Consider the following 72,089-nt stretch of genomic DNA (forward strand, 5'->3'; position numbering starts at 1 on the left):
AAAAATGAGAGTCGCTTTCCAACGGTCGTTGTACCAGGAAGAGAACCATGTAGAATCTGCGCGGGTGAAAAAGTCCAAAAGACAATCAATCAGACTGACGATCGAAAACCAAAGAATAGTTGATTAAACATCTGAAGTGCCCGATGAAGCACGGACTTGCTGGCATCCAAGAAATAGCACTACGTACGAACGTTTAGTCGATTTTGGTACCGCGATAAATTAGAGGCATATAAATTAACCAGATATATTAAGGGCCTGTTTGGCATGGCTCCACTCCAGAACTCCAGCAACTCCACCAAAAAATCTAGCCAAACACCTCAACTTCAAAACTCCATGGAGCAGCCAACTCCATGGAGCTGTAGTGCAAATGGAGGTGGAGTTTTGGAGCACCTCTTTTGGTGCTCCAAAACTCTCTATTTCGAACCTCCTCGTGGAGTTGGTGGGTATCCACCAATACCACTGGTTACACAAAAAAAAACGTTTCATTCGGTTCCTCCCGAGCTCCCACCCGTGCCTATTTCCCCACCCCCGTCACCTATGGCCTACCGCCTTCTCGCCACCCGTTGCCGCCCTGCCTGTCGCCTCCCCGCCGCCCGTCGCCGTCCTGCCCCCATCGCCGCCGTCGCCGAGCCCCGCCAGTCGCCGAGGCCCGCCCGTCACCGCTCCGCCCCTATCGCCGCCGCCGGCCCCGTGGCCGCCTCCCCGCCGCCCGTCGCCGTCCCGCCCCGTCGCCCGTCGCTGCCCGCCCCCGTCGCCGAGCTCCGCCCCGTCGCCCGTCGCCGTCGAGCCCCGCCGCCCGTCGCCGCCCTGCCCCCGTCGCCGCCGAGCCCCGCTGCCTATCACCGCCCCGGCCTCGTGGCCGCACACCCCACCGCCGCCAGGCCCCGCCGCCGACCCGGCCCCGTGGCCGTCCAGGCCTCCGCCAGCTGCCGCCGGCCGGCCCCGTCGCCGCCCCGGCCCCGGGGCCGCCCACAGGAGATCTGCCCCTCCTCCGGGCCGTCGCGGTGGACAAGGGAGGGGTGCAGCTCCGCGTCGAGCTCGTCGTGGCCGATGACGCCAGTGGCGGTCGCGGCAGCGTGTCCGTGGCGTACAGCGAGGACGTCGCTGCCAGTATCTTCGAGGCAAGCACGCAGCTGTTCGTCGGGGCGTATGACAAGTGGGGCTTGAATTGGGGGGCAACAATGGCAATCTACACTTAAATCGGTCTTTTTTGGAGCTGAGAGCACCCATCTAGCCAAACACCCCATTTTATTTCTGGAGTTTTGGAGTGGAGCTGGCTCCACCTGAAGTTCTGGAGTGGAGCAGCTGCACCTAGAGCTGGAGCCATGCCAAACAGGACCTAAATGTCGAGAACGGAAAGAAGCATGCTCAAAACACATATACATGCATTTTGAGAACTATTGTAATTTTTTTTTTTGAGAAAACGAACTATAGTAAAGTTCAAACATGGGCCTGCCTTGTACTCTTTCAAACAGAAGTCATGAAAATATGTGGTCATGGAAAAGCGTAATGTGAATGCGGGAGAAAATTTTACCCCTGGTGAATCGTCCAACCCAACGACGCTCCGAGTTAACAAAAAACTAACATGTCTCTCCTTAAGGATTTATCCAGTGAAATCTCCGCTCTCTTTTTTTCCATTTCTTATCTATTTAGATATGATATAGACCTAATTCTTATACAAAGAAAACTCTTTCGCTCCACTTTGTCTTGCTTTCTCAAAAATATCTAGAAAAGGAATTGTTTTACCCTTTATTTAATGATAGTCAGAGACTATTAAATAAAAAAGAAAATACTAACAACTAATTAGATTAGGACCTAAGTAAAATGGGATAACTAATGTATGCGTCCTAATGAAGAGTAATACAAATTAAAGAAATCTATTTCAGAAGTACGAAATATAATATCCAATTTTATGGTTTACTATTTCCTTTATTTCTTTTGTTTCTTTATTTTATTTAAAGTGGATCACTTTAGATAATTTATATAGAAATATTTTACAAACAAAATAGGAATTTACAAAATAGAGAAAATCATTGCAGTCATTATAGGAAAGTATAGGGACCTAGAGCATATCTTATTTGAAGGAGGATGTAATTCAAATCAGTTAAGAAATCCTTCATTCTATTGATTTCATCAATATTCTTTTTTTTTTCTTTTTCTATCTATATGATTTTTCATGAATGGAGCCTATACTAATACTTTTATCTGTATTATGTGGCGCAGTCGATCGTCGAGTCTGTAAAACATTTTTCTATTTTCTACTTAGGTGGAAGAAAATAAGCAGTATGAAAAGAATCCAATAAAAAACAAATAATATATGAACAAACACCATTAAATTAAATAGCGTGATTTTAGAAAAATTCATAAAAACCATCAAATTTGAAGTTTTTATGAGGGAAAATACAACTTACAAGTTTTAATTTCAGAATAAAACGAGAAACATGAACTGTTTATGTGTTCATCATCTCAATCTAGCTAGTCATAAATACGGTTTATATAATAAACTTTGCTTCAAGTTTCCGAAACAAGGTTTGTGCACTTGTCTGCCTTTTTTGGGAGTTGCTTGTTGGGGACCGCCCGATAACGCACCCTGAACGAAGCCGGCGTGGAGCTCTCCCCGACACCAACACTGACTTCGTGATTATACTCTTCCATGAAGCTAATAATTAATCGAAGTTAACTGGTCCGAAGATGTTTGTTCTATGGTTTTGTAGGCGAAGATTCCCGAAGTTGAAACCCCCACGGAACTCCCAGCGACTTGACTTCGAGGAGATGCCACGACTAGAGCCCGAGGTTAGCTGGTCTTGACCAACGAAGGTGGAGTGTGCGTGGAGGCGTACTTGGTGCGGGCGAAGCTAACGAGTAGGGAAAGGAGAAATCAGGATAGCCCTGGAATCACATCGTTGTGGAGCACTTTGGTAATAAAGATTTTGGGAAGGGTTAGAAATGTAATCTCACTTTGAAAGCGACATCTTGGGTAAGGGTCAACTAACTGTCTTGTACGGGATATGCCTGGGATGTAGTTGTTGGGTATGGTTATAACGGGTATACGGAAATGTAACTTTATAGCACTAAAAGGGAGGTGAACCGTCCCCTCTTAAATGGACACTATTCATTGATAGGACAGCCACAGTTACATTTGCTTGAGATATCTTTGCCTTCATGTTGCTACTTCGTCTTACCTACTATTTGGTTAAGGCCCAACATTTGGCGCCCACCGTGGTCTGACTCGACAAGTAACCTACGATGCCACCACAACGGAAGAAGAGACTTGCAGTACAAAGAGAAGTTGGCACAGTGGAGGCCGGTCAGCTTATAACTCCCGAGGCCACAGATCAGGTTCTTTCGGATAAGGAGGAATGCCTTGCAAGAGTCGAGCAAACCCTAAGGACAAAAGTAATGAATAAGAGACCCATACCCGAGGTCAACCACCAAAGCCAACAACCCACAGCAAACAAAGCTACCAACCGCACTAACGGTCAACAGAGCCAGCAACCCACAATGCCCGAAGCTACTGGTCCCACTGACTTGGACAATGAGCTAGACTTAGTCCTCCGGGAGATAGAGGAGGTCAAAAGAAAAAAGGAACAGTTAGCACGACAGGTGCAACAACAGAGGGAAGCCTCGAGCAGACTATCAAAATTGAACGAAGCAAGGCGATAGCTGGAAGCATTACAGAAAGAAATTACGGAGCTTGAAAGCCCATGAGAATGCAAACCCAGCCGCAGCTTATTTTCACCAAAGCCCCACCGTTGATCAGGCACAGTTCCAACCCAGTCTCAACTTCGGGCAAGGCACCCAACATCACTCATCAGGGGTGTCTCTTGTGGTCGACACCACATCACCGCTCTCAATCGGGCTCCAAACTGCACCGTGGCCAGCAACATACAAGCCAACCACCCTACCCAAATTCAACGGACGGATAGATCCACGACAATTCCTAATGAGTTACGAAGCCGCCGTAGCTTTAGCCGGGGGAGATGATGTCATCCTTGCCAAGTCCTTCATAATTGCTTGCGAAGGCGCAGCACTCAACTGGTACTCACTACTCCCTCCGCACACGGTGATTAGCTGGCATGACCTCAAGGCGAAGGTCACACAAAACTTTCAGGGTTTCCATCACCCCCAAACGGCCCAAGCAGACCTTTTCCAATGCAAACAAAAAGACAAGGAACCACTTGCAGAATATGTAAGAAGATATGTCCAGCTTCATTCCCAAGCGCCGCACATTGAGAAATCCATAGTAATATCCGCATGCATCGCGGGCCTCACCCCTAGCCCAACAGCGTCGAAGCTATCAAGGAAGGAGCCCAAAACGATGAGTGCTCTTTTCAGCAAACTCGATGAATACATCAGGTCCGACGAGGACCACCGCAGAAGAGTGGCGGAACGTAACAAGGAAAGACAAACAAACTAGAACCGAAGCTGGCAACTTTCACCTTACAACAAGCCTCAAAACTCTAGCCAGAACTGTGTCATGAACATTGAGGGAAACCAAAACCAAAGCCAGAGCCAAAACCAAAACAAAAACACCCAAAGAGGAGGCCACTCTGGTAGAGGACGAGGTCGAGGAAGACAACAGAAATCATTCTACTGCGTCAACCATGGCCACCAGAACCATCATAATACAGAGTGGTGCCCCAAAAAGAAAGAAGAAGAGAGAAAGGCTGCAGAAGAAGCCGCGAAAGCAGCCGCACAAGCACCCAAAACAATCCACCACACAATTTTTTACCCGCACCCAAGTTTTTACCCCAACCAGCCTAGCTTCGCCAATTTCCAGCAACCAATGACCTAGCCTCTTCCGCCGTAGATACAACCGTACCACCAAAGAATCCCGCAACAAGCCAGCCCAAATCCACCTCAGAAGCCTCAAGAAACACTACCTCCACCCCCAAGCATCCCAGCCATAATGCCCAAACCAGAGCCAAGCACGCAAAACAACAACCAAAATTCCTTACCTACCTTTGGCATGATAATGCCAATCATCGGGGGCTCCTCTTTAGAGTTCGAGAACAAAAGGTAGAGGCGAAACTATTTTACAGAAGTCAATGTAATCATACCCGACGAACCCCCAACGAAGCCAGAATGGGCACACATGCCCATAACCTTCACAGGGGAAGACTTCAAGCTCAAGACAACCTCGCACAACGATGCGATGGTCATTATAGCGCTGATAGCAGGCTGGACGGTTGGAAAAGTCCTAGTTGACACGGGCAGCTCCGCAGACATCCTCTTCGCAAACGCCTTCAGAGAAATGAACATTGACATGAACACGCTCGACCCAGCCGACATCCCACTTCTCGGCTTCGGTGGAAAGCCAGTGAAAGCCTTGGGAAAAATTGCTCTCCCGGTCTCGTTTGGGGATCGCGACAATGCGAGAACAGAACACATCACTTTCGACGTGGTAGAGATGCACTATCCCTATAATGCAATACTTGGTTGCGGTTTCATCACCAAGATGGATGCAACAATTAGGCAACTATACCTATTGAAGCGTCCCCACATAAGTAGAGACTAAATGTGATCCAATTATCAGTCCCAGGAGGCTGATAACACATTTATTCAACAGATAGTTCAGAAATCATACAACTCCCGAAGGAGCGGGCGGGCAAGCCACACCCAAAGCAAGACTAAAGCGATAACAATACAAATCCAAGTTGCAGTCCAGTTGGACTCCGGGCTGCAATCGGAACTAAGCGTCAGCGGAAGCATCCTGCAGAAGGGGCCAACACCGCAGGCAGCGTTGGGTGCAGACGCAACCTCCTACTCGAAGTCCTCGGCGACGAAGTTCGGATCCTCCTCTGGAGTAACAACACAAGGGTGAGTACAAAGTACTCAGCAAGTCCAACCCCATCCACGGAGGGGGATACAACAAGAATATGCATATGAATCATCAAGGATATAGCTATGGTCCATTTGCAATAAAGCTGAATTTTAGACATATGCAGGGTTTCATTTTAAAGAAGTTTCAAGAAAACATTTTAATAAATGATATAACAAGCGGGGTTGATCCTACACAAAGGATCCAAGTTTTATTGCTACCGGACTCCCCGTCCGCCGTAGCGCACGGCACAACTGCCGGACACTTCCAAAATTCCACACACCCACACACACCGTAAATACCAGTCATCCAAAAACTAGTTGTGTGACCGAGCCGTAACTCGTCCAATGCCGTGGACACGGCTACCCGGATAGGTTTTAACTCTGCAGAGGTTGTAGACTTTTCCCACAAGTAGGGTACCGTATCGCGATCACCTTAGTGACGGTACGGATCCTAACAAAGCTATTACCCACCTTAGCCAACACTGTCTAGTCAACACGGAAGCACCCAAGGGGTTAGCAACCCATCCACGGGGCCGAAACCAGGACCTAAGTCACCAAGAGCTTAGTCCTTTTCCAAGGGCTCCCGCTGCTCACCAGCACACCTGAAGCCTAGCAGTTTAGCTAGTGGGGTTTATGCTAAGCCGTTGCCCATACAACGGTCGAGTGGTTGCACGAGGATGGAATTAGGTAGGATGACACATCAACTCGGTCCTTAGCCATGACAAGATGGATACCTCCCACTCTGCTCAACCACTAAGGTACGAGCCCAACAACCCGGCATTCCACACAAGAAACACCCATCCATCTCATCCACCACCTCTCTTTACACCCGAAAACCCAACTCCTCAGTTAAACACACTCACACATTTATTTTCCGAATAAACAGGTGTAGTCATGATTGCATTTGGATAATGAGTTCCTAAGCATTCTAGCAGTATTTATCATCTAAACAGAGCAACTCATACTTAGAGATAAATATGGGACAACAAGGAATAATCATAACAATCAAGGGGTGGCTATCCAACCATGTCTTGCGATAAAACAATATGCATTTTATAAAACAGGCCAATAGGTTGTGTCTGAAAAACTGGGTATTAAATATGCATCAAAGGGTGAGATTGGACTTGCCGTTCTCAAAGCCTTTCGGGAGCTCCTGCTCGCGGTACTGGTCCTCGGGCTCGGGGTCGCGGTCGAACTCCTCCTCGCGCTCCTCCTCGGGCACTCCGCGATCTACGGCACACACAAACGAGCACACAATAAATAAAAAGGAAAAAGATTTTTACCCGTCGAGCTCCGAACAGGAAGTATGAACGAAAAATAGGTAGGAAGAGTATTTTCATGAAATTTTGATATGCCTCGGCGGAAATATATGGGAGGAGGCCGTGGTCGAATTTGGGATTGATTGGAGGAAATTTGGCGCATGAAATGACGGTTTAAAGGAGTATTAGGGGCTTTAAAATGAGGTTTAGGACTAAACCGCGAGAGCAGGGGCCTATCTGTAATTATTTTTGGAATGGTGGGAGGACTTGTTCGCGAATAGGGAAAACTTGAGGGTTAGATCGGGAGAGGAGGGACTTTATCCTCTTCTTCCTCCTTGGGCCATAACAGGGGATGTGGGGGAGGGTTGACCGGCGGCGGGCCGGCCGGCCTTGCTCGCCGGCGGCGTGGTCGAATGGTGGGGGAGGGAGAGGGTGGTGTGGGGGACCCATTTTGGGCCCTCACCTTGGCCGGCGACGGTGGGGGAAGGGGCGCCGGCGGTCGGTCCAGGAGGGGGCGGCGGCGACTAGCGGCGGTGGCGGTCGGGCGCACGGGGAGGCAAGGGAGGGGCGGCGGCGGTGGTGGTGCGGAGGGCCGGGCGTGGCCCTTTTTATAGGCCGGCAAGGGAGGGGCGCCGGTGGCAATGATGGTGGCCGGGACTTTCCGGCCGGTGGTGTGCCCGGGCGGGCTTGCTCGTGGATGGCGTGGCGGCGTGGTCGTCGAGGGCGCACAGGGGGCGGCGACCTCGTGGGGAAGCGCGCCGGGGAGGTGGCGTGGTGGCCGGCGGATGGCGTGGTGCACAGGGGCGGCGACGGGATGGCTCGGGCGGAGCGGAGCAGGACGACGCGTGCGGCGCGTCCTGGCGCACTCGGCGCGGCCGGTGCGGTCAGGCGCGCACGGTGCGGCCGGCGCGGCCGAGCGCGGCCGGGCGCGGCCGGGCGCGGCCGGGCGCGTGGCGCAGCCCGAGGCGCGGCCAGGCGCGTGCGGCCCGGTGGGGCCGGCGCACGGCAGGAGCTGGGCCGGGAAGAGCCAGGCGCGTAGCGCTAGGCGGACGGCGCCAGGAGGAGTTGCGCCAGAAGGAAAAGAAGGAGAGAGAAGGGAAGGAGGGAGAGGGAGAAGAAGAGAAGAAGGAAGAAGGAGAAAAGGAAGAAAAGGAAAAAGGAAGGGAAAGGAGAGGAAAAAGGAGAGGGGCAGCTCAGCGAAAGTTGCGGGATTTAGACGGCTAGCGTGATGGATCAGACGGGCACGCGGCGAAAATTACGGGGAGCGGAAAAAGAGGGTTGACGAGCCGGGGCCGGAACGGCGGGTCCGACGGAAGGGAAAAGGTTTGACGGAGCTCAGCGGTCGGAAAAATTTTGGAATGCATTTTTAACGATTGATTTAATTGGGTGTATTTTTACGGGCGTTACAAACCTACCCCACTTAAATTGAATCTCGTCCTCGAGATTCGGCTGAATCCTGAACAGATGGGGAAACTCCTTCTTTAACGCATCCTCGCGTTCCCAAGTGGCTTCTTCTTCACCATGCGTACTCCATTGGACTCTGCAAATCCGCACTACTGAATTCCTCGTCCTTCTGGTGACGGTGTCCAGAATCTTGACGGGTACCTCCTGATATCGCAGATCCTTCTGCAAATCTATGGTTTCCACCGGCACTTGATCTTCTGGTACTCTCAGGCATTTCCTTAGCTGGGACACATGAAATACCGGGTGGATGTCCGACATTTCTTCGGGCAACTGAATACGGTATGCTACCGCTCCAACTCTTTTTAGCACCTTGTATGGTCGAATATACCGAGGGGCCAACTTTCCTTGCACTTGGAACCTTCGGGTACCTCGAATCGGAGAGACCTTAAGGTACACGAAGTCCCCCTCACTGAAACTCAACTCTCGTCTTCTTTTATCCGAGTAGCTTTTCTGTCTTGACTGTGCTGCTTTCAACTTCTCTCGTATTTCCGCTACTCGCTCTTTTGCTTCTTTAATAAAGGCAGGTCCTACTAGGGTGCGCTCTCCTACTTCCGACCACATCAACGGGGTCCTGCACTTTCTCCCATAGAGGGCCTCAAACGGCGACATGCCTAAGCTGGCTTGGTAACTGTTGTTATAAGAGAACTCTGCATATGGTAGACTCTGTTCCCAGTCCTTGCCATAAGTGAGGACACATGCCCTCAACATGTCTTCCATGATCTGATTTACTCTCTCTGTTTGGCTATCGGTCTGGGGGTGATAAGCTGAACTAAAGTCCAGTTTGGTGCCCATAGCCTTATGCAGACTTTTCCAGAATCTAGAGGTAAATTGGGTCCCTCTATCCGAAACAATTCTGCTAGGTAGACCATGCAATTTCACTATGTTGTCCACATAGAGCCGAGCTAGATTTTCCCCACCATAGGTGGTCCGTACGGGCAAGTAGTGGGCAACCTTAGTGAGTCGGTCCACTATCACCCATATGGAGTCATTCCCTTTTTGAGTTTTGGGCAATCCTACTACAAAATCCATGCCAATCTCGTCCCATTTCCAAACTGGAATGGGTAGTGGTTGCAGTTACCCGGCTGGCTTCTGATGTTCGGCCTTAACCCTTTGGCAAATATCGCAATGAGCGACGAACTGGGCTATGTCCGCTTTCATCCCGTTCCACCAGTACTTCTGCTTTAAGTCCATGTACATCTTGGTGGATCCCGAGTGGATGGAATATGCTGAGTTATGGGCCTCATCCATGATGGTTTGCCGGATTTCACCTTCCTTGGGTACACAAATCCTATCCTTGTACCACAAGGTTCCCTTTTCATCCACTCTGAAGTCTGGGGCTTTATTTTCTCCGGTTTGCTTGCGAATCCTCACCAGGTCCGGGTCCGAGCCTTGGGCCTCTCGGATTCTTTCTTCCAGGGTGGGCTGAACACTTAGCTTGCGGCTTGGTATCCAGGAGGGGGCGGCGGCGACGAGCGGCGGCGGCGGTCGGGCGCACGGGGAGGCAAGGGAGGGGTGGCGGCGAGCTAGCGGCGGCGGTGGTGGTGCGGAGGGCCGGGCGTGGCCCTTTTTATAGGCCGGCAAGGGAGGGGCGCCGGTGGCAATGATGGTGGCTGGGACTTTCCGGCCGGTGGCGTGCCCGGGCGGGCTTGCTCGTGGATGGCGTGGCGGCGTGGTCGTCGAGGGCGCACAGGGGGCGGTGACCTCGTGGGGAAGCGCGCCGGGGAGGTGGCGTGGTGGCCGGCGGATGGCGCGGTGCACAGGGGCGGCGACGGGATGGCTCGGGCGGAGCGGAGCAGGACGACGCGTGCGGCGCGTCCTGGCGCACTCGGCGCGGCCGGCGCGGTCAGGCGCGCGCGGCGCGGCCGGGCGCGTGGCGCGGCCTGAGGCGCGGCCAGGCGCGTGCAGCCCGGTGGGGCCGGCGCACGGCAGGAGCTGGGCCGAGAAGAGCCAGGCGTGTAGCGCCAGGCGGACGGCGCCAGGAGGAGTTGCGCCAGAAGGAAAAGAAGGAGAGAGAAGGGAAGGAGGGAGAGGGAGAAGAAGAGAAGAAGGAAGAAGGAGAAAAGGAAGAAAAGGAAAAAGGAAGGGAAAGGAGAGGAAAAAGGAGAGGGGCAGCTCAGCGAAAGTTGCGGGATTTAGACGGCTCGCGTGATGGATTGGACGGGCACGCGGTGAAAATTACGGGGAGCGGAAAAAGAGGGTTGACGAGCCGGGCCGGAACGGCGGGTCCGACGGAAGGGAAAAGGTTTGACGGAGCTCAGCAGTCGGAAAAATTTTGGAATGCATTTTTAACGAGTGATTTAATTGGGTGTATTTTTACGGGCGTTACACCTATGCATGAAAATACCCGCGCACAAGGGGGTCATAACAGTGTACGATGACCAGCAAATGGCAAGAAACATCAAGCGAAGCTGAAAGCACAACAAAGAAAAAGGCCCACGACGAGCCCAAGAGGGATAAAGGAAAAATAAAGATCAGTGCTGACGATGAAACAAAGCGGGTACTCCTAGACGGGTACATCGCAGACAAGTTCGTAACAATTGGAGCCAACCTCGACCCTGAAGAAGAACGCAACCTCATTGCGTGCCTCAACAAGAACAAAGACATCTTCGCTTGGTCTGCAGGCGATGTCAAAGGAGTGCATAGGGAAATCATCGAGCATAGCCTCGATATCAGACAAGGAGCTAAGCCAAAGAAGCAGAAGCTAAGGAAAATGTCTGACGAAAAGGTCCAAGCCGTAAAGGCTGAAGTTGACAGGCTCCTCGAGGCTAACGTAATCAGGTCAATCCAGTATCCTGAGTGGCTAGCTAACACAGTGCCAGTAAAAAAGAAAAATGGCAAATGGAGAATGTGTATAGACTTTACAGATCTCAACAAGGCCTACCCAAAAGATGATTACCCCCTCGAGAGGATTGACAAGGTGGTGGATGACGCTGCAAACAGTGAAATGCTCTCGCTACTTGACCTCTTCTCGGGGTATCACCAGATCAGAATCAAGAAGGAGGATGAAGGCAAAACAAGCTTCGTGACACCTTTTGGAATGTTCTGCTTCGTGCGTATGCCAGAGGGGCTAAAGAATGCAAGCCAAACATTCTCAAGGATGACGGCAACAGTCCTGGACAACCAGCTTCAGCGTAACATCCTAGCTTACGTGGACGATATCATCATCAAAAGCGCCAAGTGAAGAAACCACATTCTGGATTTCACAGAAACATTTGCTAACCTGAGGTCAGCCAACCTAAAGCTAAACCCAGAAAAGTGTGTATTCAGGGTTCAGAGAGGAAAGGTCCTTGGCTTCCTGGTAACGACAAAAGGCATTGAGGCCAACCCAGATAAAGTCAAGGCGCTGGCTAATATGTCGGAGCCAACTTCGCTCAAACAAGTCCAACGACTCACGGGTAGGGTTGCTGCGCTAAACCGTTTCATTCCAAGAGCGGCAGAGCGAAGCCTCCCTTTCTTCAAAACACTCCGAAGCTCCAAAACACTTGAATGGGGACCTGAGCAAAGCAAAGCATTCCAAGACCTCAAAGAGTAGCTACAGTCTATGACAAAGCTATGCCCGCCAGAGCCCAAATCACCATTGCTATTGTACGTCTCAGCCTCAGCAACAGCCGTAAGTGCGGTGTTGATTCAAGAAAAAGAAATCAAAGGCAAAATGAAGCAAATACCAGTTTACTTCGCATCCGAAGCCCTGAGCGGCTCAAATCTACACTACTCTGAACTCGAGAAAATCGCATACGCAGTCGTTATGGCAGCACGGAAACTGTGACACTACTTCGAGGGGCACAAAATAATTATTGTAACTAGCCAGCCTCTTCGTGATCTTTTCTCAAACAGGGAAGCTTCCAGCCGTATCGCCAAATGGGCATCTGAACTCTCAGAGTTCTTTGTCGACTTCGAAAGGCGCACGGCTATAAAATCCCAAGTATTGGCTGATTTCGTGGTCGATTGGACCTCGCCAAAGCAGGAGCCGAAACAATTTGAAACACCATGGGTCGTCCACTGCGATGGGGCTTGGTGCCGCAAAGGGGCAGGGGTCGCAGCAATGGTCACATCACCAATAGGTGTCAGAATCAAGTATGCAGCGAGGCTAGATTTCCCACCAACCATGAAGTCAACTAACAACACCACAGAGTACGAGGGACTGCTGCTAGCCTTAAGGAAAATGAAGGCAATAGGGCAACGAACATTCATCATCAGAACGGACTCAAAGGTAATCCATGACCACATCGAGAAAGACAGTGAGGCCAAAGAACCAGAGCTTGTTAAGTACCTTGAGGTAGTCCGAGCCATGGAGAGGCACTTTCGGGGGTTTGATGTCAAAAATATACCAAGAGAACTAGATGACGATGCCGACAAGCTTGCAAAAGCAGCAGCAGAGGGCGAGCCAATCCCACCCGACACATTCTATGAAGTTATAACCTCACCTTCGATCAAGGAAAAAGCTCTAGCCTCCGTCAACACCATCCAACGTTACGACTGGCGTGCGAGCATAATGGCTTTCCTTAGAGGTCACTTCGAGCCTCAAAACGAAGCTGAACGTACACGCCTAAAGCAAAGGGCAAGGGGCTACGCAATTATTGAGGGGCAACTCTACAAGACAGGCATTTCAACACCATGGCTTCGCTGTGTCAATTATGAAACAAGCAGCGAGCTGCTCAAAGAAATACACAGTGGTTTTTGCGGAACCCACATTGGCTCAAAGGCTCTAGTAGGAAAAGCAATCCGACAGGGATTCTACTGGCCACCAGTCCACATGGACGCACACTTGCTTGTACGTAGTTGTGAGGCCTGCTAGAAAATAGCAAGGCAGACGCATGCACCCTTGCTCCCGATCCAGCTCATCCCACCTTCATGGCCTCTCCAGAGATGGGGCATGGACCTAGTTGGTCCACTGCCAACAGCACAAGGAAATATCAGATTTGCAGTAGTTGCAATAGACTACTTCACCAAATGGGCCGAAGCCAAACCACTGGCTGTCATCACATCGGCTTCGGTACAAAAGTTCTTCTGGCAAAACATTGTCTGCCGGTTTGGAGTCCCAAGGGAACTAACCGTTGACAACGGCAAACAGTTTGACTGTGTCTCATTCACAGATTTCTGCACTAGCATCGGCACGAAGATAAAATTCTTGTCTGTATACCACCCACAATCAAACGGAGTTGTGGAAAGGGCGAACGACACCATATTTACTGCAGTCAAAAAATGTTTGTTCGATCAAAAAAAGGGCAAATGGTTCGATGAACTCCCAAGAGTCATATGGTCCCATAACACGACAGAATCCAGGGCAACTGACCTTACTCCGTTCAAGCTCCTATTCGAAGCCGAAGCTATAACCCCTGAAGAAATAAAAAACAAAAGCCTAAGAGTCCTTAAGCCTGGGGATGTGGACAAAATTGCCAGAATTGAGAAAGACATGGTTGAGCTCGACATCAACGAGGCCATCGAAAACCTGGACAAGTATCAGGAAGAAACCCGAAGATTGAGGGACCAACACAGTCGAGAGAGACAGATCAATGTCGGCGACCTCGTCATCAAGAGGAAAAAGAATTGGGAAAACCCAGGCAAGCTACAAGAGACTTGGGAGGGCCCCTACATTGTCACAAAAAGTGGCAGACCCGACTCTTTCCACCTCGCAGACCAGCACGGAAATATCTCCCACACACTTGGAACATTGATAGCTTACGAAAATACTACCCATAATTGTACATGCTACCTTCGGCTTGCGGAACTATAAGCAACGCCAAAGGTAACAGAATAGCTTTTTCCTTTTTTTTGTTTACTTACAATTCTACCTCGTTTGTAAGGTCATATAGTTCAGACTGCACTCTTTTCCTTGCTAGGGGCTCCATAATGGAGGCAATGTTTTTAACGAGGCACATCCATGTACACCTTTTTTCACAAAGAAAGAAAGGAAGTTTCCCCTAAAAATCCAGAATGCAAAAAAGCAACAACAAGTTACGTGACCTCGCGCTAGAGTGCGAAGGAGATTTTGCGTGTAAAAGGCAACAACAAGTTGCATGACCTCGCGTTAGAGTGCGGAGGAGGTTTCGCGTGTAAAAGGCAACGACAAGTTGCATGACCTCGCGCCAGGGCGCGGAGGAGACTTAGCGTGCGAAAGGAAACAACAAGTTGCGTGACCTTGCGCCAGAGTGCGGAGGAGGTTTCGTGTGTAAAAGGCAACAACAAGTTGCATGACCTTGCGCCAGGGCGCAGAGGAGACTTAGCATGCGAAAGGCAACACCAAGTTGCGCGACCTTGCGCCAGAGCGCGAGGAGTGCCAACGTGTAAGTGCAATGCCATTACAGATCAAAGATACCGAAACCTCCAACTGCGAGTCTGTGTTATCTAATTTCTCTCTTGCAACATCGCAAGGGGGGTGACATTTTTTGAAAAAACATGAAAATTTTTTGCAACTTTGCAAGAGAAGGGTCTGCAAGTTCGTGTCACCTGACCTCGTAAAGGCCCGAATAACATTCTCGATCTTGCTCGGCAAACGGTCAAAAACGGCAGTGAACACAATCAAAGTAAAAAAAAGCTCCAATAAGGAGACTGATTTCTTCACGAGCATCGACCAGATGGGCAGGTGCATTTCCAAAAGCAATACACCAGCCCGACCTCGCACGAGGTCAACCCATGCAAAATACAGCAACAAATACGACTACGGTTGAAGCGACTTCGGGTCGCTGTATCAACCGGCTTTCGCATTTTCTAAGTCAGCGGGTTGCGTGACACGGCAACCCAACTTCGACTTATCTAACCTTGCAGCGGGTCCACTTCGCCAGAAGAGCATGTTTGGACAGAATAAAGCACGCAACAGTTACAAAAGTCGGATACATAACAAAAAACTAACACATAAGTACTTTACAGGGCATAGTTTCACACACTAATAAAGTATCTGACTTCGTCAACTTTATACACCAAAACCAATAAGTCAAAACCTCCCCCTAGCATGCACCAACCTACTCCGCAACATCCTTGTCGTCATCATCCGCACCAGACTACAAGCGCAGCTACGCTAACCGCTCACACGCAAGCCCCTTCACATAATCCTGCCCGGAGGTTGACCACATGCGGTCAAACAAGTTTTTCTTTGCATTCTCCACAACATTAGACTTGATAGCGGAGCCAATCTCCGGAGCGGTTGGCATAACATAATTATCTTCGAAAATATTCCTAATATGCTCGCATCCTTGTTGTTCCAGCAAGTGAAGGGCGCTTTCCAGACAGAACACGATGGAGTAGTCATTCAAGCCCTCAAGGACCTCGGGGAGACTCTTAACCTCGTCTAAAAGCCACTCGAACATACGTTCGCATCCCCCATCCAACGGGCAGTCATCAAGTTCAGCACCAAACACACCAAGGGAGGCTTTGTAAGCTTCGTGAACTTTCTCAAACCTCTCCCTCAGTGTGGTCTCAATCTGGCTCAACAGTTTTGCCTTCGTTTCCAACTTAGGCTCCATCTGGCTAACCTTAGATCTCAAACACATGATAACCTCGCTGTCGCGCTGAGCACCCTCGCGTAGGCCTTCAATAATTTGGTCCTTTTCCTTCATCTGGCCCTCCAGATGCATCACATCCGCCACAAAGCGATCAATCTCGTTGCCCCTAGCCTCGTAGTTCTTGCCGAGTCTGTGAGAGTCCTTCTTCAGCTCAGCATTCTCAGCCTTGACCTTCTTCATCTCCAAGGACATGGCAGCGATAGTCGCTTCCAGTGAAGCTACCTTCTTTGAAAGTTCCGAGGCTGCTTTCTCACTCTTAGCAAGCCGATCCCTCGTAATCATCGAAGAATAAGAGACCTACACATTTTAAAAAATAAACCAAGTCACCACAAAATAACAAAGTAAAGGACAACACTCGCAAGACACGTCACCAAATTATCCCGTAATCATACCTTCTTTACAAGGTTGGCCTCCAAGTTAAAGAGCTCTTCCGAGCTCATTGACTTCATAGCTTGCTGAAAATCTGCGCGCCAAAGGATATAGTCGTAAGCGTAAAACAAAAATTAATAAAAGCTAAGGACAGCAAAGCCACCTACAAGCTGCTCTTACCCTCATACTTTCGTGCCACAACGGCAACCGGAACAACCTTCTCTCTAGCCTCGCCCTTAGACGCCACCACAATCTTCCCGCCACTCAATTCCACAACCCCTCCTTTGCCTTTGCCCTCCCTTGAAGTTGCCACGCTCGCCTTCTCCACCCTTTTTGAACCGCCAACATCTGCATAGTGCCCGCAACCCTCACCCTCAGCCCCCCAGTCCAAAGACAGGTTGTGAGGATTATAAACCCTACCTTCGGCACATGCAGCTAGAATCTCTATGTGCCCGCTTAAGCCCAGACACTCATTCAGTCCCTGAAGCCCCGTCGCCAACCTCTCACCTACATCATAACATTTAACTTTCAGCCTCACATGATTGTGGCGTCCCGCCCCCCTAGGGCCGGGCCCACTTACACCTGGCAGCTCTCTAGGATATCAAGAATTCCCTCACAGACCAACACAAGTCTTTTCTGCGCACTTTGTCCTCACTCGTGCGCACCTGGAAAGAACCTCCCGGTCGATCACCCATCCCGAAATTGCTCCGGGCCAAGCACGCTTAACCCCGGAGTTCTTTGAGGATGAGCTTCCGAAAAAGAGGTTGCAACTTGTTGGTATGAGTATTCTATCAATCCTATTAAGCCTTGGGCCAGGATGTCACATACTCACCCCTTTAGAAGACCGACGCCCTCGTCGGTCAACCCCAAGCCAGGAACGTCCCCTCTTGGCCACGTCCGTGTGTCCAGTGCCAGCGCATGTGCCATGCTGTGTGACCACTCTGGGCCCACACCAGCCATGCACACCATGCCTACGCAACTACGACCGCACACGCCCGTGAAACGTGAGAGTCGGCTCTGATACCAACTGTGGCGTCCCGCCCCCCTAGGGCCGGGCCCGCTTACACCTGGCAGCTCTCTAGGATATCAAAAATTCCCTCACAGACCAACACAAGTCTTTTCTGCGCACTTTGTCCTCACTCGTGCGCACCCGGAAAGAACCTCCCGGTCGATTACCTATCCCGAAATTGCTCCGGGCCAAGCACGCTTAACCCCGGAGTTCTTTGAGGATGAGCTTCCGGAAAAGAGGTTGCAACTTGTTGGTATGAGTATTCTATCAATCCTATTAACCCTTGGGCCAGGATGTCACAATGATCCTCACAACTAACCTCACCAACGTCCCTCACAGTTTCCTACAAGTCCTTCAAAAATCCCGCTGAGGCCTCACCACAATCAAAGAACCATAGATTTGGTAGAAACACCTCTACATGCTTACCAGATCTCACAGCTTTGGCACACGCACCCTTTGGATCAGATAAGAATGCATCCACAAGCTTTGCCTTTTCGGCGGCAACCTCTCTCTTATGTTTCCCAGCATCAGTCAAGAGAGGCTGTGCACTATCAACCTTCAAGCTTGTGATAGGCGCCATGATCTTGGTACCAGCTGATGAAGACGCGTCAACCTTGGCACCCGGGACGGTAACACGTGCAAAACGAGGTTTCTTGGCGCCCCTTTTGACCCGCGCAGCGGGCTCGGTGGACAAAGGTGCAAGAGCCGGAACCTCCTTAGGAGGGCGCATAGAGACAGGGACAACGTATGCCAGATTGCTCAAGGCGCCAGACGAAGCTGTCGACCCTGATGGCAACGCAGCAGACGAAGCCCTCGCAGTCAGTTCCTTCCTTTTTTGCGCCTCCAAATTTAGAGTCTTTTGCTTCGCCTTAGCGGGCACTTGGGATTCAATAGTGAGCTTCGCCACGAGTACGAAGTCAAGTTTTGCCTTTTTCCTCTGCTCAAGACTAGCACCACGACGGTGCCTTTTGCCCGTAACTTTGGGGCAAGGTGGAACCACAATGTCATACAAATCAAAGATTCGATTGACTCGACGCCCATGTCCCATGACGGCTTCCAAAGAACGCTTTTCCGGCTGGGTCACAGGACCCAAAATCTCATGAGCTATGTCCTCGACTATCCAAACAAACGAATCTGAATCTGCTTCCCTCTTAGTACGGGTTTCAAAGCAGGGGTAGTGCATCGGTTTCTCGCTCCAAGACAGCTTCTTCTCAACAAGCTTAAACAGCCTCGCAAATTCAGCGGACAGAGGCCACACTCTAGCCGCAACATACTCCTCTACGAGGTCACATCCAGATATCAAGGGCCCAGCAGCCCTGTAAGTAGCCTCGCACTTTGTCACAGCCGTCGTATGCATAAAAGACGGAGTTGTGAGCACATCCATCGGCCCAAATGGTGCATAAAATGGGAATCCAGTCCCAATCCCCTGCATCTCAATTCTAACATAAAACCAATGCGTCAGCCAAGCATCATCCCACTTGTTTCTCTACACAAAGGTAAGCTTTATCCTTGGCAGGTTTCTCTTATCATTTTTCCTGCGTGGCACGAAGGTGCAGCACCCGAAATGATTCTCGCAAACCCCTTTTCCATCCTTGGAGTAAACCCTCTTCTTCTGGATATGAAGTTCATGCAACCTTGCAAAGCCCTCCACATCAATGCTACCACCAAAAGTGCGTTGCACCTAGTAAAACTTAAACAAATTCACGATGGCATTGGGGGTCAGCTGGTGCAACCTAACACGATAGCGATCCAAAATCACTGGCAGCTGCCTATCACAGGGAAACCGAAGCCCCGTAGTAAACAAGTCCTTGAAAACAACAGCCTCACCAACATCGGGCACAGGTACCGCCTCGTTCCCAGGTGCTCTGCCCACCCCCTTTGGAAAGAAGTTATTTTCCTCAAATGACGCGATGTCTTGCGGAGTCACTTGAGAGTGCCCAAAGTAAAGAGTGGGAATACACTAAACTTTTCCCCCAGTGGGATTGGCTGCCCCTGACCTTGCCCCAACCTTAGCATCCTCCTCCTCGGCTTCGTCAGCCTCCTCCTCAGCTTCGCTAGCCTCTTTCCCCCTTCCTCCTCCTCTTCTGCCTCCTCACCCAAAGATACAGTATGAATCTCCGTCTCACTCATCCCAGCCACCCCTGCTACGTCCTTCACGGCACGGCCTTGCCCATCTTTACCTTCATCTTCATCAGAAGACCACTCAGACGAGCTACTACCGAAAAAACCTTCCCCCGCAGAGACCAAACCATCCTTTGTATAAATCCGTTTCTTTGACCTCTTCCCATCAACCTCTCCACTACTTGCAGACACCGACTATGATGCATGACTACCTCCACCACCAAAGGCAGCCTGAATGGCCAGCTCTTCTGAAGACATGATTTGCGCAATCTGCCTAATGCGGGCCACCTGTCGCACAAAGAATAGAAAAGCATAACATTAAGAATGAAGCCAAAATGTTAAAAGAAATCAAAGAAAATAACCACGATCAAACAAGCCGAAGTTACCCTCACCGCGAAAAGCGAAGATGCCGTAACCCAAACACTTCCTGCCAAGAAGACACACGAAGGCGCGTAGTGAAGGCGCAAGCAACAAAAACCTACAGCTCGAAAACGACAGCGTAAAATATGACCTGGCCCCTTAGTAAACCTTATATAGGCACGATAAAAAATGCCAAAAGATGCCTTTACGGTGCCTCGAATAACCAACCGTCGCATGGCAAAGGACGTTCACGGTGACGTTTTGAGGGCGTTTTTCGACTTTTCGCGGGATCGGTCGATGGCGCTTCTGACCTCGCCCATGAAGGGGCTACTGTTGGGGACCGCCCCATAACACACCTTGAACAAAGCTGGTGTGGAGCTCTCCCCAACACCAACACTAACTTCGTGATTATACTCTTCCACGAAGCTAATAATAAACCGAAGTTAACTGGTCCGAAGATGTTCGTTCTGTGGTTTTGTAGGCGAAGATTCTCGAAGTTGAAACCCCCACGGAACTCCCAGTGACTTGACTTTGAGGAGATGCCACGACCAGAGCCCGAGGTTAGCTGGTCTTGACCAATGAAGGTGGAGTGCGCGCGGAGGCATACTTGGTGCGGTCGAAGCTAATGAGTAGGGAAAGGAGAAATCAGGATAGCCCTGGAATCACATCGTTGTGGAGAACTTTGGTAATAAAGATTTTGGGAAGGGTTAGAAATGTAATCTCACTTTGAAAGCGACATCTTGGGTAAGGGTCAAGTTACTATCTTCTACGGGATATGCCTGGGATGTAGTTGTTGGGTATGGGTATAACGGGTATACGAAAATATAACTTTATAGCACTATTCATTGATAGGACAGCCACGGTTACCTTTGCTTGAGATATCTTTGCCTTCGTGTTGCTACTTCATCTTACCTACTGTTTGGTTAAGGCCCAACATTGCTACCTAACATCCGGGTTATTTCTCGTTCAGTTATCAATCACTTTTTTATCCAATGGAATTTTGACACATCATCAACACAACAACCAAGAAAAAGTGATTGATACAACCACTAGAAAACACTCAAAAATAGAAGAAAATCAACAATGAAAAAACTGAGTGGTAATGATCACAAAAATCGCTCAGATTTCTCTCCGAACGTTGCATGTGAAATAACAGACCAATCTTGCCTCTGTGAGCACACTGAGACTATACTTCCTCCTCACGCCCATGAGTACATTACTTGGCATTAAAGAAAGAAGCCATGAGAAAGGAATCCATGGAAAAAACATCACGCCACCGAGATCTGCAAATTGCAGGAGCGGCGATGAGGACGAAAGGCAATATAGCTAAATCGAACAAAAATGCAAGGCCGCCGGGAGAGGAAGAATGGCAGGCAAACAAAGGCAATCACATCTGAGAAAACTTGATCTCTTGTGATGGCCAAAAAAGAGACGAGCGCTTCCAAAAATTTGACGCGATCCTGAAAGGAATCGGTGCTCGTAGCCTAAGAGGGGGAGGAGGTGAATTAGGCAATTTAAAATCCTTAACCTATAGCTTCCACTAGTTGCATCAAAACATAAACTAGATTATGCTATCTAGATGTGCAATCTATGGTTGATCTAGTGTGAAACTCTCAACCCAAAACAAGTTTTGCAACCTATAGCCAATCCTATCAAGATACTACTCTAGGAAAGTAAAGGCACACAAGTTGTAAGTATGTAATGTGGAAACATAAGGAGGGGATGAGGGGCAGCAAACTCTTGACACAAGGATTTATCCCGTGGTATTGGTAGTCACTAAGCCACCACTAGTCCACGTTGTTGAAGCACTCACACAAGAGTATTGCTTCCCAGTCACCAAGTCTCTTCCAAGGTGCTCCTTGACTTGCCATAAAGACTCACGGCAAGTCCCTGGGCCACAAAGGAGCTTCTTCACGAATGAAAGGGGTCTCCATGTCCCTCGCAAAAGGTCATCAATGCTGCTCCACACCAAGCCGGAGGGTCGAAGATTTGCCGGTGAGCCACCAAGGCTCCAAGGCGCTAGCACACCTCTTTTACAATGGTGGTTCACTCTAGAACCTGATCATAAGGTCGGCACACCTTGCACTCACTCTTCTCTAGGCCTATCCTAGCACTAATCACTCTCCTAAGCTTGTGCTAAGCCTTTGATGGATCACTTAAGCACTTTTGGTGGCATGGATATGTTCTTGATGAGTCTTGGTCTTCAATGCATCCCTGGACACTCCAGCAACTCCAAATGGGCGAGTGGTGGGAGTATAAATAGCCCCAAGGGCTCAAAGAGCTGTTGCTCCAACAACTAGTGAAAAAGGATATCATTGGATATTTCGATGGTCTATTTTTAGCCTTCATCAGAACATCCGGTGCAACTAGCTATTGGCTCCCCATGCACAAGTTCCTCAGGAATTCATCTGACGCTTTATCCAATGCCCCATCAGATCATTCGGTGTGACTGTTCATGTCACATAGCCATTGGATCCCATGATGTCATTGCTCCGACGCTTTCTCCGATGGTGCTGAAGGATTTTTACCCAAAACCCCTCTGGAACTTCTCAAAGAAAATAAGCTTCGTTCGACAGTCAACTCCATAGGGCATCGAAATATCAGCTGCTGTAGGGTTTCCTCTGCCTCCTCAGCAAATTGCTCCGATGCTTATAAAATTACCCCCATCGGATCATCCGGTGCACTCAAGATTTTTTTCCTATTTTTCCTATTTGTACCAATTGTTCCGATGGTTGCTCCAACGCTTCTCAGGTGGGGCATCGGAACATCCGATGGTCCATTTTTTATTCCAATTCGTCCAAGAAAGAACCAAAGATACTGTCACTTGGATGGTCTAGAATAATTCTATCTTTGGATTTTCTGTATCATTTGGATGCTTCAATACCATAGAATAATCCTAGATATCATGGCTTGGTCACTTAAATACCATAGCTTGGATACTCGACTACCATGACTTGGATACTCGAATACCATGATTTGGATGTCAAAAATACCATCATTTGAACATTGCCATGATTTGGTTTGCATTCTTGGGACCTAGAAAACCTACAAGGTACATGCTAGACAAAGCATTAGTCTCAATGACTATGTTGTTACTCAATCACCAAAATCACAAACTATGGCTTAATGAGGACATGTTCGCTACACACTTGCCATTGAGTGAGGCGCCGGAATCGTGGCCGCAGGAAGTTTGCGTCGGAGGTGACAAAAATGTGCCGAAAGGTTCGCTGGAAGGTTCGCGAGGTTCACATAGTACAATGGAAGAGCCTAGGGTGTAAAAGTAGAGTATGAGGATGATACATCGTAGGGTGGTGCACACACATTGAGTCCTGTCTTCTAGGCATTCTAGCCATCACCATCGCCATCACTGTGGAGGTCATCCATAGCTTCTCCTGCATGGTGAAGTAGAGCCTCATTGAGGAGCTTGGAATCTTCGTTGTCGAGGTCGAACACGGCCATCATTGCCACTATGATGTAGTCTGAGAGAGGCCCCTAAAACGTGACAAGGAATTCTTGCAGCACCTCTTCGAGCACATCGTCGCAGATGTCGAGCTTGCTGCAGAGGTTTCTCTGAGCCCGCTCGAGTGCATGCACCACTGGCTTCTTAGCCAGCCACACGCTCCTCCTGACCGAGGATATATCAAAAGTCTTCTTCTGTCGTCGACGGTGCTCTGGCTAGGCGTTGATGACAGCCGCCACCGGTGCAGTGAATAGGTCTGCAACGAAAAACAGATGGGCTGCCGTGCTCCATCACCGGCACCGTATCAGACCCCTGTGGCATAGGGCACAGTGTCCAGTGCTGTGTCGTCCGACCTCTACCGGACAGACATCACCGACGCCATGTCCAGCCCCCGCCGCGCGCACTCAGAGTCCAGTGCCATTTTCGGCCCCAGCTAGACGGGACTAGTCGGGCCGGTTGGCATAGGCGGATCTTGGGATGGCCCATGCTGTTGGGTATGTGCACCCCTGGCCGCTAGCTCGAGCACATCCAACGCCTGCTCGATGTCATCCACCGATGGTGACGCCATGATGTCCGCAGGCGTCGGAACCACCCAATCATCTGCTTCAAGCGACCGAAGACGATGGGCACTAGGATCGACACGGACCAGGCTGCATCCCTGGCCTTTTCCAAGCTCAGGAAGCCTGCCATGCCACAGGCCTTGGTTATGTAATCCTCCGCATCATTCCTCCATTTTGCCTATGAGATCATGAAGATCCTGCATTGGCGCTTGGAAGGGAGAGAGCATGTCTTCCAAGTCTCTTACCTAAGTGCCCATGATGGCTTCCATCTGGTTCTGTAGAGCCGATGCCTGCGCACAAAATAGTTCTTGCAACTGAGTCTTGGACATATCCTTGAGCTCCTCCCCCGCAGGCAATTTAGGGGAGTAGGAGTGGAACACTGTGTACAACACCACCTTCCTGAACCGGCTCTGCGGCGTCCCTACGGCAACCTCCTTGGTACCCTCCCACCTAGGAACGGCGAGGTAGAAAGCGCGTACGTTCACATCGGATGGCGCCTTGGTCGTCGTGGTCCCTGTGCCATCTGCCAGTGTTGCCTCGCCCTGGGTGGTAAAAGTCATCATCGTCGTCCCCATCGTGTCACTTGGGCTAGGAGAAGCCCTTGTCGCTACAGCCGCCCCCATTTGGGCATTGGCGTCTCCTGTCCGGATTGTCCCAACTGCGGCACCGCACATCATCCTTCAGCCTGCCATCGTGGTCAGTGTCACATCTACCACCGTTCCAGCCGACACGGTCCTCACGCCGGTTGACCTCCTTCGGCAGCCATGACAGCTGAGCCGGGTATTTGGCCTGCGTGTCAAGCGACGCACCATCTAGGACTCCATAGCACCAGGTGTATGGCTGGCTGACTAGCATGAAGTAGTTCGGCCGGGCCACTACTTCATCCAGGTTGTAGGAAGCGGCCGAGTAGTCCTCCAAAAGCATGAGGTGGATGAAAATCTCATACCTGATTCCTTGCTAACATCTCCCAGAGGAGTTTCGGTGACGTACGTCATGGAGGACTTGTCAGACAGCCGATGCGTGAACACGAGCCACACCTGCTTGGGGATGTCGCTTGGGTTGGCTGACCATGCCCAGACATCAATGTGTCTAGTGTTGGTGGGCTGCACGAGGCGAGGTCGGTGTTGATGCATTGCAGCGCACACCGGCTGCTAATGACACGCTCGATGATTTCTAACGTCCAGGCATGGTTTGGGATGTCGTCGAGGCACAGCCAGATGCGAAGGAAGATGTGCATGCCAAAGGCATGGCTCAGGCTTTGCCAAGACCTCAAGCAGATGTTAATGTCGTGTCCTTTGAAGCGCCCATGGTCACAAGCCGCCGAGCAGTGTGCGCTGCTCTTGAACCTGACCAGGAACGGTTCGGGCTGGTGAACCATGACGGTGACCACGCCCCGCTTAAGCTCCACCTTTTCTAGCAGTAGGTTCTCTACTTCCCAGGCCCCAGCATCCCATAGGAGGTGGAGCACCCATGGCACCAGGGCACAGCTCTCCCAGTCGCGGACGTCGCGGTTGATGTCAAAGGAGGTCGGGACAAAGAAAGTTTCTTCTTCCGGGTGGGTGTTTGGGTCGCCTATCGCCATGGGAGCAACGGCATTTGACAGGTGTGGCGGCGGAGGGGGTGGAAGCGGGGGAGGCGACGGAGGCGGTGGAGGTGGAGGTGGAGGCAGTGGCGGTGGGGGCGGCAGTGATGGTGGAGCACGACATCCAGGAGCCCTACACTCCCTCACACGGTGCCCCAAAGCGGTGGCAACGAAGAGAGCAGACAGGGTCCTAGCAGGAGGTGGCACGGTGGTCCCTTGCAAGACACCTGAAGTAGCGTCCCTCGGTGGCCCGGTGGAATGCCTGCGGGTGCTGGTGGTTGGCCTCCTTGAATCAGCCTCTGTGCGAAGCTTTGAATCCACGTCGCATTGGCTGTCGCGCAATGGTGAGGTGGCATGCTTGCACGAAGCCTTGGAGCCGTGGTGCCATGTTGGAGTCCACCTATCGTCCTACGTGAGCTTGTCGTCGCATCGCGGTGGGCTGGCGCCTTTGCTCTGTGTTGAATGGTCGTGGCGCCGTGTAGGGGGTCCCCCACTGACCAGCGTGGGCGCGGTACGGCGGATCCACTCCCTGGGGTGCCTCGTCCTCGTTGGATCGATGGAGTAAATGTGCTCCCTTACGGGGTGCAGTGGGGAATAAATGCGGTGGGGCGAGGCCACTGCGCAGGTTGGTAGGGAGGAGTGAAGGCGCTAAGCCAGACGACTTCTGCATAGGAAGGAACTGGATCATGTGTTGTTGGGGCCAGATCCAGTGTCGCAGGGACCCGGTCGATGTCGTCGTGTCATGGCCAACCATTGCGTGGGGGCGGCCGAGGCGTGTCGAGGAACCAGCTTTCCTAGATGTCAGTTTTTTAACCCGGCAACCTACCTAGGGAGTACCCGAGGTAGAGGTTTTAGTTGGTGGGTGTTGCCGAAATCAGGAGCTTGATGGTGTACGTAGGCACGCGATTTAGAGAGGTTCGGGCCACTAGATCGCATAATACCCTATGTCATGTGTATTGTTCACTTGTATTCGATTGAACTTGTCTTGAGGGTGTCCCTGCCCACCCTTATATACTTTGAGAGCAGGGTTACAGGGTAGTTGTCATACAAGAGTACTAGTCGGATTCGACTAGAGAGTCCTACTCTAACTCGGAGGAGTAGTTTCCATGTCTTCAACTAGTCTCCTGGAGTCCATGTAGAGTACATCACCCTATACTGCAATCTCCATATCTTGATACGATTTGGTGTACGTCTTCTGATGTGGGTCTGTACAAGTCTTCTGGTAGGCCCATAGGTGTATGCCTGACAAGCCCCCGAGTACTTTGTAGTCAAATGCAACAGCCTTGAGTACTCGTAGATGTTGCTCGACTAGTTCTTGGTACTTTTTGAGTGCTTCTGTCGGAGCTGAGTTCTTCGAGTACTTAAGCACTATCATGCGGCTGGACGGTAATCTAGCCTCTCCAACGTAGTTTTTGAGTAGTTTTTCTTGAAAATCGCACTCCATACGGAGTAGCCCCTGAGCCTTAGGTTGAATCGAAGAATTAGACTGAGGGTCAATTTATTTTTGTTCCATGTTCGTCTTGATATTTGAAAGAAAAGAAGTTTAATCAACGGGCACGATGTACGCAATCCCTGAGCCATTACGCGACTGATTTTGGGAGGTATAAGGGTCCTCCAATCTGTCACCATGACCTTTCATCTTTTGTTGTTTTGGAAAACACCTGTCTTGCATGGATAAGGCCACAATTGCTGCTGATTAGCGAAAATATCAGGCCGTTACCCCGGAGACTCCACCACAGTTATAAAAGTTATGGGGGTACCCCTGTCCTTTACTCTGTCATTTTGCATCTGCTATTTGGCTAAAAAACCCTAGCTCCCAGCGCCGTCATGATCTCATCTTGATCTGTTAGCGCCGCCGCGCCTTCAGAGTGCATGCGAGTGAAGTCCAAGGCAACAATCGGGATGGGGAGAAAGCTTGAAGGTCTGAAGAAGGGAACCAAGAAGGATGCCAAGAAGGCACCCAAGGAGGGTTCCCAGAGGGAAACTTCCAGGAAGGGGAAGGAGCCCAAACTGTTGGCGCCAAAGTGTGTGGAGACCAACCAGACTACGTCACCAAATCAAGCGATGGTGTGGAAGCGATCCACCATGAAGGACGCGAAGATCCAAGAGCTGGTGGATGCCAAGCTGCTACAGGAGCAGGCAGTCATGGGTTAGAGTTCTTATGGCAATGCTTGTTTGAAGTGCATCCCAATGAGATGGTGATATTTGCTCGGTTTGTGGAGCGTGGGCTTGCTGTTCCGAGTTCTGACTTCTTCTGGGGCATCTTGGAGTACTATTCATTGCAACTTGTCCATCTTAATCCCAATAGCATCTTGCATATCTCCATCTTTGTTCACTTGTGCGAATCGTTTCTGGAGATTCTGCCTCATTTTGGTCTTTTCTGCAAGATATTTCGTCTGAAGCCGCAGCCTAGTCGCGAGAATATGCAGGTTATTGGAGGTGTTGACTTCCAGATCTATGAGCACTACTCGAATTTGTATTTGGAGTATGAGCTTCTGGAATCTCATGGTAGTTGGAAGGAGAAGTGGTTTTATATTGAAGATCACTGGCCGCCTCTGCCCAAGATTACTGGACATCGTCCAAAGTACAACGGCTGATGGCTTGATGAACCAACCACTACTGAAAGTATTCAAACACCCGATCTGTGGAACAAGATTGTTGAATTGAAGAAGCAGGGTTTGACATGAGTAGTCTTAGCTGCTAACTTTTTGAAAAGACGACTACAGCCATTGCAATTTCGACAAACTCATACGAGTACTCTAGGCTTGATGATCCCTCGCAGATGTCACCTGATGATATCTCTGATGATGAGGTTGGGTCCCGACTGCGCCGGATGTTCAAAGAGCTTGAGGGTGAACCTGGGGCGGTTGAAGAGTTCGATAGTTGGAACCAGCCAAATGAAGTAAGTGTTTGCTAGTGTTCTACTTCGAGTACTTGTATTGTTTTGATCTATTGTTTTCTGACTTGTTTGTTCTTGTGCAGGCAGATGTACTCATGTATTATTCACCTCCTCCTCCTCCTCCCAGTGTGGATGTCGCAAAGAACACAATGCTAGTGTATGCGCTGCAATTGCCTAGGGTTTCCTCAGAAGAGGAAGGGGAGGAGGGGGAGGATGAATAGACCGATCCTGTTGACAGCTCTGATTCTGACGGTGAGTGTCGGTGTTTTAGACCGGCAACCCGCCTAGGGGTACCCTAGGTGGTCTTTTGTGCGGTAAGGGTCGTCGAGAATAAAGGAATCAATGGTGATGCAAGGAACACGATTTAGACAGGTTCGGGCCGCTAGATCGCGTAATACCCTACGTCCTGTGTGTTGGTTTGTATTGATGTATGTTCTGGTCCTGAGGATTGTGTTTGAGGGGGGGTCCCTGCCCGGCCTTATATACTCGGGAGGGCAGGGTTACAGGTCTGAGTCCTAGTCGGGTACTATTACAGAGTTCTACTCGGTATCGGTCTGAGTAGTTTTCCATAAACACACAAGACTAGTCCGAGAAGGATACGCCTATCCTTGTTCTGATCATGTCCGAGTACGTCCCTTAGTGGGCCGTCCAAGGCCTACTCGTGGGTCTGGGGAGTATGCCCGACAAGCCCCCGAGTACTTTGTAGTCGTGCGCCATAGTCTTGGGCACTGCAGGCACTACCCGAGTAGTTTTGCGGACTGAAGTGCTCGAGTACTGTCGCGTGGCTGGAAGGTACTCTTTCTGCAGCTTCGAGTTGTCTCTGTTCCTGAGTAATTTTATATGGTAGTGCGATGTTAATCGCACTCCATATGGAGTAGCCCCCAAGCCTTAGGTTGAGTCGAAGAATTAGGCTTAGGGTCAAACCAGCTTTTGCCCATTTTACCCTCGGAGAACTTGAAAAAGAAAAAACTGACCAACGGGTATCGTACCCGCAGCCCCCGAGCACTTAGGCGATTCCTGTCGTTGAAGTGGTCAGCAATCCGTTGAATGCAGTAGCCGTTGGGTGTTTATTGCGATTAATACGTGATTAATCTGTCCGTTGCGTAACTGATGCGTCGAAACCGGAGCTGGCAGAGATAAATCTGGAAAGACCCGTTTCGGTTGCTGTGACGCCGCACGGGCATTAGATCTGTTCTTCCTCCTCCTCTGCGCCTTCGCTCGCTGTTTCGCTGCCGCCAGTGCCGCCGCCTCCACCATTGCCGCTTAGATCCGAGTGGAAGCCTCTTCCTTAACTTGAGGTTGAGTCCATCGGATGCGCTCCAAGAAGATGGGCAAGAAACCCGAGAAGATCCAAGGCAAGGCTCCGGCGATGGGCAAGGTCAGATCCAAGAAGGGGAAGGAGTTGGTGCTGCCGGCGCCAAAGGTGGGGCCGACGAACCAGACTGCTCCGCCACCACCTGGGGTAACTTGGCAACACTCGGTGATGAAGGAGGAAGCAGTCCAAGCGCTAGTTGATGCCAAGCTCCTTTAGCTGAAGGAAATCGTGCAGTGGCGCCCCGCGTTTCCCAATGCGTGGCAGTTTGAGGAACATCCTGCCGAGACGGTGATGCTTGCTCACTTCATGGAAAGGGGACTAGCCGTGCCCACCTCCAACTTCTTCAGAGGTATTCTTGAGTACTACAATCTTCAGCTCATCCACTTGAATCCCAATGGAGTACTGCACATGTCTACATTTGTACACCTGTGCGAAGTTTTTCTAGGAGTACCTCCAAGTCTCGAGCTATTTAGGAAACTGTTCTGTTGCAAGCCTCAACCGAGCGCCCAGCGGACGGAAGTCTTTGGAGGCGCCGGGTTCCAACTCAGGAACTCGAATACATATATTGAGTATAATCTGACCGACTCCCATGGGGATTGGAAGAAAAGGTGGTTCTACATCGGGAACCATGATCCTCGCTTGCCTGTGGTGACTGGTCACGCGCCCAAGCATGCAGAAAACTGGGTAAGTGAGCCCGAGGACACCCCGGAGCTTGATCTCCAGATGTAGCAGATCACCGAGTTGAAAGCACTTAGTCTGACTGGGATCAACGTGGCAGCCAGCTTCCTGAAGAGAAGGGTCCAGCCACTTCAAAAACGTGCTCACCTGGGAAGTGAGTACAGAGGTCTAAAGGATCCATCGCGTATGTCTGAGGAGGACATATCTGATGATGACGTGGAGGCACTGCTGGCTAAGTTTTTTAGGAACTATCAGGGAGTACCAGTAATCCCTGCAGCCCTTCGTCAGTATGAATCCTAGTACGAGCCAGAAGTGGTAAGTTTTTCCTCCTAACTTGTTCTTCTTTGACTTGGGATCCTTGTTGCTGACACCGATTTGTTGTTTGAAGTCCCGAGTTCTTGCCGGCTACGTGGCACAGTCGGAAGAAGAGTCGGAAGCTGTTGTCGAGGAGTCGGAGGACGAGCCTTCTCCTCGTGTCAAGAGACGCAGAGTAGTACGCAAGATGGCTGCGACTAAGTCTGCTTCAACCCTTGAGAAGTCTCGGGGTACCAAGGTATGTACTCGGTAACTGTGTATCAATTACGAATCTTGCAATTTGTTATTGATGTGGTGAATCTTGTTTTTGGTTCGTAAAGGCTGTAGATGAGGCTGTTTCTGAAGAAATGGTCGTGTCCGACCCTAAAGTTGGTGATGCGGCCGTTGACACATTGCTGGAGAAGATGCCGTCAACAACTGTGGTAGCCCCCGAGTTAACCGCGCCAACTCCGTCGGCTGCCATGCCGCCCATTGCTGACCAGGCGGTTCTGGGGCTGCCTGCTGGAGTAACAAAGGAGATGTCACTAGTACTTGCTACTGGCACCTTGCTATCCAATGTGATCGCTAGTGGTAAGCGTTATCCCTTCCGATTGTAGTCATTTGAGTAGTACTGTAGTCTTGACTTCGGTTTTGTAGGTCTTGGTGAGAAGACGGTGCCGGCGGCTGTTCCCGCGGCTCTGAATACTCGGTCGCCTGTCGCCGAGAAGAAACGTGTGCGTTTGCCACCACGTTCAACCTGGTGAGCCTCCTTGTCTTGGTGGATGTCGTTGGATTGTCGTAAAATCATGTAGTGACATTTTGTTGGTGCAGGGATGCAGAGGAGACTATCCCTGTAGAGATAGGGATAGTGCCGAAACCTTTGACTACAGCATCTATTCCTCTGGAGGACTTCATTGTTGAAGAAATACCCAAGATTGACGCCAGCCGTCTTGGAGCTCCTATATCAATGTTTCAAGACGTGATGCGCTCAGTGGAGGAACCCGTTGCTGCATCAGGCTCGGGGAGTGCCGGCCTATCATCATCCTCTGGCGGAGCGCTAGCTGTTGTTGAGAAATCCAGACAGTCGACTGCTCCAGGTAAGTGCCTGTAATTTGTTATTGTAGTCATAGTCGGTAGCTGATATGGTGAATGTTGTAGGTGCTTCTCTGGGTGCGATTCCTCATCTTGTGGAGAGTAACCAAAGGCCAGTACTCAGCCCGCCTACTGACTTGGAGTTCCAAAGGGCCATTGATGTGTTCCGAAGCTTCCAGGTAGATATTGCTGATGTTACTGTATGACCCGAGTAGTCGTGAGGTGTGAAACTCACCACAGCATACTCGGATCCTTTCAGGAAAAAAGCCATCAACTGGAGAAGGAATGCGCCCGACTGATAGAAGCGCTTCGGGTTTATGAAGTCGGGGCGAAGTCCTTTGCCGTGGAACGCGCGGATCACGCCGTTCTGCAGGAGAAACTGGAGAGCCGCTACATGTCCTTGAGCAAGAAGTATCAAGGTAAGCATTGCGACTACTTTGGGTGTGTCCAACTGTAGCTGGCTGTGGCCTGAGTTCTTTTGCTTTGTAGAGCTCAAGAAGCAAGAGGCCTGCAAGGAGCCAAGTTATTGATTGAGGAACGCTCATGACCGAGTGGCAGATGAAGCCGAACATCTTCGGGCCACGCTCACAGAAGCACAGGCTGCTTGCGAGCATCAGCAAGACCGAAAGATGCAAAATGGCGTGATGCTTGCCATGGCCATGGTGGCATGTAGAGATCATGCCCAGACCTTGGAAAGACTTCGGGGCAAACTCCAAGAGTTGTCTGGAGCAGCTGAAGATTTGGTGAATGCCATAGCCCCGGTGGAGGAAGGCGCAGGACCGCAATCGCTAGTAGAGCGACTAAGAGCTGCCCCGAGTAAGGTGGCGGGACTTTGCAAGACTGTTTGCAAACAGGTTCTTGCAGTTGTGAAATCCTACTACCCGAGGGTAGACTTGACGGCAGCTGGTGATGGCGTGGCTCGCAACTGCACAGAGGAGGCTTATGCGCAGTACCTCGAGGAGGTGGAGCCCATTGCGTCCAAGATGTCGGAGTTTGTCTCCTTAGAAGAATTTTGAGCTGTTTGTAAACTCTTGTATTTGAATACATTGATATTTGGAAATGTCGAGCCTTTTGGATTTGTTGTCGTTGTCTTGCGAAGAGTAGCTCCAAAGTATTGCAACTCTGGGGAGGGGATTCGTCTCGCCTGACCTTGAGTTTTAGGGTCGGCTAAGCCTGACCCCTTCGAGGGTGAAAAATCCACCTCGCCCGACCCCGAGTCCTGGGGTCGGATGCGCCCGACCCTTCGAGGGTGGAACTCCGCCTCGCCCGACCCCGAGTCCTGGGGTCGGAGGCGCCCAACCCTGAGTCCTAGGGTCGGAGGCGCCCGACCTTTCGAAGGTGGATCTCTGCCTCGCCCGACCTTAGGTTCCAGGGTCAGAGTAGTCGAAGCCCCCAACATGTAGGCTAAGCTTGGCTTGTAGTAGTCCCGAGTGTCGAGTAGTCATAATGTTGTTTGAGTACTCATCTTCTGAGGAACACGGATGTACTGTACTCGGCTGTCCTTTGTTGATGTACGGGTGTACTGTGCTCCTTTGTCCTTTGCAGATGCACGGGTGTACTGTGCTCCTTTGTCCGTTGCGGCATGAGTGCAGTCACATGGGCAGAGTCAGGAGTTGTCAAACTCATTGATCATGGGTGCACAGTAACTCTTGAGCAGGTGGTAGTTGGAGCTTTCGGCTATAAATAGGGCCATCTGGTGGGCGAACCAACTCAAGCTTCTGAGTAGCGATGGATTGCCTGCGGTTGCTTCTGTTTGAGTGTAGAGAGCCATCAAAGAGTGCACCGGTGCTAGAAGATTCCTCGTAGATTGAGGCCACCTTCCCTCCACAGACTCCTGCGCTCGTAGAGATAGCCGCGATTGTAGAAGAATCCTCGTAGGAGGGTTCATCGCGTGCCTCATCTTGCAGCTCCTAATCCAGTGGAGTACGCGCTGGAACTCGCAGCGAGTGATGGGTGACGAGTGCTGTGGTCTTCATCCCGCTCTGAAAGAGGTGGAGGTGCGGCCGTAGAGTAGATGGGTTTCGCAAGGCTTAGCAAAAGAGCAGCCTTGGTTCCCTCTAGGCGCATCTTGCTGGATTTGGCGTTGCCGCTGTCCAGGCGATGGCGGTGATGGAGTACCTGGCGGTGCCTTGGGTAGGATACCTGGGCGTGGCTGCGTTTTGCGCAGCTTCCTTGCGTGTGGGCCCTTCCTGCGATCGGCAGACCTGAGTGGCCTTGTGATATAGTAAAAGCCTGAGGCTTAAATGCAGCCCGCCAGTAGGCAGTTGCTTGTAGTCTTCGTGTAAGCCGAGTCCTTGTACTCGTATGTAACTTGATGTACTCTTGTTTCAGTAAAGATTGATATGAAGAGTTTGTATTAGGGCAAGTATCCTTGTTGTACTGATAGCTCGCCGGAGCTAACACCCCTTTAAGTCGGTAGTCGAGTAGTCGTCCCGAGTAGTTGCCTTGAAGTGAGTACTCGAGTGCTGCTATGGGTAATAGCGACAGAGGTGTTCTATATTCCAGGAGTTTGGCACCTGTTCTCCTGAGAGCTTTTGGAGTCTATAAGATCCGGGTCCTGTAACCTTTGATACGATGTAAGGACCTTCCCACGGTGAATTGAGTTTATGCAATTCTGACGTGTCTTGAATACGCTTAAGGATCATATCGCCCGAGTTGAAAGATCTTTCCTTGACGTTGCGGTCGTGATAACGCCTTAAACCGTCAAGGTATATGGCAGATTGCACTAGTGCTGCGCATCTTGTTTCTTCCAAACTGTCTATATCCGTTCGCCGCGTTTCTATTGCAAGCTCTTCGTCGTATTGTTCAACGGATGGTGATTGCCACATGATGTCGGCGGGTAGTATGGCTTCTGAACCATATACCAGAAAATAGGGTGATAGTCCCATAGTCTTGCATGGTTGGGTACGTAGATCCCACAAGGCATTGGGTAACTCTTTGAGCCATCGACCGCCTTTGGTGTTGCCGTCGTCATGTAGTCGTTTCTTCAGAGCATCGAGTATCATGCCATTAGCACGCTCGACTTGACCGTTGGCTCGCGGATGAGCAACCGAGACATAGCGGACGTCGATGCCGCTGTTCTCGCAATATTCCCAAAAGTCGTGATTGTTGAAGTTTGACCCAAGATCTGTGATAATCCTGTTGGGAAAACCATAGCGGATGAAGAACGGACATCGCCAGTGGATGAAGAACGGACATCGCCAGTGATCTTCATGTCGCCGCATTGCTTCTTCCCAGGTTCTTGAGCGTTCATGTTGCCGCTGATACTTATTGAGCAGAAATTGGGAAGTAATGGGCCTTCGTGGTTCTCCCATCCCGTCGTCATCATCTTCCATCCGTCGTTTTCCTTTGACGTCTTCGGGTGTTGCTTGATTCCTGGGGTCCACGGTGCCGCTTTGCTTAGCCGATTCGGACGTCAGCACCTTGGTTTGGAGCGAATTCCTCCCCGTGTCAACCATGTTGGTGGGGAAGGGGTGCTGGTCGATCTTCATCGGCTTGGCCGATTTCGTTGGAACTTCAAATTTAAGTCTGCCTTGCTCGATGGCCGACTGTATCTGCTGCTGGAAGATTTTGCATTCGTTTGTATCATGGGAGGTAGCGTTATGCCACTTGCAGTATTTCATCTTCTTCAGCTGTTCGGCAGAAGGAATCGTATGGTACGGTGAGAGCTTGATCTGTCCTTCCTGGAGGAGGAGGTCAAAGATTTTATCGGCCTTTGATGTGTCAAATCCGAACGTTTCCGGCTCCTTCTTTCCGAACGGACACGATATCAGCTTCTTTCCTTTAACCCATTCCGCAAGGCCAATTTCTGTGTCCTCTTCGGTTTCAACCTCTTCTAAGTATGCCACCTTCTTCTAAAAGTTCCTCCGTGGATCGAAAGGACGTACTTCTTGACCAGACAATCGGTGGACAATTTGGCTTAAGCTCTCAAACTCCTGTGAGGCATATTTTTCTTTGATATGAGGTAGGAGACCTTGGAAGGCTATATCGGCCCACTGTGCATCAGTCAGGGCTAAGGAATAGCATTTGTTCCTGATCTCCCTGAACCTTTGCACATATGAGGAAATTGGCTCGTCGCTTCTCTGTCTGAGGCTAGTTAAATCGGACAACTTCATCTCATGTATTCCGGCGTAGAAGTATTTATGAAATTGCTTTTCCAGATCGGCCCATGTAATTATCGAGTTGGGCGGTAACGTGGTGAACCACTGGAAGGCCGACCCAGACAGGGATGACGACAAAAGGCGCACCCGTAGAGCATCCTGCGCCGCTGCTTCCCCGCATTGGATGATGAATCTGTTCACGTGTTCCACAGTTGAGGTGTCGTCCAGTCCCGAAAACTTGGTGAAATCAGGAACTTTGTACCGATGGGGAAACGGCAGTGAGTCGTATGTAGGCGGGTATGGTGTCCTGTATGTGTAGGTCTGTACCTTTGGCTTTAAGCCGAATTGTTCCTGAATCACCTCTGCGATGCGTGCCGACCAGTCCGGCTGTTGCTGGTGTACCGTCGGCTGGGGAACTGGTACGTGCTGGTATATTGGCGGCGAGATGACTTGATGATGAGTGAAAGCGTGTGGCGTCTGATGTGTCATAGCCGGCTGCATAGTCAGGGTCGGCTGTTTGAACGAGCCGCCTGTTTCGTCATACAGTACGAGCGGTGCAACGCCCCGAAGTACTTCTGTTGATTCTGTTGCCCTGCTCATCTCCGGTGCGACAGGCTGATACTGCGGCATGAGTGGCCTAGTGGCCGCCTGGAAAGATGCCTGGAGTTGAGGACTTCCATGGTTGGCCGGTTGATCCGGGGCGGCCGTCACTGATGGTGCCCCCCAAGGCGCTGGATTTAACGGAGGAAACTGCGCGGAGGACAACTGAATGGGACGTGGCTGGAGGTATTGTGTGCCATTAAACCCCATAGGGATTGATGATGAGGAAGCGCCAGAACCCCCAACTGGAATTTGGATTGGCTGAGAAGCCGAATAAGGTGTATTTGAATAACTCTTGTTCGGAGCAGTAACTGGCGGAGCATATGCCGGCCCCTGGTACCCATGAGATACACCGCTAGCTAAGGAGCTGATGACGGCATTGTATACCGTATTAGAAATCACCGGGGATTGATCGATGAAGGCTTGATAGACAGATTGTTGAACCATTTCGGACATCTTGTCCGAGTCCTCGGTGATTGTGATCTGGCAGGGAGTTGGAAACGGAGTCTTTTTGACAGTTTCCCCGCTCCTGGTGCGACTGAAGGACTGCAGACATGTCTTTCGGTAGTATGCCGTCTGCTTCTCTAATTCTTCCCTCTGGTCGTCCTTGAGGTCTGCTTCTGTCACTTCGATGACGTTATCTTCGGAGACTTCAGCAGCTTTCGACATAGTGGCGGTTGTATTGGTCCCACCGAGCGTGCCAAAAGTGTGTTGGCGCTAGAAATCGGCTGATCAAATTCCCAGCATCGAACACACGACCCGGGAGAATCTGCTTAGCTCCTGTTCGAGTGATCGCCCTAGTGCGGTTCGCGCGGTGTGCCAGCCAATCTGACCTGTTAATTGGTAAGGAAAGAAACGTGTCAGTTCCCAGAGGTTGCGATCGGCTAAGGTTCCGATCTCGAGAAAGGTTATCAGCGAATCGGCCGATTTGCCGTAATAAAGAAATCGGCTATGATGCAGCCGATTACCGGGCAACGTTAATGAAGAAAACTGCTAGAGTAATCTAAACAACGCTACAGTAGCAACACTAGGAACAGATCTAATCGGCTATGCGTAAAATAAATAGATTAAACAACGAAGTACAAGAAAAGCCGAAATTACCGATTCCTAGCTGGATAACTAGTGATAAAACTAGAACAACAGGTAAAACCTAGAATTCCAGTAAATATCGATAACTGATGAATAAATCTAAACGAAACGACAGCGATGCACCCGAAGTTAAAGCTTAGAATTTACTCGATAAGTGGAACTTACAAGATCGGCCGGAGGTCAAGTTGATGCAGCCCCGCCAACCCGTACGAACTCGTGAAAAAGAAGGAAAGTGTTGGTGAAGTTGCCTGCTTGAAAGTAAGTACGAGGAAATAGTAGTTTGTTGTATTGAGTTGATGATGATTACAGATCTACAAGGGTGGCTATTTATAGCCCCGTACAAACGACTTCTTATCCGACTAGAACTCTATCCCTAAATTTAAACAGAAAACAAATATTTACAAGTACGATTCGTACTAGGTCAATTGTCACGGGCTTCATGGGCTGATTCCCTCTTCATCTTCATAATCCTTTATAGGCCCACACCGGCCCAACTATTCCAGCCTCCTAATCGGCCGATCATCTCATCGGCAAGGGACAACCGATTATGACCCACACGTCGGGGCTCAGACTACTCCGACTCTGGAAACTAAGATCGGGCGAGGCGGAGCTCCAAGGGTTAATCGGCCGATCCTCGACTGTAGCATCAATCGGCCGAACCTCGACTGTAGCACCAACCAACCGATCCTTGACTGTAGCACCAATCGGCCGATCTCCAATCGTCGCCCTTGCACCTTACCGCATCTTCTAATTTCTTCCTCTCCTAACGCCGATTTTACTGGTGTCGAAATCTGGCGTCAACAGTGTGGTACCAAAGAACAGCCAACTCTAAGAGAGTCCAATGGGATGAGCGAAAAATTGGCCAGTGCATCAATCTCTCTCTGTCTCAGATGGAGAGGAATGAACACTTGGTAATAGCAGCCTCCTATTTTTGGTACGATGCTCTCAACGCGTTTCTTTTCGGACATGGGCCCATGACCCCTACTCTGGCCGATGTTGTGATGTTGACCGACCTTAACATTTCTTCCCCCGATACCCCCTTCCATTATTTGGTCAAGCCGACCCATCGGCTAGAGACAAAAGGAATCGGCGGGTGAAAGGGGTTCATCAAAAACAACATGAAGACCGGGACAGTTTCAGATAGAGAATATGCGGCCTTCTTGATGATGTGGCTGGAGAAACACCTTTTTTGCGGCAGAGCAGCCGACCCTTCTTCCAATACACAAGCTCTAGCCGAAGCATTATCAAGAGGAGCCGGTGTCCCCCTCGGGAAGCATCTACTAGGATCGATCTATCATATGTTGCACCAAATCGGCATCAAATTATCAAAGGGAGAGCCGATTGGAAATCCAGGTGGCCCCTGGTGGTTCATCAATCTCTGGCTCAATTTGTATATGAGCAAGATCTCACAGCAACGGGTGGAGCACATGACATTCCCCAATATTGAATCAGAAGAAAACCCCACCGTACAGCACCGATGCATCTCCTTCGGCGAAGCAGCGTCAGTCTTCTCTGGTTGCCAGCTCACCGCCACCAAAGTAGCCAAATATTTCAAATGCTTTTACAACGGCTTTAGCGAAGAAACCACCAGCTGGTACCCGTACCAAAGATCAGAACCACTTTTTGAGCTCCCCTTCTGTTATGACTCGATGACCAACACCTTTGACAATGATCTCACGGACGACTTGATCAAGCCAGGGATCTTACCGGCGAACTTTTTCTCGAGGAAGGATGCCCCTACTTACGAGTTTTACAATCCATCCGTTGCGGCACGGCAGTTCGGCCTAGGTCAGCTGCCGATTTACGTTTTCTTTGTCGGTCGTGCAAAATTCCGGGATGAGCTCACCAAAGGCCTTGATTATAGTCGGCTGTGCGACCGAGTGCCCGACTCCAGCACCATCAATCTGACCAATTGGATAGTGGCACCTTTTGCTGTCCAACAGTTCAAACTATGGTGGGCAGAATGGAAACAACATCTCTTTTGTGCATCTCCCGTGATATACTGCAACATCCTGGATCCTGACAACATTGACCCAAATGCAGAGGTACCGTTCTTCCCTCAGCCGATTTCGATGTCGTTTTCTTTTTTATGCGACTAACTCTTATTTCTTTTACAGTCCGAGAGTCAACTCCCTCCAAGGCGCAACCAGAGTGGCAGGCCGATAGAGAATCATTACCCGTATACGGAATTCCCACTTATCAGCCATCACGCCCCATCCATTGATGACATCACCACTGGCCAATTGAAGCAGATGCCGAAGAAAACCTTAAAGAAGACAAGCCGCCGAGTGCACGCCCGCACGGAATTGGCCGATCAGTATGCGGCGGCATCGGCGGAATCTTTGGCTGTGCCGATTCTCCCGGTCATCGAGGAAGTTGATCCCCAAGCTGCTACAGAAGCTGGAGCGACCGCTGCATCACTGCTACTAGAAGCCATTCAGGTAACCTCGTGTTCACATCCTTCTGAGTATTCTCCCGATACTGACTTCTCCTTTATATTAGGCCGCACAAGTCGCCCCAGTGCCTCCGCAGCAATCGGCGATGCCCCAAGCAGAAATCAGAGCACCAGTAATTCCTCCCACTCAGGTAAAGAATCCCTTAACTCAATTCTTTGATAATTAATCAAAAGCTTGACCGATTCTGATGCAGGCTACCCTTGGCACGTCAATTGTACCTTCTCAATAGCCATCGGCCAGGGAAACTACGGAGGTACGGTAATTATCACATGTCATCAGATCTAACCATTTGTATTATACTCATAAGAATTTGCTCCTCATACCTTTCCAGGAGGCTGGTCCGAGTAGGGCATCAATAATCGTCGAATTCTCCTCCTCTGATGAGCTGGTCGCACCAGTTCTCGAACCAAGGGCAGCACTCCCACCGGCGCAAGCAGAAGAAATCCGCTTCAAAGAGGTAAAAGACTCATCACCCAAATCGGTCGATTTTCCTATCACCGTCAGCTAACCAATGCTTATTATTCTACTCCCTCACAGGAACAAGATACTCCCAATAACAGTCTCTTCTCCTTCGTGGTCGCGCTTACTGATGATGATGAGGTTGCTTCATGTCAGGTCACTTTGAGCTCAATCCCCGATGACGTCCGCACCAAACTTGAGAGCATACGGACCCTCCTCCAAGAAGACATCGGCCGATTGGTGGAGGACGCCTCGCCAATTTGGCAGCTCTTCAGTGACACCAGCGGTCGAGTCCCAGAAGAGGCGGAAGAAGCTCTGGCGCCAGCCGCATACATTGAATCAATGCGGATCCCAGTGTTCAGGGCTTTGCACCACATGGCCGATCGCGCCAAGCTAGCTAAAGCTCGTGAGGAGGAAGACTCTTACAAGCACCGAGCCCAAGAGGTACATCACCGGATCAACTTCCTTGAAAATTCCCGCCTGGGTATTGTTGGTGCTATAGATCGCCTCAAGCGCCGAAGGGTGGAGCTCGCCAAGGAGATGGAGCAGGTGACCAAGGACATAGCCATTAAAGAGAAGAGACTCCAAGACCTCCCCTCCGTCATCGCCGAACTGAAGCAAGAGAGACAAAGCCTGGCCCACGAGGCAATCAGACTCCATCGCCATATGCCAAAAGTCTCAGGATCGGCCGACGACGACCAGCGCATTTTAGACTCGGCCGATCAAGTTAGGCAACAAGCGATTGCGGCCATTAATGCCCTCCTTGGATGAATTATAAAAGTGTTGGCCACTATGTAAAAACATTAATGTCTTTTGACCATTTGACGTACGAATCCAATCCTGATCCATCCTTCGTGGCAGCCTTTCATTTATTACCCCTTTTACTCCAATGGGACGCGTCTTACCAAACTCTCACCCCTTTTCTTTCTATAAGTACGAGACCCCGTATTACTTCCCAAGTCATTCACCTCGCTCGTCCTCTTCTCATCCAGTAGTTCATACCATCGGACCATTCACCAAGATGTCTTCTTCGTCTTCTTCCTTTTCCTTCTCCTCCGTCAACCAGGTACGAGATCTTTCCTTCGCCCTCCATTCCTTGGTTTGACATTTTGATCAGTCTGACGTCGAGAGGTTGTTTGTCAATTTTCAGCCGAGACGCCTTAGTCCCGAACTGGAACGAGCGATCGAGATCATGCACTCCGATGAATCGTTGTCGCAAGAGGATAAAGACTTGATCAGAGCCCATCACGAAGAACTCAGGGACCACGTCCCTGCTGAAGTCCAGAGGATCTGGGACCACATCGATGCCAACTGCTCCAGGCGGTCGCCAATCGAAAGGAGTCATCCACTCCCTCGCCCAGTCGCCCTTGAAGATGCCGCAGCGGGAACATCTCAAGCACCGCTAGATTGGAGCCACCCTCTTCCACGCCAAGTTGAGGCTGACACCGCGATGAAGGATCTGGAGGAAAGGATCATCCACCTCTTGATAGAATTAGGTCGGGTAGAGAGGGAGCTTAAGAAAAAGCGTGGTTAACAGATGTGTTGGTACTTTTGTTCTAAGGGCGACTTGTACCGTGTCAGCCATGTACCCCATCATTCGTACCGAATAATAAATCAGCCAACTCGGACGAATGTTTGGTTCTCAAGGCGATGTCATATTTGCATCGGCTACAAGATCTAACAGGAGCTGGCCGTGCCATCTTGATACACTCCATAACTAGTTATGCATCGACCCATATACTAGGATAGTATCTTTTCAGGTACCTCCCATTCAAGGCCCTTGTGAACTCCTCTGCTTTGATTGTCTCTAGTATGTATGCGTTTCCCGAAGCGCATCGGTTGATTTTATACGGCCCTTCCTAGGTGGGCGACCATTTACCGAACTTGGGATCTTTAGACCCTATCGGCAGCACCAACTTCCATACCAAATCTCCTTGGGAGAATTGCTTGACTTTGACCTTCTTGTCATACCATCTAGCCACTCTCTTTTTATCCTCCTCAATGTTGATCAGGGCCCTCAGTCGTTGACCTGCCAAATCGTCGACTTCTCCTCTCATGAGTAAGGAATAGTCATCGGCCATCAACTGATCTTGAAGCGATATGCGTCTTGACCCTGTACTTAATTCCCAAGGCAAAACTGCCTCGTGACCATATACCGATTGATGGAGATATTCTAGTGGCCCCATGGCAGGCCATCCTGTAAGCCCATAAAGCCTCGGTCAAACACAAGTGCCACTTTTTAGGTTGTTTCTAAATCTTCCTTTTGATCAACTTAGTTATCCCTTTATTGGATGATTCAGCCTGACCGTTAGCTTGAGCATAATATGGAGAAGAATTTAGTAACTTGATTCCCATATCGGCAGCGAACTCATCGAACTCTCCTGAAGTGAACATCGTCCCTTGGTCAGTTATGATGGTTTGAGGGATACCAAAATGATGAACAATGTGATCTCTTACGAAATCGACCATAGCGGCCGATGTCACGGCCTTTAATGGGATCACCTCCACCCTTTTGGTAAAGTAGTCAGTGGCTACTAATATGAACTTGTGTCCCTTGCTTGATAGAGGATAAATCTATCCGATAAGGTCTATTCCCCAGCCCCTGAATGGCCATGGCTTGATTATCGGATTCATAGCCGATGCGGGCACACATTGTACATTGCCAAACTTCTGACAGTCCTGACACCCTTTATAATATTTGAAGCAGTCTTTGAGTATCGTCGGCCAATAATATCCGTTATTCCTAATCATCCACTTCATTTTATGAGCCGATTGGTGAGCTCCGCACACACTTTCGTGGATTTCTCCCATCAGGATCTTTGCTTCTTCCGTCCCCAGGCATTTGAGCAGAACCCCATCAATCATTCGGTAAAACAAATCATCTTCTAGTAATACATACTTTGTGGCTTGAAAACGCACTCGCCGATCCACTTTCTTGGACAGGTCCTTCAAGTAATTGGCAATCTCTTTCCGCCAATCATTGGCTGCGAGTTCTAGAGTCATGGCATCTTGAATCGGCCGATACCCGGATGGGTGTTGGGCAAACCTATTGGCCTCTTCATTATAGTTTCTGGGAATATGCTCAATAACCACAGACTTGAATTCTTTTAAAAGTTGGAGGCAATCCTCGTAGTAAATTCTCAAGACATCATCTTTGCATTCGGACCTTCCTGTTAATTGGTCTACGATGAGCATGGAGTCCCCAAAAATCTGCACAGCGTCAGCTTTGATTGTATGCCTTTTAGGACAGCTCGGTATTCCACCTGATTATTGGTCGTTGATGCTTCTATCGACAGAGAGAAATCATAGCTTGCCCCTCGAGGCAATATGAGAACGATGCCGATTCCTGATCCGGCCCCACATGACGAACCATCAAAGTATAGAGTCCATGGAACCGGCTCAACGACAACGATTTCCAGTCCGCAGTGCTGGGCCATGAAATCGGCCATGACTTGACCCTTGACGGCTTTGGCTGATTCGTACCTTAGGTCAAACTCTGATAGTGCTAGGATCCACTTCCCAATTCGTCCTTTCAAAATCAGCAATGACAGCATGTACTTTACCACGTCATCCTTGCATACGACTATGCACTCTACCGATAACAGGTAGTGCCTGAGCTTGGTGCATGAGAAATAAAGATATAGGCATAGCTGTTCTACCGGGGAATATCTTGTTTCTGTGTCCAGAAGTCTTCTGCTAACATAATATATTACCCGTTCCTTTCCTTCGAACTCCTGTACTAGCGCCGATCCGATGGCTCGCTTGTCAGCTGATAAGTACAGTCTGAATGGCTTGTCAGCTTGTGGTGGGACCAGTACAGGTGACGAGATTAGATATTGCTTGATGTCTTCCAGTGCTTTTCGCTGTTCTTCTCCCCATACGAACTCCTGGTTGGGCTTTAACTTCAATAACGGCGTGAAGGCTTGAATATGCCCAGACAAGTTGGATATGCATCTTCTGATAAAGTTATCTTTGCCGATTAGGGATTGCAACTCAGTTTTGTTCTGTGGGGCTACAACCTTATTGATGGCTACTATGATTTTCCGGTTGACTTCTATCCTGCGCTCGTGAACCATAAATCCCAGAAACTGCTCGGTCGATACACCAAATGCGCATTTGTTCGGGTTCATTTTCAACCCATGCTTCCTCGTGCACTCCAATACTTCTCGTAGATCGGCTAGATGTTCTTGATGCCCTTTTGATTTGACCACGACATCATCGATGTAGATTTCCACCAGGATGCCAATGAGTTTGTGGAAGATGTAATTCATAGCCCGTTGATATGTAGCGCCGGCATTCTTCAATCCGAAGGTCATTACTACCCACTCGAATAAACCGAGGTGGCCCGGACACCTGAAAGTTGTTTTTGAAATGTCTTCTTCGGCCATTAATATCTGATTGTACCCAGCATTACTGTCCATAAAACTGATGACTTTATGTCCTGTGGTGGCATCTATCAACACATCTGCTGTCGGCATTGGATACTCATCCATCGGCGTAGCCTGATGAAGGTTCCTGAAGTCAATGCATACACGCAGCTTTCCGTTTTTCTTATATACGGGTACAATGTTAGAGATCCACTCGGCGTAACGGCACTGCCGAATAAATTTTGCTTCAATCAGTCTTGTAATCTTGGCCTTTATGTCAGGTAGAATCTTAGGATTGCATCGTCGTGCGGGCTACTGATATGGCCGATATCCCGGCTTTATAGGCAACCGGTGTTCAACAATGGACCGGTCTAGACCAAGCATCTCATGATATTCCCAAGCAAAACAATCTTTAAATTCTTTCAATAAATTTGTCAATTTACACTTATATTCTGGATCCAAGTTAGCACTAATGTACGTCGGCCTCGGTTTGGTGCCATCACCTAGATCTATCATCTCTAATGAATCGACCAACGTAAACCCGTGCCCCAGCTTCCCATCTTCTCGAACGAACTGATCCATCTAATCTGAATCTTTAGAGCTGACTGCTCGGATCAGCTGTAGGCCAAAATCGGACACTATCAGGAAATCGGTGTCCCAAGTTCTTCCGGATATGCACTTGACGTGTTTGCAGCTCCACTGTTGCATCTCGGCCGCAGCAACACTGTAGGCGGAATCGGCGGTGACTATCTCGATGTTGTCGCTGACCCATTGTATGAGGCATTGATGCATTGTAGACGGGATGCAGCAATTTGCGTGTATCCAATCGCGACCGAGCAACATATTGTAGGACCCTTTGCCATTAATAATAAAGAAAGTAGTGGGAAGGGTCTTACTGCCAATGGTGAGGTCGACGCAAAGCACTCCACGGGCGAGAGACACGTTGCCTTCGAAGTCCTTGAGCATCATGTCCGTCCTGGTCAGATCTTCATCGCTTTTACCTAGTTTCCGGAACATAGTGTACGGCATGATGTTGACTGCAGCGCCTCCATCTACTAGTAGCCTGGTGACAGGTCGACCGTTGACGTGCCCTTTGAGGAACAGTGCCTTGAGGTGTTGTCCTTTTTCATCTTCGGGTTTCTCAAAAGTGGCTGTCATCGGCTCCAAAGCCAACTGCGACATCTGTTCCTCCATCTTCGTCATGTCATACCGATCGGCGGGAGCCATGAACTCCATCGGCAAGATGAACACCATGCTGACGTCAGCTGCCAATTCTTGGTTGCCATCTTCCTCATTGTTGTTTCTTTTTGGGCGCTAGACTCGAGACCTATCATCCTTGTTATCCACCATCTGCCTCTGCTCTTCTTCCTGTTGTTTCCATTGGCGCAGGCGTTGAATCCTTCATTTTTGGGATTTGGTCAATCCATCAGGGCACCACCTAGGGTTCACCAGTTTGGCCGGCGGTCTGGCGTGTTCCCAGTCCAGTTCTCGTCCTAGGGGATTTTTGTCTGACACCCGAGCATCAGCCATCTCCTCTAGCCAATCATGTGCACTGACTCTGCCCCCTAGTCGATCGTGCTGGTCAGATCTGCCCCCCGACCTATCATATTGCTCGCGTCTATCCCTTGGCCGATCATATCGATCAACTCTGCCCCCCAGCCAATCACGCACTGACAGGCGCCAATCCTCTTGCTCGCGCCAGTTTCTGCTGATTGGCTCTGATCCTCTGTCCCTGTAGCGAGACCTCTTGAACGGGCGATTATTGCGATATGGACCGCTGCACTCTGGGCAATTATCGGCCGATGGCAACCTGAGGTTGTTTTCCCAGCAATGGATGAAGAACGGGCATCGCCAATGATCTTCGTGTCATCGCATTAGTTCTTCGCGATATCTCGAACTTTCCTGCTGCTGCTGATATTTGTCGAGCAGAAATTGGGAAGTAATAGGTCTGCGCGGCCTTTTTGATCCTTCACCTCCATCATCAACACGTCTCTTCCCCTTGACATCTTCCACAGTAGCCTGATTTCTGGGGTCCACAGCGCCACTCCTTTTAGCCGATTCCGACGTCAACACCTTGGTTTGAAGCATGTTTCTTCCCGTATCAACCATGTTAGTGGGAAAAGGATGCTGATCAATCTTCATTGGCTTTGCTGGCTTTGTCGGGACCTCGAACTTGAGCCTACCTTGCTCGATGGCCGATTGTATCTGCTGACGGAAGATCTTGCACTCGTTTGTGTCGTGGGACGTGGCATTGTGCCATTTACAATACTTCATCTTTTTCAGCTGCTCGGCCGATGGGATCGTATGGTACGGTGAGAGTTTGATATGCCCCTCTTGGAGAAGTAGGTCGAAAAATTTGTTAGCCTTTGACGTGTCAAAACCGAACGCCTCCGGTTCCTTTTTCCCGAAAGGACACGATATCGACTTCTTTCCCTTAACCCACTCTGCTAGGCCGATTTCCGCTTCCTCCTCAGATTCAGATCCATCCAAATACGCCACCTTCTTCTGAAATTTTCTCCACTGATCAAAAGGGCGTACTTCCTGACTAGCCAATCGGTGAACGATTTGACTCAGGCTCTCGAACTCCTGGGAAGCGTACTTCTCTTTGATGTGCGGCAGGAGGCCTTGGAAGGCAATATCGGCCAGCTGCGCATCGGTCAAGATTAGGGTGTAGCACTTGTTTCTGACCTCTCCGAACCTCTGCACATAATTGGACACTGGCTCATCGCTCCTTTGCCTGAGGCTGGTTAGATCCGAAAGCTTCATCTCGTGGACTCCCGCGTAGAAGTATTTGTGGAAGTGTTTTTCCAAGTCAGCCCAGGTGACGATGGAATTGGGCGGAAGCGTAGTGAACCACTAGAAAGCCGACCCGGACAAGGACGATGAGAACAGATGCACCCACAGAGCATCCTGTGTGGCCGTCTCTCCGCGTTGGATGATGAATCTGTTTACGTGTTCCACGGTGGAGGTGTCATCCATCCCCGAAAACTTAGTGAAGTCGGGAACTTTGTACCGATGGGGAAACGGCAGTAGATCGTAGGGCGGGTACGGTGTTTTGTATGTGTAAGTTTGTACCTTTGGCTTCAACCCGAATTGAACTTGAATCACCTCTGCTATTCTTGCCGTCTAGTCTACTTGCTGCTGATGAATTACTGGCTGGGGAATTGGCACATGTTGGTGGATCGGCGGCGGGATGACCGGGTGATGAATCAAAGCGTGCGGCGGATTCTGCGGTAGCGTGGCCGACTGAGCGGTTGACATCTGGTGACGCAGCGAACCGGCCGTCTCATCGTACAGTATCATCAGCGCCGCACCTCGGAGCGCCTCAGCAGCGTCTGCTCCCCTGCCGATTTCTGACATGGCAGGTTGATACTGTGGAGCCGTCGGCCGAATGGCCGATTGGAATGGTGCCTGGCTCGGAGGGCCTCCATAGCTGGCCGATTGATCTAGAACGGCCACTGTCGACGGTGCGCCCCAAGGCACTGGGTTTGATGGCAATGATTGCGCGGAGGAAATCTGAGCAGGTTGAGGTGGCGCTTGTGACTAAAAGCATGGCGCACCGTTATATCCTGGATGCATTGAAGGTAGTGAAGCATAGTGTCCTCCATGTTGAGTTGGCATTGGCTGAGGAGCCGAGTGAGATATGCTTGGAAAGCTCCTGACTGGGGCCGTAATGGGCGGGGCGTATGCTAGCCCCTGATATCCTTGAGATACGCCATTAGCTAGGGAGCTGATGACGGTATTGTATACCGTGTTAGCCATCACCGGGGATTGATCGATGAAAGCCTGGTAGATGGATTATTGAACCATATCGGACATCTTGCCCGAGTCCTCAGCGATGGTGATCTCGCGGGGAGTTGGGAAAGGAGCTTTCTTGATAGTCTCCCCGCTCCTGGTATGACTGAAAGATTGCAAGCATGTTTTTCGGTATTGTTCTATTTGCTTTTCCAACTCTTCTTTCTGGTCGTCCTTGAGATCTAATTCCGTCACTTCGATGATGTTGTGTTCGGAGATTTCGGCAGCTTTCGACATGTTAGAGGTTGAAGTGGTCCCACCAGGCGTGCCAAAAGTGTGTTGGCGCTAAAATTCAGCCGATTGACTCTCAGCGTCGGACACACGACCCGGGAAAATTGGCTTAGCTCCTGTTTGGGTAATTGCCCTGGTGCGGTTCGCGCGGCGTGCCAGCCAATCTGACCTGTTGATTGGCAAGGAAGAAAACGTGTTAAATTCCAGGGGTTCCGATCAGCTAAAGGTTCCGATCTCGAAAAGCGTATCAGCGAATCAGCCGATTTGCTATATGAAGATAATCGGCTATGATACAGTCGACAATCACGTGGCAATTGCGAAGAAAACTACTAGAGTAAACTAGGCAAAGCTACAAAAGCAACACTTGAACTAGATCTAATCGGCTATGCGATAATGGTGAATGAAAAACAACAAAAATAGAGTTGACAGTTCAGATCTCAAGCTGGATAACTGGTGATAAAACTAAAAAAATAGGTAAAACCTACGATTCTAGTAAATATCAATAACTTGTGAATAAATCTAAACAAAAAAACAGCGATGCACCCGAAGTTAAAGCTTAGATGTTACTCGATAAACAGAACTTACAGAATCGGTCGGAGATCACGTCGATGCAGCCCTGCCAACCCGTACGAACTTGTGAAAGAAGAAAAAGTATTGGCGAAGTCGCCGACTTGAAAGTAAAGTACGAGGAAATAGTAGATTGTTGTATTGATTGATGTGTTGTTTACAAATCTCTAAAGATGGCTATTTATAGCCTGTTACAACCAATTTCCTAACCGACTAGGATCTATCTCTAATCTTAAACGAAAACGAATATTTACAATCACAATTCGTACCGGAGTTGGTTATTATACTCCTGCGGGCCAATCTTTCTTTATCTTCTTTCTCTGATCCACTTTAAGCCCACATTGGCCCAATTGCTCCAGCCTTCCAGTCGGCCGATCTCCAACTCCGTCCGCCAAAACACTCTAGCGCCAATCAGCCGATCCCCAACTGTAGCACCAATTGGCCGATTCCCAATCGTGACCTTTTAATCTGCCACATCGGCCAGTCCTTTCCTTCCTTGACGCCGATTTCATACGTGTCAAAATATGGCGTCAACACCATCCTGACTCCCAATCGGCCAGCCTCTATCAACTCCCTCTGCCAGTCGGCCGAAACACTGTAGCTTAATTGGTCGATTCCCAACTGTAGCTTCTAGCCACCGCACTGGCCGCTTTTCTCCTTCTTTAACGCCGAATCCAAACACGTGTCAAAATCCAGCGTCAACACAATGTAAGGCCCCTTCCCATGGCGAATTGACTTTGTGCAGCCCTGTGGTGTCTTGGATGCGCTTGAGGACCATGTCACCGATGTTGAAGGAATGTTCTTTGACGTTGCGGTCATGATAATGGCGGAGTCCTTCAAGGTACCTGGCTGACTGGATCAATGTCGCACAGCAGACTTCTTCTAGACTATCTATGTCTAGATGCCTTGTTTCTTCTACCGCACCTTCATCGTATTGTTCGACTGTGGGAGATTTCCACATGACGTCGGCAGGGAGTATGGCTTCTGATCCATAGACCAAGAAGTAGGGTAACTGTCCTGTAGGTTTGCATGGCTGAGTACGTAGCCCCTAGAGTACATTGGGTAGTTCTTTGAGCCACTTGCCTCCCTTGGTGTTGCCAATGTCATCCAGCCTTTTCTTCAGGGCATCAAGTAACATCCCATTGGTGCGCTCAACTTGGTCATTGGCTCTTGGGTGAGCGACAAAGACAGCGAATGTCGATTCCGCTATTTTCACAGTACTCCCAGAATTTGTGGTTGTTGAAATTGGAGCCTAAATCCATGATGATCCGGTTTGGGAATCCATAGTAGTAGACAATCTCGTCGAGGAAGTCAAGTACTCTGTCTGCTTTGGGGCAGGTGATAGGCTTCACTTCAACCTACTTAGTGAATTTGTTGATGGCTACGACTACTCAGTTGAATCCTCCGATCGCAGTTAGGAGTGATCCAATCATGTCAAGCCCCCAACATGCGAATGGCCATGTTGGAGGTATCGTGATGAGCTTGTAGGCAGGGACATGTTGTTGTTTTGCAAGGAATTGACAACCTTGGCATCGATGGACTACTGCTTCTGCATCGGCTAGTGCGGTAGGCTAGTAAAATGCTGCTCTGGAGGCCTTGCTGACTATTGTGCGCGAAGATGCATGGTTGCCACAGATCCCTTTGTGTATTTCTTCCAATATATCCTTGCCATCCTCTCATGTGACGCACTTTATGAGTACTCCTGAAGATGTGCCTCTTCTGTATAGCTTGTCTCCAACGAGTACGTAGCCTTTGCTTCGCCGTAAGACTTGTTCTGCTTGCATTTTGTCTGAGGGTAGTTTGTGCTCTTTGATATAGTCAATCATCATAACGTCCCGGTCTGGTTCTGTGGGACCGTGATCGGTGGTTGCTGACGGTGCTTGCTCCGTGATGGATGGCTTGCGGAGCTCATGGATGAAGACACCTGCTAGAACTTGAGCACGCGTTGAACCCATCTTGGACAGGATGTCCATAGCGACGTTGTTGTCATGGACAACGTGATAGAACTCTAGGCCTGAAAATTTATTTTCCAGCTTGCATACTTCTTTGCAATACGCGTTCATGTTTTCTTTGTTGCAATCCCACTCATCGTTGACTTGGTTGATGACTACTAGCGAGTCGCCATAAACCAGCAATCTCTTGATCTCGAGGGATACTACTAGGCGTAATCCATGTAGTAGCGCTTTGTACTCAACTTTGTTATTGGATTCCTCCCAGAATATTTGGAGAACGTATTTGAGTTGTTCGCCCTTCGGGGATATTAAGAGTACTCCTACGCTGGTGCCTTCGAGCTTGAGTGTCCTATCCAAGTACATGACCTAATGCTCTGGGCGCTCTACTAGTGTTGGTAGTTGATTTTCTCTCCACTCTGCCATGAAATCGACTAGAGCCTGAGACTTGATCACGGTTCGCGGCTTGAATTCTAGAGAGAGTGCTCCGAGTTCTACTGCCCATTTTGAGATTCTGCCCGTGGCATATCGATTATGGAGGATTTCGCCTAGGGGGAAATCAGTGACTACGGAGATCTTGTGTTCCTAGAAATAATGTCACAGTTTCCGCGAGGTGAGTAGTATGGCGTAAAGTAGCTTTTGGACTGGTGGGTACCGGGTCTTGGAATCTGAGAGTACTTCACTGAATAAGTAGACTGGTCTCTAGACCTTGTATACGTAGCCTGGTACCGACCTTTTGATTACTATTGCCGTGCTTACGACATGAGTAGTAGTAGCGATGTATAGCAGCAAGTCTTCATTTGGAGTTGGCACTGTGAGGATCGATGGTTTTGATAGGAAGTATTTTAACTGTAACAGAGCCTTATCTGCCTCTTTTGTCCACTGGAATTTGTCTTGCCGTTTGAGCAGTTTGAAGAAGGAGAGGCCCCGTTCTCCAAGCCTTGAAATAAATCTGTTGAGGGCTGCCATGCATCATGTCAGCTTCTGGATGTCTTTAATGCTGGACGGAGCTTGCATATTGGTGATGGCAGTAATTTTCTCAGAGTTTGCTTCAATGCCTCTATGGCTGATGATGAACCCGAGTAGTTTCCCTGATGGTACACCAAAGACGCATTTTGTAGGATTAAGTTTCCACCGAAATGCTCGCAGCCTGGTCAAGGTCTCTTCCAAGTTTGCGATGAGACCATCTAGATTTCTGGTTTTGACTACCATGTCATCCACGTACGCTTCCACATTGCGGTGAAGTTTTTTCTCAAAGCACATCTGGATGGCGCGTTGATATGTTGCTCCTGTGTTCTTCAACCCGAAAGACATTGTTTTATAGCAGAAAGCTCCAAAACAGGTGATAAACGCAGTTTTGGCTTGGTCTTCTTCCTTGAGAGCTATCTGGTGATATCCTGAATAGTAATCAAAAGCAGACTAATGCACATCCGGTTGTTGAGTCGACGACTTGATCAATCCTTGGGAGCCCGAAGGGATCCTTAGGGCAATGCTTGTTGAGGTCTGTGTAGTCCACACACATCCCCCATTCATTGTTCTTCTTCTTGCAGACCAGGACTGGATTGGCGAGCCACTCGGGATGGAAAACTTCTTTTATGAAGCCTGTCGCAAGTAGTTTTGCTAGCTCTTTCTTGATGGCTTCTCTTCTGTCCTGGGCAAATCTGTGTAGTCGTTGTCTCTTTTGAGTAGCTTTAGGATCTACGTTGAGTGAATGCTCGATCAACTCCTTAGGCACACCTAGCATATCAGTCGGTTTCCATGCGAAAATGTCTCGATTTGCCCGAAGGAAGCTGACGAGCACGCTTTCCTATTTGGCATCCAGCCCTGTGCCAATCAGGGTTGTCTTGGAGGAGTCGCCGGTTTCAAGGTCAATGGCTTTGAAGTCCACATCACTTGCTGGCTTGACTTTAGTAGCTCCCAACTTGTTTTTCAGGATTTTGAGTTCCGTTAGGGAGAGCTTTTTTGAAGCAGTGAAGACTTGTTGTATTGGGTTGGGTACTTGAGTAGCTGCCACCAACTCAGCAGCTTTTGTGTCGCATTCGTATAATCTTCGTAAGTCTCCACGAAGGGAAAGTACTCCCTTAGGTCCTGGCATCTTCAGGAGTAGGTAAACATAGTGTGGGATTGCCATGAACTTAGCTAGTGCTCGTCTTCCAAGGATAGCATGATAAGAAGTCTCGAAGTCTGCTACCTCAAACCTTATGTACTCTGTGCAGTAGTGCTCCTTGGTCCCGAAGGTAACTGGTAGGACTACCTATCCAAGCAGTATAGCTGCGTTGCCTAGGACGATCCCATAGAATGGGGAGTTCCTTGGGGTGAGCATGTTGATAATGTCAAGGCCCATCTTCTTTAGAGTTGTGGCGAAAATGACATTGAGGCCACTCCCACCATCGATGAGTACTTTGGTGAGTATTGAGCAAGCGACAACTGGGTCCAGGACGAGGGGGAATCGTCCTTGTTCTGAGAAACTTGTCCATTGGTCTTTTCTGGAGAAAGTAATCTCTACCTCGGACCGCTTGAGGGGTGTAGGAGTAGCGGGCTGGATGGACATGATCTCTCTGAGTACTACTTTTTGGGACCGCTTAGAGGAGGTACCTGGGATCCTACCAAAGATGACGTTGACGGTCTTGGATGGGGTCTAGAACTTGTTTTCGCCATCTTCTCCTTTGTCTACCTTTCCTTTCCCCTTGTCGTTGTTATTGTTCAGGGATTCTGGCAAATCTTTCATTACCCTGCACAGGCTGTAGCAATCTATCACGGCGTGCTTGCTATGCGGATGCCACGGGCACTGCTTTTTTAGCAGCTCGTTGAATGTGGGCCTATCTTCGTTTCTATTAGACCCTTTCTCGCTTGAGTTCGTCATTGCTGCGACTGTATTGTCAGGCTTGCGCTTGCGATTTTGGTTGTCCGAGTAGTTATTTCGATGGTCGCCGTTGCGGTTTCTGTCTTGCTCTTGGTTGTTGCTGTGATTATTGTTGTTGCCACGGTCGCGATTGCGATTTGAGTCAAATCTCTCGCGTTCTTTATCCTCCTCGTCTGCCCATGATTGGGCCATGATCTTGAGTGCCTTGACATCCACGGAACGATGCCTACCGAAGTCTTCGAACATGCGGCGATCATAGAGATCATTTTGGAAGCATTCTATTACATCTGGTTCTGAGATGTCTACAATTGTTGTCCTTTTGTCAAAAAAATGACGTAGATAGCTGCGTAGTGACTCATCTTGTTGCTGCTTAACTTGTGCCAAGTCTATTCTGTTACCGGGGCGCTGCATTGCCCCTGCGTAGTTGCTAGTGAAAGCTCGTTTCAAGTCTTGCCAGGAATTGATGGAATTGGGCTTCAAGGATTCGAGCTAGGTCAGTGGTGCAATTTCCATGCATACAGGAAAGTAGATAACCTTTGTGTCGTCTGTCCCCCCTGCAGCCTGGACTGCTAGTGAGTAGCAGCGGAGCCACTGAACTGGATCCTGTTTGCCATCGTACTTGGAGATACCCAGAGGTTTAAATTTCTCTGGTAAGATTGTGCTCCTAATCCAGCTTGTAAAGGCGGAAAAGTGATCATTGTCATCACCCCTTAGTCTTCTTAGAGTTCATGCTCCCGATGATGGTTGTTGATGATGTTGCGTGCATCACGGTTGTTGTTAATTTTGTTCCTGAGATCACCATCGATGAGCGAGGGTTTGGGGTCAGCTCTATGGTGGTGAGCGCCTCCCCTAGGAGCTGTTCAACTACCCTCAAGCGGTTCTCTGTATTGTCTTGGGCTTTCGACTACATCTTTGTTTTGCCTCGGAGCCCGAATTACACCTCGATGGGGTCCTGCATGGTCTCTGTTGCTTCCATGCTGACTACGCCCTGATGGGGTATGAGATACCGATGGAATTGGGGTTGCTTTGTGCATGCTCCGCTAATTGTGCTATCAGAGTCCTGTATTTGTCTTGAGGTATAGCACGAGTGATGAGGTCGATGGAGGCAATAGTAGCGAGTGGCATATTGTGTTGCCGCATTTGCACCGCTTCGAATGCCCTATTGAGGTTCATAATTGGGAGCTGGGCGGCTAGTTGAAGACGTTGTTCTGCTCTCTATACATTTCTTGCCCTCCACCGAGTCCTTTGGCTTTCGGTTTCTTTGGTAAAAACTCTCTGAAATAGGCTTTTTGGTTCACATATCATAATCGCATTTCTTTATCCTAGTTATGACTTTGATATCTTTCGAGATTTTGTAGCATGTTAATTTATACTTATTACAGACGGCAGAGAGATATGCAATAGCCCCTATGTGAGATTTTGGTAATCTTTATCGAAATTAAATCAATTTCCTTGTAATTAGTCCAATAAAGTATTATAAATATCAGGATTTATTTAAAAAAGAACATAGGATACCATGAACCAATGCTTGAAACTTTGGTCATAAAACTAACCTAAAATTTGAGAATGTCATATTCCTTTTTTTTCTGAAACTGAGAATGTCAATTCTTAGCGTCATTACATTTGAAAAATCTAAGGTCGGCTTGTCACACGTCAGGCCAACGAAGAGGTTGTTTTCTCCAGCAGCAATTGGCCCAAGTAACTGCGTACAGGCCCACCAAATCAACTACAGTTGGGCCGAACCGGTAGCAAAAATCGAAACGGACAAGTTTCCAAAGAAAAAGGAAACCGTGTGCGTACAACTAACGCGTACGCGTATGCGTATGCGTATGGGTACAGGCCATATACAGCTTTCGATCCCCCGCGTACGGAATACGCTCTCGCTCCCCTGTCTTTCTCGCCAGATCAGATCGGAAATTCCAAAGCAAGCTTTTCGTCAGCGATTCGCCGAAACCCATCCAACGCCGCCGCCATGTCCGCCGCCGTCGCCGCCCCCGTCCTGCGCGAGGACGACCGGGGGATCCCACGATCCCTCCCCCTCCTCGCGGCGCTCGTAGAGGCGGAGTCCCGCCGTTTCGCCGCCGCCGCCTCCCGTCCCGCCGAGACCGGCCTCGTCCGCGCCTTCCGCGGCGGCGCCGCCCCGAAGGTCCCGATCCGCATCTTCATGGAGCGGATCCACCTGCTGACCCGGTCGGTGCCGACCTCCCGGGGCATGACCAGGATCGACGGCACCAGCTTCGTGCTCGCCGGGATCTACTTGACTCGCTTCATCCGCAGCCCCGCCGGCAGGGAGGCGGGGATCCTGGTGGAGCCAGCCACCGCGCACCGCCTGGTTGCCGTCGCGCTCTTCCTTGGCGCCAAGTTCGGCGGCCACCCGCCCAGGAAGTGGATTGGGGTGTTCCAGGCCAGCTCGGAAGGCGCGATCCGTGCCGGCGAGATGGTGGGCCTCGAGGGCCGCTTTCTGCGTGCAATCGACTTTCGCCTGTTCGTAGAGACCTGGGAGTTCGATTCCTTCTGCCTTGTGCTGGAGCGGGGCCCTCGGGCACCAAGGGGCGGCAGCGGTAGCGTTGGCTGCGCCAGCAAGAAGAGGCAGGCGGACGCCACGGTCGGAGAGGATGAGCGCCGCCGCGTCCGAGCTCGCCTGCCGCCACCTGCCGTCTTGTCCAATTAGGATTTGTTTTCAATTTGAAGTTTCGCCTTCAATTCGCTTATTATTTCTTTTAGTTGCTTTTGATTGTTCGTCTATCTATTTTTGCTGCAGGTACAAGGCTAGGAGTAGAAGTGTTCGAGGTGGAGAAGGCGTTGTCCAGTGTCCGATCAGGGATCAGCTTCTCCTTGCTGGAGCCTGGAGGAGAGTCGCTGCGAGTAGAAGATGTCCGTGGTGGAGAAGGCGTGGTCCAGTGTCCGATCAGGGATCAGCTGCTCCTCACTGGATCCTAGAGGGGAGTCACTGCAAGTAGAAGATGTCCGGGGTGGAGAAGGCATCGTCCAGCGTCCAGGTCCGGGTTTGAGAAGCAAGTGTCTGGTCCCAGGTGGAGAAGTCATTGTCAAGCGTCTGGTCCTGGTGTAGGATGCGTCGTCCCGCTTCGGATCATGGATGACCTCCTGCTCGTCGCCAGAGCCTGGATGGTAGTCAACAGATCTTAGTTTTAGCCAAGGTTGTTAAAGCGATTGCTGGCTCACTGAAAGAGTTCTCTAGTACTGGGTTTTCAAGCTTTGGAGTCAATAAAAAGGGCACAATATGGTGTTCTGTACTCTGAAGTTTCAGTGTTTAGTCTGTTTGAGCTACTGCAACTCAGTGAATGAGTATACTATCCTTCAGTTCTGCCAGATGTTATCAGTTAATAGGTCTCATTGCCTTTTGTATTATTGCAGTAGATTAGGCAATTTACTTGTGATTAGGATGTGTTTCTTCAGTGCTCGATTTTGGTGTGATTCTTCTCTTCTGTGTAAGACTTTCTCAGATCAATAAAAGGGATAATAAAGTGTCAGACTTTTGTCATGAAATGTCCAATTTTCACCCTCTGAAGTCTGATTTTCCCATAACTACAAAAGTGGACAGGGACAACCATCCAACGGGCAAATTTGGCCCTTTGGTGGTTTCGAGGGTAGTTTTCCATTTTCTAGAAATTTTAAAAGTTTTGACTTAATCAAAAAATTCATAACTAATTCATTTCAAATCCAAAAAATATGAAGTTGGTACAAAAAATTTCTAAAATTGTAGGCTATTTGTCTGTGGGGCTCCATGTGTCTACTGATGCAAGAACTAGCGAGGAAACAAATAATGATCCGCTCAAATAGAAACAGGAAACAGTATCAGGTAAGGAAACAGTATCAGGTAAAGAATTAGAACAAACGGAAGAACATAAGCAGCTTTGCAATGGTCATTGTAGCCTCTCAGGATTAATCCTCCATGAAGGCATGAACCATGACTCATCGTCTGATTCCCCTCGATATTTGAGCAGTATATGCTTACAGATTCGCACTGCAGCTGTGCAGTATGTCAGGATGCCACTTTGAGCAGCATGTTTGTTCATCAAATTTTCAGTCTCCTTTTGATTTGCATGTCTGTCTTCAAACGCATATTGAGGCAGGGGATTCTAAATCTGACATTCCGACTATCTGAGAGCACACTCAAGTTAACTACCAGGTCTCCGCCAGCCCAAATGTGTAGCCTCTGTTTCTATGTTCCCTCTGACAGTTTAGCTGAAAATGGATAGTTAGGAAAAACATTATCTTGACGTACTGAAAGGCAACCATCTACTTCATTTACAACGCCCACCCTCTCTGTGACCATGTTTCCAATATGCCTTAACAATATCTGGTCCGAAAAAGAAAAGGCAGTGCTAGTGGCAAAAATTAGGAAGTATCATCATTAACTATTTACTGTTCATAGCACAGGTCCCTGAACTATATATAGTACTAAATAAATTATGACTCTTGTGGCCTTGCCTATACTATTCTAGAACAAAGGTGTGTTCTCAAAATACTTAAATTTACTTCTATTTGAGTTTGGCCCCAATTATTTTGACTGTATTTGACATTAAGAGTTAACTGTGTATTAAGAGTCCTTTTGATATTTCAGGGAATAAGATATTTGCTAATATTCTGGACTGTTCATATGTCTTTACCATGTTACCCAGGAAATGGCTCCATTTACTTATAGATGGCACTTTGAGCAGCATGTTTGTTCTTCAAAATCCCAATGTCTCTCATTTTGATTGTCATTTTTGAAAAGACGCAATGCGTAATCATCACCATGCCATGAGCCATGTATCTGCTATGCAGGCGCCTGTTTTCAAACGCATATTCAGACAGGGAATTCTTGTGGATCAGTATTTGTATTTATGGTGGGGGTACCAGCAAGTTCTCCCTCTCTAAGAAAATCTGAGAGCACACTCAAGTTAGTGGCCAAGACTCATAAAAGATGTAGTCTCTGTTTCTATGTTTAGTCTGTTTTTTTTTGGGCGAAAGTCTATGTTTACACTCTGACTTATGAAAATGGATAGTTAGGAAAAATATCATAAAACATCATTCTTATGTACTGAAAGGCAATCATCAATTTTTATTTACAATGCCCATCCTCTCTGTGACCATGTTTCCAGTATGCCTTAACAATATCTGGCCCCAAAAAGAAACAATAGTGCTGGCGGCATAAATTTGGAGGTATCTTTTTTTTATCAAATCAACAATCTATATTCAAGTCCCGGACTACATAAGATTAAATAAATTAATGATTCTTTCCTATACTGATCTAGAGTAAAGATGTGTTCCCAGATTATTTAAATTTACTTTTTTTAGAATCCGGGCTAATCATTTTGACTGAATTTGACATTAAGAGTTGACTGTATATTGCCAAGTTGACTTGTGATATTGGTTAGCATTCGAGATTCTTGTACTATTTACCACATAGCTATTTTTGCTAAAATTTGCCCCTGGTTGCTTGGCAATTTATATTTCTGGTACTTCTGTGAGGTGGGTATCTTGCTCAGTCGTGTGGACAGCATGCAAGAATCAAGTGTTAATCTTAGTTCTACCTCTATCTTGTAGATGCCATTTTGACAATACTGCAATTTGTTTTCCATTACATACTACAGTGTGTTCACATCTCATCTGCATTTAGTCAAACAATAAATACATTGTACCAAAAGCCTGTATATATCCTCTTTTTCTTGCGATTATGGATATGAAGCCCCCTAATGTCTGCTCATTTCACAGTTGACATGAGCAGTAGTTAGGCCTACCATTGGGAAGGGTATGGGCAAAGTCACTTTTATTTACGTCCAAATCCAAATAATTATTATCCACTCCTTACCCTCCTCAACCCCACCCATATCCAATGGATAATTAACATTGTACTACATATATATACATATCCAATTGATTAATCATATCCGCCCCATATCCTATCCTCCCCATTTCTAATGAGTATATAATTTTCTACTCGTACCCTCCCCATTTGAAGTGGGTGTGAATTTAGGGAGAGAGTATGATACCCAGTGGCAGGCCTAACTGTTGTGGAGGCATGCGATGTCCTCCTTCCCTACAAGACCCTTCTTGAGTCTTGACATTGTTTTTAGTATCATTAGTATTCAGTTTTGACAGTCAAATCTTTGAGCTATTATTACATCAAAGTTTAAAGATACATCCTAAAGCTAGTTCCAAGTTCGTAAGCTAATGACAGGCGATTCTTTTAAACAGAAAGGCATCATAGTGTCTCTGCATCCGTTAGTTGTTACTATTTTGTTTTTTATGCCATGTACAACTCGACCTTGAATTGAACTGAATAGCCTAGTAGTTCAAATTGACTTGTTTAGTGGAAGTGCTGATGACTTCTGTTGAACAGTGTACTTGCACACTATAGGTGACGCCGTGACGGTGACTTCTATTTAACAATGCTTGATAGAACTACATTTCCACATTAATCGAAGAAGTCCAGTTTTAACCTATAAATTCACGTCACGATCGATGTCGAAGGTGAAAGTATCTAGGTTCCTAACTTGTATTTTGGTAATTAATGATGGTCTTTGTGGACTAACAATTTCTTCTTTTCTTTGAGAATATGAGTACAAGTTAGTCCCGGAGTTGAAGTGAGCGTCAAAGGACGCTATGGTGATAACTTGGATGCTTTGTATGTTGGAAAGCTTAAGGCAAAGATATACGATAGGGTTTTCTTTTTTACCAGTCAAGAGGTGCTTAGCGGTTGTCAATTGACCGGATTAATAGGCTAGATAGCCGTACTATCAAGAGGGGTCAATTTCATTTACTTGACAGTTCTATAGTGCCACTTTGCTCAAACAATTGTATTGCATGCATATGGACTAACATAGTTTGAGAAAGTAAAAGAAATGAGAAGAAAAACATGTTCTAAAAGAGTGTTGACTGCATAAAGGTGGATGTCCCGGCCCTATATGGGCGGACGGTCAGCCTAACTTATACAGAAATGTGTTTTCAAGGTTACAGGCTGTTTTTGTGAGGCCGGACCGTCCGCACCCTGTAACAGTACAGTCTGACATGCATTAAATGTTGAAGCAACCGTTGGACTTGAACGGTGGACGGTCCAGCCCCTGTGAGGTGGATGGTCCGCCAGTCCCCTGTTTTCACGAGTTTTGAACCTAACGGCTAGCTTTTGGAAGAGGGCCTATATATACACCACCCTCGGGCATGAGTGAGATTTCTTGGCACTTTGGAAAGCATTTGTGACATTCTTAAGCCCTCTTCCACCTCTCACTCACTCACTTTGCTTAGAGATTGCATTCTTGTGAGATTGAGAGCATCCTAGTGCATTGCATCAAGAGTTTGAGCTTTGTGGCACTAGGGAGTCTTCAAGCAAGTGTTATTGACTTATTACTCTTGGAGTTTGCCGCCTCCTAGATGGCTTGGAGATTGTGGAGCTGTTGAGCCCTTCAAGGAAGATTGTGAAAGAGCCCTGGCTATTCTTGTGAGGGGTTTGTGCTCATCTCGCCAGAGCGGTGAAGAGCCACACTAGTGGAATCGAGGTTTGGAGAGATCCTTTGATTCAAGCCGGCTCAAACATCAAGCGGTGTCTTGATAGAGGAGCGGTTGAAGTATTGAATCCACCTCAACGTGGATTAGGGGTGAACGGCAAGTCATCGATACCACAGGAAAAATTGGTCTCTGGTGTTCGGTTCTTTGTTTGCTCAATTTCATTATTGCAATTTACTTTGAGCAATTACATTCTTAGAGATTGAATTATTCCTTGTCACCCTAGGTTGCAAACCCTCACATAGTTGTAGAGTAGCTAGAAATAGTTTTCATCTTGTGTTACTAATTAAATTTATCTAGTGTTGTGACTTTAGTTGAAATCGCCTATTCACCCCCCTCTAGTCGGTATCCTAGATCCTACAGAAGGAGGTGGGGACAAAGACAGTTTCTTCTTCCGGGCGGGTGTTCAGGTCACCTATTGCCATGGGAGCAACGGTGTTTGACTGCCGCGGCGGCGGATGGGGTGGCAGCGGGGGAGGTGACGGAGGCGGCAGAGGTGGTGGTGTTGGAGCACGATGTGCAGGAGCCCTGTACTCCCTCACACGATGCCCCGAGCGGCGGCAATGAAGATAGCGATAGGGTCCCGGTAGGAGGCGACACGGTGGTCCCTTGCAAGACACCTGAAGCAACATCCCTCGGTGGCCCGGTGGAATGCCTGGCGGGTGCCGGTGGTTGGCCTCCTTGAATTGGCCTCTCTGCGGAGCTTTGAAAGCACGTCGCAGTGGCCGTCGCGCCGTGGTGAGGTGGCACGCTTGCACCAAGCCTTGGAGCCGCGGCACCGCGCTGGAGTCCACCCATCATCCTGCATGAGCTTGCCATCACGTCGCGGTGGGCTGGCACCTCTGCTCTGTGTTGAATGGCCACGGCGTGTGTTGAATGGCCACGGCGCCGTGCAGGGGGTCCCCTATCGACCAGCGTGGGCGTGGTACGGCGGATCCACTCCCTGGGACGCCTCGTCCTCATCGGATCGACGAAGTAAATGTGCTCCCTTATGGGGGGGTCGGCGGGGAGTGAATGCGGTGGGGTGAGGCCGCTGCGTAGGTTGGTGGGGAGGAGTGAAGGCACCGTACCGGACGACTTCCGCATAGGAAGGAACTGTATCAGGCGTTGCAGGGGTGCAGGGGTCGGATCCGGTGTTGTAGGGACCTGGTCAATGTCGTCGTGTCATGGCCGGCCATGGCGTGGGGACAGCGAAGGCGTGTCGAGGAAGAAGTTTTCCTAGGCGCTTGCGCTCTTCCTTGGGGTGGAGGAAGTCGTCAGGGAGGGGATCTAGGCAGTGTGGATCTGAGCGGGTGGGTGGCAGCAGAGGAGGTGAGGGTAGGTGGCTGGATATGGATCCACCGGTGGACGGCCGCGCGGCAGAGGGTAGGCTCGGGAGGTCTATCTTTTTGATAATAGGTTAATCGATCACCAGAAGATCTTCCCAAAACTTCCCAAGAAGATATTTTTTATTTGATTTGGCATTATTCAACAAGAAAAAAAAAGAAAAATTTCGACAAATTCCTTTTTTTGATAATTATGCGGCGGACGGATACTAAGATGGAATAGGCCCACTAATATGCCCAATGTACCCGCAGCAATATGATGCGAAGCTATTCCTCCCGGAATGAGAGGATCAAAACCTTCTGCACCCCACGCAGGAGATTGTAAATTTTGAAACTTTTGTATTTCTTTTTCTTCCGTACAAGATAGTTGCCCTAGCAAAAGTGTTAGGCACCCTTCAAATAGGAATCCATTTTCAAAAGTGTTAGGCACCCTTCAAATAGGAATCCATTTTCTAACCGGCTTTTGTGCTTTGGTGAGTCGTCCGAGATCCTTTTGGTGACATAGTACGAATTAACCCTTTGTTCTTTTTTTATTTTTAAGTATACCCTTCCCGGGAAAGAAGAATAGGACAAAAGATATGGAATGCAATAGAAAATAGGATAAAAGATATGGAATGCAATAGAAAAAAGGATCCTAGCTTTCGTCTGTCAGTGTTAGTGTCAGCCCAGCAGAGTGATTTCGCCGTTGGTGTTCTTTCCGATCTCAATGGACTACTTAACTGGAGGATTCACCGCAAATATTAGCTTGTCTCATTATTGCCGCGACAAAGGCCTACTTCTTCACATTCACCGAGCAATGCATGCAGTTATTGATAGACAGAAAAATAATGGTATGCATTTCCGTGTATTAGCTAAAGTAGGAAGAACAAGTTGTTCCAGCTAGATACCGTCAAGAATTCCTGTGGGGGGCATCTTACTTGACCTGATCCATGTCGTGTTACGCAGCTCCTAAAAAAATTCCCATGACTCTACCGACGTCAGGTCCCGCTTCCGTTTTCCCCATCTATTGATGGGTTGTTAACGAGTGTTTCCCCCAAAATGGTTTCACCGGTAATAAAACGTAAAAAAAACCAGGTTCACCTCACTTTCAGTTTATTTTTCACTCTGTTTGCAAAACATGCAAACAGAGAAGTTTCCTTGGTTTATGAAAAGAAGGTAAAGCGGAACTGTGGAAGTTGGTAAAAACCCTCTCAAATAGGCTTTTTGGTTCACCTATCATAATCGCATTTGTTTATCCTAGTTATGACTTTGATATCTTTCGAGATTTTATAGCATGTTAATTCATACTTATTGCAGATGGCCTTTCTACGTAAAGGAGATATGCAATAGCTCCTATGTGAGATTGTGGTAATATTGATCGAAATTAAATAAATTTCCTTGGAATTAGTCCAATAAAGTATTATAAATATCAGGGTTTATTTAAAAAAAGAACATAGGATACCAAGAACCAATGTTTGAAAATTTGGTCAGAAAATTAACCTAAAATTGAGAATGTCATATTCTCAGTATCATTACATTTGAAAAATTTAAGGTCAGCTTGTCACACGTCACGCCAACGAAGAGGGATTTTTTATATTTTTATATTTTTTTTCAATTTTGCAGAAATATATAGTCGGATGAAAAAATTGCAAATCTAGGCTATTACCGCTTCTGGGCCAGCGATAAGGCCATACCGCCGCCTCAGCCGGCGGTAAGGCCCTCCCGCCCAACGGTCAGCAGGCGCCGTAACTGCTGCGCGCGAGTTGAGGCACCCTCGCCGGCTCAGGTGGCGGTAAGGCCCTTACCGCCGCCTTAGCCGGCGCTAACGCCCTTCCGCCGCTTGGGCCGGCGGTAGTCACCCCTACAAAAGTCGCCCGCACCCCTCCCCTCCCCCTGCACCAGTGCGAGCGCCAGGTACCGAGCCAGAGAAGGAGGAGGGAAGAGAAAGAGGAAAGGAGGGAAGGAAAAAAAAAGAAAGAGAGGAGAGGAGGAGGAGGGAAGAAAAAAAGGAAAGAAAGGAGGAGGAGGAGGAGGGGGAAGAGGGAAGGAATTTCTTCCGTCTTTCTCAGGTAATTTTTTTTTTAATCTCGTAGTTTAGTTTAGTATAGTATACTATAGTATAGTTTAGTTTAGTTTAGTTTAGATCTAGATTTAGAAATATTAGTGGATCTGAGATTTAGAAATATTAGTAGATCTAGATTTAGAAATAATAGTGGATCTAGATCTAGACTTAGAAACTTTTAGTTGTATTCAGATATAGGAAAATGTAGCTTAGTTAGTATAACTGATTTAGCTTATACAGTAAAATAGAGTCGGCATTATTAGATTTATTTGTTATGGTAAATGGCTATGATAAATATAGTTAATAAATTATGATATTTTGGTTAGGTATTACATTATAGTTTTTAGGTAATAATATTATATTTGTTTGTTCTGGTAAATGACTGTGATAAATCTAGTTAGTAAATTATGATTTTTTGGTTAGGTATTCAAATATAGTTTTTCGGTAACAATAATAGATTTGTTTGTTCTGGTAAATCACTGTGATAAATGTAGTTAGTAAATTATGATTTTTTGTTAGGTATTACAATATAGTTTTTTGGTAACATTATTAGATTTATTTGTTGTGGTGCATGGCTATGATAAATTTAGTAAGTAAGCTTGGTTTAGTGTTACATAGTTTTTTGTTTATTCAATTGAGGTCGTTATTGTAGTTAACTTATGTATAGTGTTGAGAATAATTTGGACTGCCCGTTTCATGTATGTTGCCAGGCATGTCGGATAGTGTCAATATTTAAGTGTACTATGGGTCGGGGGAGGTTAGATATGGTCCAAAGGGGTAGATTTGAATGGATTCCCCTGTTTCACCAAGTGTATTCCAAGAGCAAGAGAGAACTTGGGGGGCATATGCAAGTGGCTCTGTAGGGACTTAGGTGTTGACAGAGATCAAGCGAATGTGTCTATGAGGGTTGTAGTGAAAAGACGGCTGGATATAAACTTTTGGGAGTTGGTTCCACTTGAAGGAACTCCGAGCTATCGGGCTTACATAGATGGTTTCACGAGAAGAGGTTTACCAATCATATGGTATGTCCAATTTTTCATGAAGGGTGGACCTAGCATTCATATTGAAGAACAAGTCGGAGGTGATAAAGTTGAAGCGGAAGAAGATGTGCAGAGTAATACTGATGGAAACGAAGAACTTGATTATGAATAATAAGAAGGTGGAGATGCAGAACATGATTTAGCATCTCGGGAACCAAATGAAGAGGCTGATGAGGGGGAAGAAATTCCTGAGTTAGTAGAGCAGATGGAGATGGAAGGAGGGGAGGCCAATGGTGCCGTGGAGGAGGACTCGTCGGATGAGGAAGACGATTATTCTGTACCGCAAAATTGGTCAAATTACGACCATTCCGCCCTACAGGTCAATGTTGGGGAAACTATTCCTTGGGAGTACAGGGAGAATGAGGTATGCGTGGGGGCTGTGTACCAAAGTAGGGATGAAGTGAAGGTGGCTATTAAGAGATTGTCCACTTTGTGTTTGCAGCGTCAGTTTAGAGTGGAAAAGAGTAGCCCGAAGGTGTATGATGTCCGGTGTGTGCGAAATGATTGCCCATTTAGGGTGCATGCATACAAGGGCAAATGGAAGGATTACTGGGAGGTGACTAAAGTGGTTGAGCACCAATGCTTGCTGGCTGAATTGGAAGGAACACACCGCAACCTCATTGCTGAATTTGTTGCTCAATACATGTACCCTCAGATAGTGGAGAATCCAAGCTTCGAGCCCAAGTCCATTATCTGTGCCATAGAGGAGAAGTTCAAGTACAAGATCAGCTATAATAAAGCTTACCATGCTAAGCAGAAGGCGCTTGAGATGAAGTGGGGTACATTCAAAACATCCTACGACAACTTCCGTGCCTTGTTGCACACCATTTGCTAGAGAAATCCTGGAAGCTTCTACGACTTGAAAGCATATCCAGTTCTTCAGTTTCCAAGCAAACAGGTCCTACAACGGTCATTTTTTGCGTTAGGTCCTTGCATTCAGGCTTTCCGGCTTTGTCGACCAGTCATTTGCATTGATGACACATTTCTGACTGGAAGGTGCAAAGGGACAATATTGATAGCTATTGGGACCCATGGCAACAATCAGGTGTTGCCGCTTGCGATCGCTTTTGTGGAGAAGGAGTCTGGATATAGCCGTTACTGGTTCCTCGAGAGGGTGAAGAACATGATTGTGTTGAACGTCGAGGGGGTCTATCTCATTCATGATCGGCACAAAGGCATTATACAAGCAATCGACGACCTACAAAATGGAAGTCAAGAGTGTTTCAGGGCGCCGATATGGCCGGACTTGAAGAGTAGGTGGTGCATGAGGCATATGGGTGCGAACTTTCACAGCAAATTCAAGAACAAGACCTTTACGAAATTGTTCAAGTGCCTGTGCAGCCAGAATTAGGAGAGGGAGTTCAATCTACTGTGGAAGAAACTTGAGGACCTCACAAAGAAGCAATGCAAGGAACTATCAAAGAGGGTGGTCAATAATGAGGCCGACCAACCTGTGTCTCTAGAGGATGTTGGGCTCGACGGTCCAAACGTTAGGCGAAGATGGGGAAGATCCATCAAGACCTTCTCACAGTGGATTGAGAATGAACTGAAGGAAAAGTGGGCATTACTCTTTGATGAAGGAGGTGCACGGTGGGGTATAATGACGACAAACCTAGCTAAAGTTTACAACTGGGTCCTGCGCAGTGTTCGGGGCCTGCCCCTTGTTGGTATTGTGGAATTTTACCCTTACCGCACCATGAAGTATTTCAGGGAAGGTACCAATTGGCTAATAACTCAATGCGTGACAACCACATAATATTTGGGTACAAGATGACAGAGTACATGGAGGAAGCAATTAAGAAAGCTCATTGCATTGTGTGAAAAAAGTGCGAGCCGTGGAACGCCGGTTGGAAGTTGTTTGTAGGGACAAAGTTCGAATGGGCGGGAGGCGCGAGAGACACACACATGAATGCATCCTCAGGAATGAAGGGTGTGTTTGCTCTTGCCACAAGCCAAGGTTGCTTCACAGGCCTTGCACCCATGTCATTGCTGCATGCTTCGAGGCAGGGGGCCTCCAACCCCGTCATTTCGTGCCTGACTATTTCTTCAAAGAAACCATATGGCAAACTTGGAGGAACGAGATTTATGGATATCGTTTGCTGGGAGACTTTGTCAATAATCCTGGGAATGCCGCCCGCTACATTCCTGATCCTGATCCAAAAATGTGCTAAGGAGTGGGGTGACGCGGGAATAGGCATATCCGTAATGACATGGATCAATCTGAAGCAGGTCCTGATGTCCGTCTATGCTCCAAGTGCCATGAAGCCGGTCACACCTACAAGAATTGCCCGGCAACGACGTATGGAAGTGCGAGCACCCATGCTGCATCTAATAACTAGTAATGTAATGTACTGTCTATCTTGAGTTGTGTTATTTTAACTTGAGCTGTCATCCTTAGGTAATGTAATGTAATGTTTATTTGTCGTTGTGGACAAGGACATAACGTATTGTAATATTTATCTTGGACCCTTCTATTTGTAATGACTCGTATGTGCCGTAAAGTTATGCTGTTTATTTGCAATGTAACGTAATGTAATGTTATATTTCTTTTACGTGTTCAGTTCCTTACATCTTTCAATACTTGTGTTGCAGGTATGGTGGCACACCCAGGTCCACAGGGTACCAGACCCCTGAGTTGCTCGACCCTACCTTGGACGGACAACACAGGTCGTTCCAATCAGCCGTAGTTGGTACGGTTCTAGGCACATTTCGGGCTCGTATCCCGCTTGCGACCATGCCGATCGACTGACGTTGGATCTCGAGGTTCGTCCGCCAGCAGCCGGGACATCCTACGCCATACCACCACCACCACCACCACCACCATCCTGGCACGCCACAACAGGTCCGTCCACCGTTCCACAGATGCAATCCGCATGGTCCTCTTGTCCATCTTCAGCTGCACCGGACATACGACCAGTTGGTGTGTGATGCATGCATTTTTATAATCCATTTTAAGTACGCAATGAAACTAACAAAACCATTTTCTTTGTGATTATAACAGGCTACGCAGACCAGGGATGGGTTTCGGAGGACTCACACAATGAGGCAGCGAGGTCCAGTGGCCAGGCTTGGTTCGATGATCTTTTCAGAGTGGACCCCGACCTACTCGGTCCCTCCCAGCTAGCAGATGCCCCGTAGGGTCCTACACAGGATGCGACCCAATACCTCGGGACACCACAGGGTCCTACACAGGGCGCGACCCAGTACCTCGTGACACCACCTGCGGAGGGAGCGGGAGGACATCTGACTCGCGACGTTCACCCGCCGGAGCCCTGGACGTACGACCGGCAGCAGACCAGAGCAGCGCAGCGGGCAGCAAGGCATGGTCGTGGTGCCGGTGAGCCTCATTTCAAGTGAGGACGCATTTAGTGCGTAGGACGACTTGTTATTTTTTATCATTTGTAGGATTATGATGTGTACGATTATCTTTATGTGCGAGGACTGCTCTATCTAGATAAGAAGTTAAATGCTTTTCATTGTTCATGTGCGTTCACTATACTAGTCTAAACATTTTCCAATTAAGAATTAAAAGCACACAATTAAAATAATCGATCACTACGAATAAAAATTATGTAGCAAATAACAGAGTACATGACCTAAGCACAACATAATGAAAGGTCCAACAGTACACAACATTATCCATGAATAAACCATGAACACACAACGAAAGGTCCAACCGCACACAACGGAGTACTAGCCAATAACAGAGCCTACTGAGTACAACGAGGCAACTTTCCCTTCCTCAGGGTATCGGGGTTCTCCTCGATCGCTGCTTTCACTCGGCGTGCATGCTCAAGCTTCCTCTCCCTCTCCTCCCTCTCCACAGCAAGACGTCTCCTTTCCTCCTCTTCCTTGTGCTCCTTCTCTGCAACCTCCTCTCTGAGTCTCTTCTCCATCCTCTCCTTGTTCTCTGCTGCCCAATGCAACATGTACTGCATCTCCTTCTTATCCTCAGGCTTGATCTCAGTGTCAATCCACTGCTCAAAATCACAGAGCGGTGGAGGGGTCTTGCAACAAATGTAATTATTACAAAACAAAAAAATCATGCAAGATGTCATATGACACAAAATAATTATTGCACAACATCAATTCCTCACCATCTTGTTAATGCGGCGCTGATGAAGTGTAGGCTCAAACGCAAAATTGGAACACATCCAATACCTCTGCCTATATGTGTCCTCTTCATCGGACTTGGCTACCTTGCAAGGATCGCCGCAAAAGCACATAGGCACTGGAACACCACTAGGTAGAGGTAAAGGGTCGAAGGCATTTCCGGTCAACGAAACACCACTCCACCTTTACCATTTTCATTGTAAGAACTGAAAGCAACTAAGATTAAATCATACGACTACCAGTTAATGTAATAACGTGCACTGAGATTACCTTGGTTTTCCATCTTTTCCAAGCCATGGCATCCTACGGTTGTATAATAAAAATATTAAAATTTTATGAAACTACACTACTAAATACTTCTAGATCTAAATACTAAACTATGAACTAAAAACTGAATCTACTATACTGACTAAGCTACATTTTAACATCTAAAAGCACACAACATATCTGCAGATCTAAATACTAAACTATAAACTAAATACTAAATCTACTGTACAAACTAAGCTAGATTTTTAGCATCTATAAACACAAAATATTTCTAGATTTACTATACTATGACATTGAAAAACTTACCTGATGATTAGGAGGCTTCTTCCCCTTCTTTCCTCTCTTTCTTCCTTCCTTCCCTTCCTTCTCTCCCTCTCTGGTTCTCCTCTAAAAAACAACAGGTCTGGCTGAAGAGTTGGGAGGCGGAAGTTGGTAAAAATCCGGCTTGAGGCCTGACTACGGAAGTTGGTAAAAACCCTCTCAAATAGGCTTTTTGGTTCACATATCATAATCGCATTTCTTTATCCTAGTTATGATTTTGATATCTTTCGAGATTTTATAGCATGTTAATTTATACTTATTGCAGATGGCCTTTCTACGTAAAGGAGATATGCAATAGCCCCTATGTGAGATTTTGGTAATCTTTATCGAAATTAAATCAATTTCCTTGTAATTAGTCCAATAAAGTATTATAAATATCAGGATTTATTTAAAAAAGAACATAGGATACCATGAACCAATGCTTGAAACTTTGGTCATAAAACTAACCTAAAATTTGAGAATGTCATAAAACTTTGGTCATAAAACTAACCTAAAATTTGAGAATGTCATATTCCTTTTTTTTCTGAAACTGAGAATGTCAATTCTTAGCGTCATTACATTTGAAAAATCTAAGGTCGGCTTGTCACACGTCAGGCCAACGAAGAGGTTGTTTTCTCCAGCAGCAATTGGCCCAAGTAACTGCGTACAGGCCCACCAAATCAACTACAGTTGGGCCGAACCGGTAGCAAAAATCGAAACGGACAAGTTTCCAAAGAAAAAGGAAACCGTGTGCGTACAACTAACGCGTACGCGTATGCGTATGCGTATGGGTACAGGCCATATACAGCTTTCGATCCCCCGCGTACGGAATACGCTCTCGCTCCCCTGTCTTTCTCGCCAGATCAGATCGGAAATTCCAAAGCAAGCTTTTCGTCAGCGATTCGCCGAAACCCATCCAACGCCGCCGCCATGTCCGCCGCCGTCGCCACCCCCGTCCTGCGCGAGGACGACCGGGGGATCCCACGATCCCTCCCCCTCCTCGCGGCGCTCGTAGAGGCGGAGTCCCGCCGTTTCGCCGCCGCCGCCTCCCGTCCCGCCGAGACCGGCCTCGTCCGCGCCTTCCGCGGCGGCGCCGCCCCGAAGGTCCCGATCCGCATCTTCATGGAGCGGATCCACCTGCTGACCCGGTCGGTGCCGACCTCCCGGGGCATGACCAGGATCGACGGCACCAGCTTCGTGCTCGCCGGGATCTACTTGACTCGCTTCATCCGCAGCC

At 48.6% G+C, this 72,089-nt stretch overlaps 2 protein-coding genes across 2 annotated transcripts in view; both read left to right on the plus strand.

Annotated features, from left to right (window-relative positions):
• Window positions 1-56,078: 56,078 nt before the first annotated feature.
• LOC117852303 (cyclin-P3-1) lies at window positions 56,079-57,751 on the plus strand. The gene has a single exon (XM_034734331.2). It carries the CDS (start codon window positions 56,233-56,235, stop codon window positions 56,929-56,931), a length of 699 nt encoding a protein of 232 aa, XP_034590222.1. The 5' UTR covers window positions 56,079-56,232; the 3' UTR covers window positions 56,932-57,751.
• A 13,876-nt stretch (window positions 57,752-71,627) lies between these two features.
• LOC117852304 (cyclin-U2-1) overlaps window positions 71,628-72,089 on the plus strand; it is a 1,470-nt gene continuing 1,008 nt past the window's right edge. The window contains exon 1 of the mRNA XM_034734332.2: window positions 71,628-72,089. This exon is cut by the window's right edge and continues 1,008 nt beyond it. Within this exon, the coding sequence (XP_034590223.1) occupies window positions 71,783-72,089 (307 nt within the window). The 5' untranslated portion in view covers window positions 71,628-71,782.

This window comes from Setaria viridis, chromosome 4, assembly GCF_005286985.2.
Source record: "Setaria viridis chromosome 4, Setaria_viridis_v4.0, whole genome shotgun sequence".
Taxonomy (NCBI): Eukaryota; Viridiplantae; Streptophyta; class Magnoliopsida; order Poales; family Poaceae; genus Setaria; species Setaria viridis.

Coding starts and splice junctions, on each gene's coding strand:
- LOC117852303 (XM_034734331.2), top strand. CDS start 56,233: ATGTCCGCCGCCGTCGCCGCCCCCGTCCTGCGCGAGGACGACCGGGGG.